At 40.2% G+C, this 72,089-nt stretch overlaps 2 protein-coding genes across 2 annotated transcripts; one reads left to right on the top strand and one right to left on the bottom strand.

Annotated features, from left to right (window-relative positions):
• Positions 1–14,508: 14,508 nt before the first annotated feature.
• On the bottom strand, positions 14,509–45,462 carry LOC307156249 (ATP-binding cassette sub-family C member 12-like; the record flags this gene model as incomplete). The annotated part of the gene is made up of 23 exons (XM_079867543.1): positions 14,509–14,601; positions 15,568–15,732; positions 23,294–23,407; positions 23,999–24,077; positions 24,296–24,455; positions 24,735–24,924; positions 25,042–25,131; positions 25,882–26,035; positions 26,155–26,210; positions 29,716–29,919; positions 30,094–30,166; positions 34,254–34,378; positions 34,459–34,530; positions 34,617–34,823; positions 35,150–35,257; positions 35,795–35,943; positions 36,040–36,187; positions 36,286–36,459; positions 36,671–36,907; positions 42,093–42,240; positions 42,467–42,613; positions 43,978–44,117; positions 45,457–45,462. The coding sequence occupies 23 exons, from the start codon at positions 45,460–45,462 to the stop codon at positions 14,509–14,511; spliced, it is 3,039 nt and encodes a 1,012-aa protein (XP_079723669.1).
• A 3,937-nt stretch (positions 45,463–49,399) lies between these two features.
• Positions 49,400–54,678, top strand: LOC307155341 (C-type mannose receptor 2-like). Its single transcript, XM_079865945.1, has 5 exons — positions 49,400–49,456; positions 49,620–49,658; positions 49,751–50,104; positions 53,231–53,578; positions 53,743–54,678. The coding sequence occupies exons 2-5, from the start codon at positions 49,622–49,624 to the stop codon at positions 54,102–54,104; spliced, it is 1,101 nt and encodes a 366-aa protein (XP_079722071.1). The 5' UTR covers positions 49,400–49,456; positions 49,620–49,621; the 3' UTR covers positions 54,105–54,678.
• The last annotated feature ends 17,411 nt before the right edge of the window (positions 54,679–72,089 follow it).

Raw genomic sequence — 72,089 nt, 5'->3', positions numbered from 1 at the left:
TGCCTCTGCTAGTTGTCCTAAACTCTCTGCACTTCGCACACAAATTGTCCGTGGCTGGCCTCCACCTCCTGCTGCTCTGGATCCTGTTCTACGCCCATATTACAAACTGAGACATGAGTTCAGTGTGCAAGCTGATTTTGTGTTTGGAGGGTCTCGACTGGTGGTACCTGGAGAACTGCGTGAGTCACTGATCCGCATTGCACATGAGGGCCATCAGGGGATTGTAAGAACAAAGCAACGCCTGCGTGAAATGTATTGGTGGCCCAGAATGGACACACTTGTTGAAGAAAAGATTACCGCCTGTCAGTTATGTCTTTCTTTGGACAAAACTGCGAAAACCTCTGCTGTGCCCCTCCAGCCTGTTCCTTTACCATCTGGACCTTGGGAAAAACTGGCAATAGACATTGTGGGCCCTTTCGAGACTGCTGTCTGGGACTGTCGATACGCTCTGACACTCACTGACTACTATAGTAAATGGCCCGAGGTAGCCTTTACTGCATCTATTGCAACAAAACAGGTGACTGCTTTTCTTACCTCTGTCTTCAGTGGACATGGCAACCCGACCACTCAGGTGAGTGATAATGGGCCTCAGTTTACTTCACCAGAGTTCGCTGCTTTCCTGAAAGACAGAGACATTAAAGGACAATTCCGGTATTTAACACCTTGAGTCTATTTTGTAGTTTGTTTTGGATGAACAAGAGTGGTGGACAAAGAAATTTTGACAATGGTTCCTGTCGCGACTTTTTGACTATTTTAGAATTGCCCATGGCCGCTTTAGAATGGGAGTCAATGGCCATGCACAAACATGCCTTTAAAACAACCCTTAACGTTCGTTTTCAAAACTGTGCAACTCACCGAGTGGTTAGTGGTGTTCGTTGATGATTAAAAACAAGTAGCGTAGCGAAATACATTTTCTGTCGTGTTTTATTTGGCATTTTGTAAAATCCCGTTAATTTCCGTTGGAGGACTCATTGCTCGTTGATATTACTGCGCTACCGGAAACGGAAAGGGGGCTGTTTACATGTGGTTGTAGTCTTTTATGGTCTTTTCGCTCGGTTCGCTCGGAGTAAGTTAGCGAAATAAACAAACAAAAAAATCCTTACATCTACAATGGATTATGAAAGGTGGATTCTGGACCCGCTCGATTTTGAATTTGACGGTCGAGGATACCGTTTCGAACCTGAATATACAGAAGAGGAGCTACATGTAAGGGAGATGGAGGCTCAGGCTAGGGCTATGGAGGCGCCTGAAGCTCCGGCAGAAGATGTCCCGAGGATCACGGGAACTTGGTGGTGTGCCTGTGACAAATGCAGGCAAATGCCGACGGAGGTAGAAAGTCGGTGCTGCACGGAGTGGGACCTTCTCCTCACAGATGGTATGGCCAGCCTGAATGTCTCGGTCGACAAGGATGATGTGTCGTCGGTCTGCATCACAGACAACGAAGTGCGCCAGCTAATGTATAAACCCGTGCTGGAAACTTTTTTCTGGGTACCAAAGATAAACTGGAAGAAACGCCCCACACCCGAAGGACCGAATGGAAAATTGTCAGAAAGGTAAGCTATATTTATGTATTGCATTTCCTAGTCATAGCCAATTTGTATAATTCGCATATACCTTGACTATAATTTTTTCGAAAACTATGCCACCATAGTTTTTTACCGCTGACGCAGTCTATGCTCTGTTATGTAATCCTCAGGCAATACCGACTTGTGGCTTATCGTGTAATTCTGGAGTGGGCCCTCAAAGGCCAAACACTTGGACGAGGAAATAGAATTGCATTGCCCAGTTGCGTGGTGTGGGCTGTTAGGGATGCATTCCCATCCCCCACTGGACAGTATGCGGGGTTAAAACCAAGCGAGATAGAGGACTTATTTTGACTTATTCCCACTTACATTTGCATTAAATTTCTGTTAAAAATGTTTAAATAAAAATCTATTTTTCAAACTTCTTTTCTCATTTATTTATAAAATACAACATACCACAGTCTGTTACGCATAAACATTTTCACATAGATTATGTATAGAATGTGTAAAAGTAGACATAGGCCTTCTATATTTGCAAACATATTTACAACAACCAAATGTACAATATGGATTCTAATGGCCTCCTTACCTACAGATTTACCTACAGGAAAGATTGCATGGACTGCTACCTTACATGTAAGGACTGAAAAAAAAAACTGGAACGTACAGACTCTAGTAAGTCTCCCAATATTTCAGTAACATTATGTAAATTAGTCAAACTGCAAAAGTCCTATAATGTAAGGAGGCGCTTAGTTTCTCAAGCATCCGTGTGGCGAGTGAATCTGGATTTGTGTTTCTTGATGAGATCTTCTTTGGGGGGTCTCTCCTTAGTGGCAATGTTTGGAGGACACTGGACATGTGGCATATTTTCAGGTGCGCTTTCCTCCCTTCTCTCCAACACGCGTTCCACAAGGTGTTGCGTAAAGTTCTGACTTGTAGGCTCATAGATCTTCTTGACTAACCATTCCTTGCTTTGTTTAGGGAACTTCATACTGTATCTTGTAAGTCCTAGACAGAGAACATTACTTAGTCAAGTTGTTACACAAACACAATTAGGGACTTACTTATGAAATCTCAATACCTTCAGAAGTTTCTGCCTGCTCTCGGCCAACATTGTAATTGTTGTCCATGATGGCCAGCTGTGTTCGAGCTACCATGGTGTCGTATCCAAAATGCAGTCGTTTAGGCAGATACTTTAGCATAACGTTGTGGTACACCTCCAAAGCACCTGAAAATTAAAGTGTTTCATTAGACATTGAGAGTGACTACATAGATTGAAAAAGTGCACACTTTTTTCTAGGGATGTCGACGATTGATTAATTTTCTATAATACAATTAATTGCTACAACTTAATTGATACAACTTATCGATCATCGATTAAGCAGGTTCATGCGTGTGCGTGCTGCTCAACCACGAAACATGTAAAGCCAGTGTGCCGGAGTTATTTTTGGGACCATTTTACACCTTCATCATGACTATAAGTTTGCGTGTGCTTTCGCAGCCTTTTGTTTTGTGCAAATGTAAGTTGTAATACTGTGATTATTTTGTGTATGCCTATCTATATCTGATTTATCTCATATTGGATGCATGTGGTTAAGAATTAACTATGTAGTAAAGCGTAAATCCCTACATAAAGCTACATACCTGTATGTTTGAAGTGAGTCAACTGCTCTAGGTCGTTCAGAAGTCTTTTATCTTCTACAATAGTCCGTAAAGCCTTGAACACTTGAGACTCTGGGTGTAGCCATCGCTTCGTCCTTTGCTCATCTGGGTGTAAAGCAGGGTGAGGACATGCCCACTTTCTACCATCTTGTTCCCATGTGTGCTCCCCACAGATGTGGTGAAGGACTGAGGTCCACCGTCGCTTCAGTTCCTACAGAATAAATTACATTTCAAAACTAATTGTAACAAGACTATTTGGTCATCTGCTGACTGGATTTCATTGCCACTTGGTTATCTTTATACGTCCAGGTTATTACCTCAGCACTCTCACCACAAGATGAGCATGAGAACGAAAAGTGATTGAGGATCGACCGAAGCCAGCCCTGCAGGTCCCGATTTTCCTTTTTGTTGGCGAGTGCTACTAGTTTTTTCTTTATGCCTGTGTATAATAGTAATGAAACACAGAAAATTAACAAATGCAAATGTGGGTGTGCCAATTGTGAAGGTTCTCCTTCACAGTACAACATGTGGGGTCTTGATATCAGGTTATAATTTGATGATAGTAATTGAGTCACTCGCAATTTAAACTGTTTTGATACAACTATTTACCTTTTGCTACATGCCAAGGATCAAACTCGTGGTGAATCATCTGGAATTCCTCCCTCATTATTTTCCGAACTGATGGGGCCCGGTCTGTAGTGATGAGATCTATGTCTAGTCCTTCGTTAAAAATTAAATGGTTGAGGCCTCTCCTACAGCCTTGGGACTCCATGGCAACTGAACTGCTAGCTTCCGTTACCTGAAGAAATAGAATACAAATTAATGAATGAGCAATAGATTTTAATTTAGAGCTCATATACCACCCATTCCTCTTTGATCCTAAAACGAAAAGGGAAAACAAATACAATACTCACTGAATTATGCTTTATCTAAACTTTCTGTCACCCAGAGTATAGTTTTACAAATCAGAGAAGAATAAATTTGGTTTTACCTGTAGTAGTTCAAAGTGGATGATCTCATTACTGGATAGAAGCTGAAACGAATAGGTGGAATACTTGCAGCTGTACCCTGTATAATGTAATAGTGTGACAACCTGTGAGTCCTCCTTAGTATCCAGAGAAGAACACTTCTAACACAGTCTTACAATCCATACTTCCATGTATTAATAATAATAAAAAAATAATTATAATAAAAAAAAACACTCACCTGGTGAGTCAGACCTGGCATCTCCACACAGCTCTATGGACGCGCCTTCAGCCTTTTGTCTCAAAAGGCGCTTGATAATATTCTCATGATGAGTCTTGTATGCAAAGTGTACTACTGGAATAAGGTATTGTGATTGGATGGAGTAGTACTGAGATTTCTGCAGGAGTTGCAAGTTTAGTATTCTGGCCCACTCGTGTACTTCAGTGAAAGTTGTTCCAGAGAAAAGCGTAGCAGCAGAAACAAGCAGGTTATTCTGCGCCATTCCTCTTGCATCAGGACATGATGCCCACCTGCCATGGTGATTTTTCAAACATGTCCATTCAATTTTTATATGGCTGCCTGCAGTTGTAATTTTTTTATCAGTGATGGGTACACCACATGTATGGCACGTTCTAAACAGTGTCATGAGGCTAGACTCGTTCACAATCCATTTTCTTTCATCCCACTCCTCTTGCGTTTCTGAGGAACTTGAACTGGAGGTTGCGCTTGAACTTGACTGTTGACTGAGGCTGAAGCTCATGTCTATTGGGGCATCCTCAATGACTGATGACATGCTGGTGTCCATCTGAAGCATCTCAGTTTCACAATCATCTGGCTGTCGAAAAGTGAAACAAAGGAATATAATTAATATTCTAGTGATAATAAACATTGCATCACAAAAAGTAAAACAAATACAATATACAAACTTACAGATAGTGACAGGCTATCCATGATCACAGGGAAAGCAAGGTAACTGCCAGATAAGGACTTCCTTGGGGATTTCGTGGATTGTTGAGGCCGTTGCTGTGGGCTGGTGAGAACAAAGGACATGCCAGAGGTAGAAGGCCGGTCCTTCGCAGGAGTTGAAGAAAGGGGAGCTTTGAAAACAAGGGGTTCTATACCACCAACAGCCTGTAACAAGTTGCAGAACACAACATCTCATAAATATTACTGACACAAGCACTGTTGTAATGATGGCTCAGACTGTGCCATTTTAACGGTGGTTTGATTGTTTTCTTGAGAAATATTGTTTATTTATTTGCTACATCAAATTTGCCGTGGCGTCTGTTGTTGCTATGCATTGCGCTCTCCACAATGACAAAGTAGTAGCTGGATTAAAACAACCGAAAAACGATTTATGTGACTCTGCTCCAATATTTACTTACGGAGAAGAGTAAAACACCCGTAGTGTTTGGGTGCACAGACTTTTTTCATCTCGCTGCGCCTGGTAAAAAACGAGCGCGTCGATTCGTTTCGGCGCCTGGTCTATTTTTGCTGCGCCGCTTACGCTGAATTAAAGTGACAATGCATTGATCATGGCCAAAATACACCGCAGTTTTACCCAAAAAGCGCATTGTTGCCCGAACAATAAAAACAAAGACGAACCAAAAGTTATATAAATGAAATGATTAATAAAATAAGCTTATTGACAATTATTTTCTCTTAAATGTATTTGAAAACGAAATAAAGCAGTTCAGCCGCGCGTGACAAACGCTGCTAGTGTGAAAGCAAAACGCTCGTGTCCAGTGCTCCCACCACCATATGCACTGGCTAATCACGTGCAGTGTGAATCCGGCGCGAGAGCGCTTAGAGCGCGCAGAAGACCCGTTTTTAAGAAGTTTTAAGACATAACATTTAAAGTTCGGGAATTTTAGACTTTTTAAAACCCCAAGGGAACCCTATCAGATGTTCAAGCTAAACTAGTCATACAAATAACATATCATTTTATGTTGTTTAGCTTACCCCAAGGTCTTCTTCGTCTAGCGTTGGTCCACTGAGCGTCGGTACAGCTGTCCTTTTCAGATAGAGTTTCTTCGGAGACTTTTTTCGAGAACCTGTAGATTTAACATAGTCCTCGTCCCGAAAGTGAAATGCACAAACACGATGGTCAGCTTTTCGAAGAACATCTAAAGGGGTGTTTATGTAAAACCCGAGGAATAAAAGCCAAAACTTTACTCGTTCAGGGTTGTAGAAAGGAATCCGATGACAACTCCTATTTTTAGGGATTTTACCGCAGTTTCTGACCGCACAAAGTTTTACCATATTGGATGGCTCGGTATGAAGTTGAACTCGACTGTGAGTGACTTTCCCGCGAAACCTTTTTTTACTCTATGCGCTAGACACGTTATCGCCATCAAGTGGTCGGGAGTGTGCCAACGCTTCAGACTCAAAATATCGAGCGGAAGTTTATACGCGGTTGTGAGGTATCTGAAAAAATAGTTCCGCTATAGAAAAATAAACGGATCGAAATCATACATTGCGCCGATATATTTGTTTTTAATCATCAACGAACACCACTAACCACTCGGTGAGTTGCACAGTTTTGAAAACGAACGTTAATGGTTGTTTTAAAGGCATGTTTGTGCATGGCCATTGACTCCCATTCTAAAGCGGCCATGGGCAATTCTAAAATAGTCAAAAAGTCGCGACAGGAACCATTGTCAAAATTTCTTTGTCCACCACTCTTGTTCATCCAAAACAAACTACAAAATAGACTCAAGGTGTTAAATACCGGAATTGTCCTTTAAGCACATTCGCACATCAGTGTATCATCCTGCTGCAAATGGAGCTATTGAACGCTTCAACAGAGTTCTGAAAAGTACAATTCAATCAGCAATCCTACAATCAGCACCATGGAAAGCAACAGTGACTGACTTCCTGCAGATCTATCGTGCTACACCTCATGCTGTGACAGTTGTTTCCTCCTTCGAATTGCTTCATGGGAGGAAAATGCGTACCCGCCTCAATGTCCTAAAACCCTCACCTTCTGGTCATGAACCTGAACAACTGCAGAAGCGCATTTCAGCACGTCAGGATGTCATGAAATCTCGCTTTGATAACAAGCATCGAGTGCGTCATTCTTCTTTCCGAAAAGGGGATAAAGTGCGCATAAAAAAGTCAGTACATGTACCAAAAGGACACCCAAAATTCACTCCTCCAGTTGAGGTTAGAGAAAAAGCTGGCCCTTACACCTACCTCTTAGACGAAGGAAAGAAGTGGCATGCATCGTGTCTTGCATCTGTGCCGACTAATGCACTGGATAATGGACTGATCATAAATGCTGAAAACCTGATTCCCTCTCAAGTTCCACTGTCTGGAAATTCAGTGTCTGCTGATGCTTGTTCACGTGAGACACGTCAAAGACGTGAGCCAGGTTGGCTAAAGGACTATGTTTATTTGTTACAGAAACTGACATGGAGTTTTACACACATTCACATAAACATTCAAGTGCTGAATAGCAATTGAGTAGTTTTGTTCATATTGTTCTAAATGCTCCTTTGCATTCATGTAATGTGTTGCTTAGTGTATTCTTATACATGTGAAATTGTTGATACATTAAGCATTGGATGTTCTTTATTTCTATTTCATGTCAATTGTTGGCCACAGAAAGAATTCATTTAACTAAGAGGGGAAATTTGATATCCTTACATTGATACTCCACTAGATGGCACTCAAGCTCCTTAGGTTAAAAAAACATACATGTGAAGTAAGAGGAAGAATAGTGAGAGAATGCTGAGCATGTGCTTGCATGTTATACTGCTTGTGCATAACAGTTATTAAAAAGTTAATTAAGAGAAATCTACTTGCTTGTGCTTCTTGTCATGAAGACATAACAAATTTCATACAGTTTTGTCCCTCATAACCAGTAGTACAAGAAGCCTAAGCAAGCTTAATTGTTATTTGCTAGTTTGACATGACAGAAAACGGAAAGGTTTTGTGTAGGTTGTCAATGTTTTTATCATTCATCAGCTTGAAATAAAATCATTCTAAAAGTGATTCCAACGATTGTTCTTCTGTGCTGTTATAGACCTTATGCGCCAGAGAAACAAGTGCAAGGCATCTTTAGAATATTGTCTTTGAACTTCCGTTTTAGCGGCAGCTCTGTAATTCTATGGCATCGCTGTGGAAGAGTAATTAGCTGGTGAAGTGGATTTACTTTTTGTAGAGTTAACGAAAGTTATCATGAGCATTGTAATGTTTAAAGCAGATGTCTTAACAAAAGTCAGTAGCCTAGACCAGGAAGATTTTGAAAAGGGCAGTTCATTCATAAATACTTAAGATCGCTGTGGAAATACAAACTGGAAGACAAAAGACAACAAGCGCAGCACTGAAAAGGTGCAGGGCTACATAAGGTCTATAGTTGTGATGTAAGGTGTGTTGGACATCGGCTGCGCCTGGATCGATCGGAGAGAGTTGCCGCGTTCAGGAGCTGAAAACTGAGACGTGAAGTCGGACACTTTCTGCTTCTCTTAGTGACACTAGCGCTGTGTTTGCATACTTTACCACAGCTGAAGTGAAATAAATGCTATATTTGTCAAATACACAGACGCTTTAGATACTTTTCTATTTAATACGTTATGCAGCCTACACTGTAGTACTGCTTAATACAGCATCTTTTTATACAAGAATAAAGTTCAACATTAGCTAATATTTAAATATCAATGTAGTGGGGTCTACATTTTTTATCAGTTATATTTTGATAAACATGACACAATATAACATTGCAACTAGATGAAAAGAGATTTTACTGTTATAAAAACAGATTTGTGAGCATTAATGGAACTGTAGGTGTGAGAATAAACATGAAACACACGTGATTGTTGTCATGTGGGGATTCTGGCCAATCATGGAACAGCTGTGTCATCATCAGAGTGCGTGAGTCGCTCTGGAGAAGCTGCTCTGGTTGAGTCAGGGGGGCAGCGATTCATATTATTTTGAAGGTACCCCCGGGAGCCGCCATTGGCTAACAAGCCAATTGGCTAATTGGCTAACAAGCCTTCACCTGCTGTTAGCATCCCATTGACTCCCATTCATTTTGGCGTCACTTTGACAGCGAATAACTTTACATCTGAGGCGTTTAAAGACTCCATTTGTCCATGGTTTATTTCTAAAGAAACACGACAATGTATAAAAGGCTCCATTACCTTGTATCTTACGTTATGGCCCCGTAGAAGCAGTTTTTGTAAAAGTAGGCTAACGATTGCGTCATAACCACGCGACTCTCTGGAAATTACCGTAGAGACAGGAAGAGAAGCTTGCAGTCAATCGGGGGGACGTGGAGGCATGAAGTCCGATACAGTCAAGGGAGAAGCCCATAGAGAGTCATGACGTTGCTCATGGACAGATCCTACTCACGCTTTCCGTCTCAGCAAGATTCGGAAGGGAATGGTTCAGATTTCGTTTGGCACAGCTACTAGAAAACTTACAACTGTCAGGCAGGCTGCTCACGTCACATCCACGTCGTCAAGCTCAGTTTGAGTCTGCGCAGTACACTCGGCAATCAGGAAATGAGGGCTTCTAATCTGCTTCACTTCTCTCCGTTGAAACCTATGGGGTCGCTGTGTCCAGTTTATATACTGTCTATGGGTTGAGTCCTCCTGCTCTGAATCACTCTCGATGCACTTTGATATATATATCGATGTATAACACTATGATAATTACTATGAACAGTCAAATCCTATACTGAATGCCGCTAAAAATAGGTCAGATATATGCGGTCGGTGCTTGCCTTGCATTAGGATCATTGTATATTAAACTTGAGCATTCACTTAAGCAACGTTAGCCATTATAGACATATTTATTAAAATCAGAGTAAATAGGCAGCGCAGGACCAATAAGTTCAAGCATAATAGCCAATTATAAACAGATTTCCTCAAATAAAAGTTCATCCACATAAGTCAGCATGTTAAGGTTACCACGGCAACCACTTGCTTGTACAGGTTTGAACTCGCTTCTAGTGTATGAAAAGTATCTGTACACATGACGGACGGCAAAAATCACAAGAAAATCTTGACATGTACTGACAAGTATATTATTTAAGCGTATTCTCTTTGTTAGGATGTTGATATAGCAGCTGTTCAAGTGTCCAGTAAGTGTCATTCATAATGTTTCTTCTTAAATCTGATATACAATTTCATGCAGTTTTGTCCCTCATAACCAGTAGTATAAGAAGCCTAAGCAAGCTTAATTGTTATTTGCTAGTTTGACATTACAGAAGAAAACGGAAAGGTTTTGTGTAGGTTGTCAATGTTTTTATCATTCATCAGCTTGAAACAAAATCGTTCTAAAAGTGATTCCAATGATTGTTCCTCTGTGCTGTTATAGACCTTATGCGCTACATAAGGTCTATAGTTGTGGTGTAAGGTGTGTTGGACATCGGCTGCGGCGAGAGTTCGCGTTCAGGAGCTGAAAACTGAGACGTGAAGTCGGACACTTTCTGCTTCTCGTAGTGATGCTAGCGTTGTGTTTGCATACTTTACCACAGATGAAGTGAAATAAATGCTATATTTGTCAAATACACAGACGCTTTAGATACTTTTCTATTTAATACGTTATGCAGCCTACACTGTAGTACTGCTTAATACAGCGTCTGTTTATACAAGAATAAAGTTCAACTTAAGCTTATACCAATGTAGTGGGGTCTACGTTTTTTATCAGTTATATTTTGATAAACTTGACACAATATAACATCGTGACTAGATGAAAAGAGATTTTACTTTTATAAAAACAGATTTGTGAACAAACTTTATTTCAGTCTCTGTTGTCCTCTTGATAACTTTCTTCTCCTAGTGTTTGATTGGGTAGCTCGCCATCAGTGGAACTTTCTGGTGAATAAAAAAAAAAAAAACCTGACCACATCCAGTATTTCCACACGAACATAAAAATTAACTGGATTCTTTCAACATAACGGTCTCTTCATGTAATCCAAAAGTTTTTAGACAAAATCAACAGTTTACAAACCCTAGAAATGGTTGTGCGTGAAAATCCCAGTAACTGAGCAGATTGTGAAATACTCAGACTGGCCCGTCTGGCACCAACAACCATGCCACGCTCAGAATTGCTTAAATCACCTTTCTTTTCCATTCTGACATTCAGTTTGGAGTTCAGGAGATTGTCTTGACCAGGACCACACCCCTAAATGCATGGAAGCAACTGCCATGTGATTGGTTGATTAGATAATTGCATTAATGAGAAATTGAACAGGTGTTCCTAATAATCCTTTAGGTGAGTGTATATCTACATAATAGAAGTAACACTGTACTCACCCGAACACAGAGGCCTCAATATTTGGTACACAATAAACAGGACGAGGCGGATGGCCATGAGAGAACGCCGCGTATGGCGTAGAATCACATTATGAAATAAATGTTTTTCTTCAAAACACGTTGGCCACAATTATTGCTTACTACATGTGCTCACGTGTTGTTAACGCGTTCCTATGGCGACCGGTCGAAGTGCGAGTAACTAATCGTCTTCCCAACGTGTTGTTTTCGTGTGTAGACCAGTCTATGGTGTACACACGTTTTAACACATTTGTGTTTTTCTTACCTTAGTTTAACTTCTTATGCTTCGATTGTATCCTCTAGTCCACATTTGATTATTGCAATGGCTGATTTGGAAAGTTATGTGCGGTGTTTTATTAAAGTTAAATAAAGTAGCAGAGGCTATTATTAACAAACCGGGCATGCTAATGACGGCTAGTTCGGAAAAGCACAAGATATTCCACATATTTTTTCTCCATCTCCCATTAAAACGGAAGTTTCAGGAACACACAATGTCTCATATTCCATAGAAATATGCTTTACCATACATTCAAATTCAGCAAAAACTGCAACCCTATCTGCTTTTGTAGGCCTATGCCTAAATATTATAAAGCCTATAAAATATACTGACCATTCATATCAGACAAATCGATTTTACAAATGTAACAATTGTGATCTCAGATAAATATAAAAATGTTTATTCCTAGGCTACTCTATAGAGGTCAGATGTGTCTGAATCTCAGGCGGATAGGCCTATGTTGGATCTGTCGACATCTCTGTAAATGCAAACAAAAGTTCTTTATTTCGTTCAAGATCTTACACACAAATCAGCTTGGCTGAAAACTGAAAGCGTTTATGTTTTATAACCTCAATTAACACATCCAGAGCTGACTATATGAAAACTCAGATTCTAGCGCTTCATTGAAAGTCTTTATCTTAAATGTAAAGTCCACTGTAAAGACTCCTGGGATTGCAATGTTAAACATCAAAGTCGCTATTAACTAAAATATGTTTATGTTGAACTATTTTAAAATTGAACAAGCTAATAACAAATAAATATTTTCTTGAAGTGTCTTTAAACCATACCGTAATGACAACTCCCAATATTGATATTTTTGGCAGGCAATTTGTTTTATTATTATGTATTTATTTTATTTTTTTATTGCTGTAGTTTACAATATTCCTGACATATTAATTATTTAATTATGTTATATAACTTTCAGTAATATTACAGTAAAGTGTAGTAGCTTTTTGTTTTAGTTTCTGGAATATCCTATTATTGGAGCACTAGGAGGTGCTCTACAATTCAATCCACAGGTGACCCTCAAAACTCCAACACACAAACTCTTATTCTCAACATAACAGAACATTATTTACAAACAAACAAACACAACAAAGACGCATACATAGGTCTTAAATTCATTACATTTATTATCTGCAAATATTTTAAATTGTAGATTCACAGGTCACAGTTTCATATAAAAATGTAGGCCTATATATATATATATATATATATATATATATATATATATACACACACACGCGTTTTTAAGTGTTTAGATAAGATGTTGCACCTCTTAAATTATATTAAAGTCAAATCAAATCAAATTAAATTATAAATACAACAACAACAAAAAAACACTTTAAAACACAAGCGTCTTTGAAAGAAAGTCTCTCTGTTTTCAAAATGATGCATGTTTTGGGTGAATGAGCATCACTGCATAAGTTGAAGGACACAAGCATTAAAAATTCACTGATATCTGATTAATGTCTTTCACGCCGTCTCTTCACTGAGTTAAAATAATTCCCTCGATCCCTCATCAGTCTAAGATGCACACTGATGCTGAAATTTCAACATTTCATCAGTGTCTCCAGTGAGTAACCGTGGCCCAGTAAACTCTGGTGCTGGAGGAGGAGAGAGACAGCGGGCGTCCAAGATGAGAAACACACACGGACTCACCTCGAAAGTTCTTAGAAGCATACAAGCCTTATATACAGTACAAGACAGAAACGAGACTTTATTATGTGTGAAACCGATATAATATCAAAGCGCAATACATGCACAAACAATCAAATAAATATTTAAAATACATATCTGATGAATCTATGAAAACTGAGAACATTTAAAGCTTAGTCTGTAACTGTTGTGTCTAAATGACAAAATATGAAGATAGACATATAACGCACATGAACAAAAATGTGCAGAGCCCTCTGAATCTTTAAAAGATTCAGTTGACTGGAATAAAAAAAATGCAAATCCACGTGCTTTTAGGCTACCTGTAAATGTAATGTTGAAGAGAAGTGTGGCAGCATGCTATGCTGTATTCTTCATATTAGTGATAGCTTATAAGGTCACACACACATTCTGCGAGAGTCATGTACATGGGTCATTGCCGAATAAGGTTTTTAAAAGTGTAAAAAAATAGAATGGAGATATAACTATATTTGAAACCATTTTTTTAGTTTACCTAGGTGTTAACAATAAGATTTTGTGGTTTGTACAATCAATTAACACTGTTTTTACAAGATGGAAAAAATATCACCAAAAAAGTCATTCGGTTTAACCACTGATTTGAAAGTTAAAAACTGATTTGACATTGATGTTGAAATAGTATATAGTGTGTAAAAATTATCACTGATCTCATAAATGTAATCATTTATTGGACTACTCTAAACACTCCAACATATTCAAGTAAAACATTGCACAGGGAAAGGAGAAAAGGGGAAATGTAAAAAAAAAGAGCCTTATCTGCTTTATATTTGTATTATTGTAGTTCCTTTAGTTATTAAAAACAATATTATTCCATTTAAATATTTACTGTATCGGTTTTACCAAATGACCTTTTGACACTTCAAAATCTTTAAAATACCTTTATATGTAGAAAAATATAATTAAAACCTTTTGGATTCAGTAAAAGAGATCAAGTTGTACTACCTTACATACTTTGGATGTTATATATTTGTTTTTTTTATTATTATTAAGGCCTTTGGACAAAAAAAAAAGACCCGTCACGTCATTGACCCACATATAGATGTGGTGAACCACTTCCGGTATCGATTAAATTCTGCATTCTGTGAGAATGCTTCCGAGCGCTTCACGAGTTGGCTCGATTAGCTGCTGCTAGAAGAGAGGCAAACCGAGAGTCCGGCCTCTGTATCAGGTCCTGCGGCGGGTCAAACTCCACCACCTGGAGAAAACACAACAGGGCTTATGTTCACCTCACTCTTAATGGAGGAGCGATTGTGTCGAGGCTTTCCGTTCTCATCCACTTCCATTTAGTTTAGCTGCTGTACAAAAACTGCCTGTTATGCTGCAAACTATGGAAGCTTGTTTCCGCCACTAAATAAAACATTTTAAAAGATCATTGCGACTTTTTATCTCACAATTGCGAGTTTAAATCTCGCAATTCTGACTTTATTTCTCAGAATTGCGAGACATAAAGTCAGAATTGCGTGAAATAAAGTCGCAATTGCGTGTTATAAAGTCAGAATTCAGACTTTTTTTCTCGCAATTGCGACTTTATATCACGCAATTCTGACTTTATAACACATAATTGCAGTTTTATATCTCGCAATTCTGACATCTTTTCTCAGAATTGTCAGATATAAAACGACCTTTTTTTTTTTACCTCAGAATAGTTTATATCTCACAATTCTGACTTTATAACACGCAATTGCGACTTTATATCTCACAATTCTGACTTTATAACACGCAATTGCGACTTTATATCATGCAATTCTGACTTTATATCTCGCAATTGCAACTTTATTTCTCAGAATTGCGACTTTATTTCTCACAATTCTGACTTGATATATCGCAATTGTGAGAAATAAAGTCAGAATTGTGAGATAAAAAGTCGCAATTATTATTATTTATTTATTATTCAGTGGCGTAAACAAGCTTCCATAGCAAACTGATATTTGTCATAATATTATTTTAATTTATAATCATAATCATTTTACCATTTACAGCATTCTGTTATTCTTCCGGTTATTAGATGCAAATAAATCGGAAGTGCCCACAACATCACAGAAAATAGCTTATGCGTTGCTACACAAGGGGAATAGAGGTCTTCAATAATGCTATCAGACAGTAATGTACTGTATTTAGTTGAATGTAATGTCAATTTATATATTAAGAAGTAGTGGATTACCTTGCCCTGCTCCATGACGAGTATGCGGTCACTCTCCAACACGGTGTTAATCCTGTGGGCGATTGTGAGCACTGTGCAGTGCTGGAAACCCTCTCTGATGGTGCGCCGGATCATGCTGTCAGTCTCGGAGTCTATAGACGCCGTCGCCTCATCCAATAGAATGATCTATGAACACGACTTTATCAGACCCTGTTAAGAGCAAGGGATTCTGGTAGGGATGCACCGATACCATTTTTTTCAGAATCGATCCGATCCGATACCAAAAATTCTGAGTATCGACCGATACCGATCCGATAGCGATACTAGCGCAATTCTTTTTTTAATCAAGTAGAATTTCTATAACTCTGTGTTGAACTGATAATAAGAACAAAAAAAAAGAAAAACAAACAACAACAAAAAAAATATATGATCATAATCTGATATAAATGCTGTTATAAACTAGATTAGTGGATAATTCAGCAGTAAAGTTTAGTCTAGAAAAATCACAAGTGCACAATAATTGTATAAAATCTGAACAGTTTGTGAAAAAAAAAAAAAAAAAACGTTTAGTGGGGAACAAATTAGAGACAATAAGTGTAACACTAAATCTGGTAAAACTTTACACATTGCTCTTTGTATTATTGTAAAATACATTCATAAAAAACAAGATAACAAAAATCAAAAATATCAATTATTTTATATAATTTTGAATAAAATTGAGACATTTTTTAAATGTATAGCAGAGCTGTTTAATGAGGTAGCAATGATAGATAGGACAGAACAAGAACGGCTATTAATAATCTTTCATTGCGTCCCTGTATTATGATATGAAAGGCTCCAATACAGTGCGGCACAAAGCGCTTATGCGCATCCCGAGCGCAGAATGATGCGCTTGAAGCAACATGAGTCACAGCGCGCAGCGCATCGAGTCCGCATTGAAAAGTTTAAAACACAAAGACAATACATATCGATGCGTAGTGTATTATACAGTATCTATCTATACAATAGTCTATTCAGCATTTCCTTTTAACTGTTTTAAAGGGGTCATATAATGTCATTTTTGTACAAGCTAATATGATTCTTTAGGGTCTAAATTAAAAGTTTGTAATATACTTTAATTAAAAATTCTCATTAGTATTGTAAGAAAACGTCTCAGGTTACAACTGTAACCTATGTTCCCTGAGAACAGGGAACGAGACACTACGTCAGAATGACGCAATGGGGAACGCCTCAGGCGTGACAGGTGTCTGAAATCAATATCAAATCACGGCAATCACATTGACCGGCGACAGCCCGTGAATCATTAACGTGAATGATTAACATGCGACCTGCAAGTATAAAAGGGCGCCTTGCAAACATGACAAACATCCTATCGTCTGAAGGGACTGTTGCAGGCAGGCCCCGAGGCATGGCAGGAAGACGTAGTGTCTCGTTCCCTGTTCTCAGGGAACATAGGTTACAGTTGTAACCTGAGACGTTCCCTTTCGAAAGGGAACTCTACACTACGTCAGAATGACGCAATGGGGAACGATATACCAACGCCACCATGCTAAGGGGAGTGCATGCCCAATGGCAGTGACAACTGTCAGAACCGGCAATTCAAATGAACGCTAGAACCACTCACCCCTAGGTCACACTGGGCTGTCAGTGACAGCACTCCCTACGGTCATAGCCCAAGCTATATGATACCACAGAAAACCTCCATAAACATAGTTTAGTGAAAGGTCTACCTGGGCCTGCTCAAGGGCCTAGGACCACAACTTCAACTTCTTAGAAGGGGTCCCTTCTAGGGAATGTGGCTAGGGAACCTGAGGGAACCCCAGCCAGTCACTATTCAGGGGAACGTGCCACCTGAAATGCCACCAGGCAGGCCTGACCTGGTGTCACCATATAAGACACTACAGTCTGGCCACTTCCTGTCTGTCCGAAGACAGAGCCTCTGGACACTTGCCTTTAGGAAGGCATCCAACCCGAGGGACTGCGAAGCAGGCAGTGAACCACTCGGACCGGATCTCAGAGACGGGATATCCTGGAGAGTATGACTCAGCATAGTGCTTTACAACCCTTGCCAGCGAGGGGAGTTTCTCTACTCGATCCACGGATCAACCCAGTGTTTGTGTTTCAAAACACTAAGGAGGCCTGTGAGGGCCTAAGGACTGATCTAACTGGGAGGCCTCATGAGAGGCCTACGACCGACTGATCAGACTCAGGAGACCACATACTCATACTGACCCTCAGTGAGGGGAGCATTAGATCTACCTGGTAGGCAACCAGGCTGTAGCAGGATAAACAGGTTCCAGGAGGGAACCCGTAGCAGAGAATACAAACTTGAGTCGAGCCAGGGCGCAAGCTCACCTTCGGTAGCTGCCTGATAAGGTCTGCTAAACTGAAAGTAAGCGGCCACTAGCTTACAAAACCCAGCACCACAGTGAAACTACTCAGGGAGACCTGGAGAGGCCTACTACCTGACAACCACAGTATGTGGGAGCTCACCTTCAGAGAGGCCTGGTGAAGCCTACTATCTGATAACCACAAAACGTGGGAGCTCACTTTCAGAGAGGCCTGGAGAGGCCTACTACCTGAAAAACCATGCTCAGTGGAACACACAGTAAGTGGGAGCTAACCCTTCAAGGAGGCCTGGAGAGGCCTACTACATGATAACCACAGTATGTGGGAGCTCAACTTCAGGGAGGCCTAGTGAGGCCTACTACCTGATAACCACAGCGCATGGGAGTTCACTTACAGAGAGGCCTGGAGAGGCCTACTACATGACAACCACAGTATGCGGGGGCTCAACTTCAGGGAGGCCTAGTGAGGCCTACTACCTGATAACCACAGTGCATGGGAGTTCACTTACAGAGAGGCCTGGAGAGGCCTGCTACATGACAACCACAAAACGTGGGAGCTCAACTTAAGGGAGGCCTAGTGAAGCCTACCACAGTACATAGGAGTTCGCTTACAGAGAGGCCTAGAGAGGCCTACTACCCATTACCAGAAAAACCACATTAAGTGGAAACTCAAAGTATGTTGGAACTCAACTCCAGGGAGGCCTGGTGAGGCCTACTACCAGAGAACCATGACATGAAGGAGCTTACTTTCAGGGAGGCCTGGAGAGGCCTACTACCTGAAAACCACAGCTGACATTGGGCCAGACTGGCAGTCCAGTTGACTGTCTATGGGGCTTTGCCTTCAGGGAGGCCTTATGAGGCCTACTAACTGATAGTTCAACCTCAGGGCCACTTAGTACCACAGTATGAGGGATTTAGCCCTCAGGGAGGCCTAGTAAAGCCTACTACCTGACCCCCACAAAAAATGTGGGAGCCCATCTTCAGGGAGGCCTGAAGAGGCCTACTTCCTGAAACAGTCTAATCAGCTGGATGTGACTGCTGCTGGGGACTCGCCTAACAGGGAGGCCCGGTCGAGCCTACTAGCTGATAGCGAGTCTTTCTGCTACTTTAATGAACACTGCTGGAACCATACTATTAAAAACTTTTCCTATAGTTTTGTCCTAGTGTATGCTCCACAATGGTGTGACCCACCTCCGAGGAGGCCTGTTAAGACCTACTACTCGTTAGTGAGTCTTCTGCCCGAACTACCAGGGCCAACCACCGAAGGTGAGCTGGCCTAGGAGCCCTATCTTAGGGGCTACCCAGTCAAGGAGGCCTGCTGGGGCCTACTACCTAACTGTGCAGCCTTCAAGGCAGAAAAACTGTTACTACAGCGCTTACAGCATCCTGGTACCTAATCACATTGCCAAAGGCAGTGTACTCAGCAAAAAGCAATACCCTCATAGCAGGGGAGTACAACATACGCCACTCTGCCTAGTGGAGGCCCCATTTTAAGGGCCTACCTACTAAATGCATGGGCATCAGCTCATGGCAATGCTCTGGCTTCAAGGGAGCGGAGTTCAAATACCGGAATGAAATGTAGTTAGAACTCCCTGCTCAACCGGAGCCATCATGGTGTGAGGTAGATAATACAGAGCTGAGAATGGATTACTCAAAACTACCCTGCGTTAGCGGGGGAGTAACACCATATGCCCCTGAAATGTTAGACAGGGAGCGGGCCTGCAAGTGGCTCCAAAGGGTGACAGGGATTTGTCCTGTGCCCAGCCTGGGGGAGCGGAGCTTGCTTGCAAGCCAACCAACTTTCACCCATCGTTCGAGCGGTTCAGCTCAACGGGCTGAGTGGAGCCAGCTCTAGAGGCCTAAAAACAAGTAGCTCTGTTCGGCAGGGTCTGGCAAACTATCACATCGCAGAGCGAAAGACAGCCTGACCCGCCTGAAGGATCATACCTCAACTACCACCCTGCATTACTCTATCACCCCTGAATGCAGTGAAAGGGGTGGGCCTTGGCCAACAACTCCCATTTAAGGGAGGAGGCTGAAATCTAGGGGAGGAAGCCTAACACATAATGAATGCGGCAGCTATACTTAGCAGAACGCCTCCAACATCCCAAACATAGCCTAGGCCAGCTACAGAGGCGGCCCGGGTTAGGGCCGACCCATAAGCATAGATCTACCTGAGGGCTCAGAGGAGCCAAAGCCAACTTGATTGAGAGGCTGTGAAACACTCAACCTACTGACACCTTACAGAGCTCAGGGGAGCGAAGTACTCAGGATATCAATGTCACAAACCGATAGGTAAGACATAAGATCTATCTGAAGCGCCAGCGTCAGTCTAAACCTAAAACAAAAAAGCTTTTTTTTTTTTTTTTTTAGGAAGACCAACTACTCTACCCCTGGGTGGCTAATAGCCCTGAGGCTAAACAGAAATGAGCGGCGGCCCACCACGCATAAAAAATGTTATGACCGGAAGGCCATCACACACTCAGCACGGAAGCCAAATCTTCTTTGAGCTTCTCCCTAATTCGTTCCAGCCACCAACTGAGGGGAGGCTTCAGGGCCCTGAAGTCCAAAACTTACTTTACCTTATTCCTCCTTGCCAGTACGACTCCCTAGGTCTATACAGGGAACGAGGTCTGTAGAGAAATAAATGTCAGTGTTATTTGTACACACAGATATTCTTAAAAGACCAATCAGCTCACCTGCGGCATGCGGAGTGAAGACTCCACCAGAGATTCACAAAAACCTGGGGTCCACCACTTTTACATGCCTAAAAGAGGCGCTCACACTAATCAAGCCAAGGCGGGCCAACAGAACATAGTTCTATCATGGGCCCAGCCCCAGGCCTGATGTAGCAAGAACGCCTGGGGAGTCAGGAAGAGAGAGAGGGCTGGTAGAAAAAGGCCCTCCAGGGAGATCAACCCTTACTCACGCTGTGTGCGCTTGCGCTGGATGACCTCCCTTAGATCCCTCTTCTTGCGGGAGGCTCGCCTTCTCTGTGTCCTACTCCTCCATGGAGGGGGCGCACAAGAGGCGACACTGGACCTCTGGTCCTGTCTATGGTCCTCGGACCGAGAGGGACCAGGGCCTCCCGTCTGCCTGGGCTTGGACCCGGATCTCAGCGGTATACATGTTTCAAAAGCAGCTGAGCGTGCCTTCGCCTCTCTAAACTTCCCAACCACCGCATCCACGGAGGTGCCAAAAAGTTTAGAAGGCGAAACTGGTGAATTGAGGAGAAAAGGATTTCTCTTTCTCCCCGATATCAGCCATGTTAAATCACAGATGCCTCTCCGTGGCCACCATCGCTGCCATCGATCGGCCGATCGCGGCAGCAGGCCTGGAGAGACAAAACTGTGGTTCGACGCAGCTCAGCAACCGCCTCAGGGGACAGCCCCGCCCCCTGGTCGAGATCCCACAGCAGGTCAGCCTGGTAAGCTTGCAGCACCGCCATGGTATGGGGAGCAGCGCCGGCCTGACCTGCTGCCGTGTATGCTCTGCCATTCAAACGAGCTGATACTTTAAGCGGTTTGGATGGCAGGGTTGGAGCTTTAAGTGTCGACACCCGCCCAGACACGAGATATTTTGTGAACGTCTCGTCAATCGGCGGTATCGACACATACCCATGCTTCCCGATCCACTCAACATCAGCGAAATCACCCCGCTGATGTCAGTGAATACGAGCAGAGTATGGGTTCTTCCAAGCCCTCTCGATCTCAGTATGGAGATCAGGAAGGAAAGGAAGGCTCACCTGAGCTGGTGGCATATGTTCAGGGAGAAATCGATCGTCAAGCCTGCCGCGAGCGATCTCTCCCTGAGCGCGCTGCCATGGCAACTGAAGTTTGTCGGCGGCGCGCCCCATATCAACCACCAGCTCAGCATACACGGGGCAGGATGGCTGACGAGGCTCTGGATCTAATTCATCCTCATCAGCCATTTCTTGCCCGTCCTGAAGAGCACTCGCTGCAGTACCAGTAGGAGAAACGTCTCCGTCGTCCACCTGCAACACGCTCTCGTCAGTCGATGACGCATCTGAGAGGGTTTTTTTATTTTTATTTTATTTGCACAGGACGCTCCCTCGAGAGCGTCCCGTGCGTGCTCTTCACTCAGACAGAAAATGCACATTTCATGTGTGTCACCCGGCAACAAAAACCTTGGGCACGGGTCAACACATATAATTAAATTCTTTACCTTAGGACTTGCCTTAAGTGTGCGCTTCATTTTCTAATTGCCGTTAATGCTTGACATTAAGACCAGACAAAACAGTCCCTGAAGACGAAAAGATGTTTGTCATGTTTGCAAGGCGCCCTTTTATACTTGCAGGTCGCATGTTAATCATTCACGTTAATGATTCACGGGCTGTCGCCGGTCAATGTGATTGCCGTGATTTGATATTGATTTCAGACACCTGTCACGCCTGAGGCGTTCCCCATTGCGTCATTCTGACGTAGTGTCTCGTTCCCTTTCGAAAGGGAACACTAATTTTACCTGGTCAAAAACAGCTCTGTTTTCAGCACGCCGTTTAAGTGCATGTGTCTTTAAATGATAATGAGCTTTGCTCACCCCGCCCCTCTGTTCTGTGCGTACACCGTTTGTAACACAATAACACATTAACCATAACGCATTGTTCATTATAAACGTGGTATTATGAATTATATTGAGAACGTCGTACATAGAAAACATGCCATAATGTACCCTGAGTGTAAACCAGGGATTCATCGTGAAGCGTTCAGCAAGCGATTTGCAAAGATTAATACAAGATTAATATAAAGGTTAATAAAACGTTACACTCACTTCACTTCTTCTGGAGGTGCAGCAGGAACACGAATAGTTGGTACCGATCCTTTTTCAGGAGCAGCTTCTTAGCAAAACCAGCTTTATACTGACCCTCGTTTATAAAGCAGTCTGGTGTGTGAAATGATTCGCTAAAACATGACAGCATTGACGTTGATCGTGGGGAATATTCCCTTTGAAAACAAACTTTTATGCAAAACCATAGACCTTTATCTACAGATCAAGTATAATAGTAACATTGAATCATCTTGAAGAGAGTTTCATCGTGTTAACTGTCGTAACCGAATGCGTCGCGCTGTTTGAATGCTGAATGATTGACAGCCGCAGCTGAGGGAAACGTTTACGTGATTTTGAATTTAACGACTTAAATATTATTTTCTATCTCTCATTATACTATATAATTGCTTCAGAACACTTATAATATTGTGCACGAAAACCTATGGTGCTTTATAATGTTTGTGTGCCTTTTGTGGGGCTTAACAATAACACCGAATAGTATACGCACAATATCGGATTTGGATCGGCCTCGTCTGACCGATACCCGATCCGGCAAAAATGGCAGTATCGGATCGGTGCATCCCTAGATTCTGGTGTGTGTTTTGTAGTCTTACTTTGGACTTACGGAGCAGCGCTCTGGCCATACACATGAGCTGCCGCTCTCCAACTGAGAAATTCTCTCCGTTCTCCACTACTGGAGAGTCTAACTTCTCTGGCAACTTAGCAATCTGCAAGAGAGAGAGAAAGAGAAGTGCGGATAACACCTGAATGCTTGAGTGTTTATTTTATATGACCATTATATTCAATTACTGTTTCTCCTTTCTTTTTTATGTTACCGTGGACCAAAGTGTGAAAGGTACGGAGAAGAATTTAAGCAGATGTTACGTCTAGTGTTTCACCACTATAGTGCAGCTCACAGTAACTTTTTTTTACTACACACTCTTATATTGTGTGTTTCTTTCTTTTTTGCTCTCTCAATAAATGATATCCTCACATAAAAGGCTAGATTAACTTTATGATGTTTGAGCTACTCCTAGTAGAAACCATGAGTGTTGAAATAATGAAACTACATGTATGGCACCCCACTGATCACCTGAACTTGATCATATACAGTGAAAGAAGTGCATCATTACTTAAAACAGGTAATGTTGATCAAGTCTGAAAAAGAGTGAGCATTCAGGCTGTGTTCTACTATTTGAAAAATGAGGAACATATTTGGAGAAGCCCTCTGACACAAGATCTAGAGAAGTACGTACTTGAAACATAATCAAAACTGTATTCAGTATTGCTTGCGGGCCTTGTGTAGAGTGAGTCTTTACCGTGTCCTTCATGAAGGTCTTTTCTAACGCCAGCCAGAGCTCCTCATCTTTGTAGTTGTTAAACGGGTCCAGGTTATACCTACACACAGTAAATCACATTCTGCACATTACATGTAAAAGAATACAATACACAAAAATGTACACAGATTGAGGTTATGAGTATCAAGGATAATTGCCATTTTATTTTTCGATATCACACAATGAATGTTGCCTTATTTCAGTTCAGGTCAATTCAATGAATAAGACTGCTTGAGGAAGTGCTTTTTGTGAATAAAAAAGTGGTCAGTGAGAGGTCACCTGACAGTGCCGATGAAGAGTACAGGGTCCTGTGGGATGACGGACAGTTGGCTGCGAAGATCTTTCAGGCCCAGCTTGCAGATGTCCACATCATCTATCAGAATAGTGCCCTCAGCCGGCTCTGCCAGTCGGAAAAACGCCACGCCCAGAGAGGACTTCCCTGAATCAGAAAGAGAGCGGCAATGAGCGAAACTATATGAGATGCATTTATATTACATGACGTTACTGAAAGGCACTAGCTACTTTATGCATTTTTATGATGGTGGCCACATTTGCTAAAGAATACTTTAGAATGACGACTTTAACATTGATTCCCCATCTCTTAATTTAATCCATTATGCATTACTACGTCAATCTGAACTTATAACAATAAGCGGAAATGATTCTTAATGTTTAAAAACATATAATTAAGCTTTGAATAGAACATGTTCTCTCTCACCAGAGCCAGTACGTCCCACAATGCCAAGCTTTTCCCCTGGATTAATATGAACGTGGAGATTACGGAGGACCATGGGTGTGTTGTCCCTGTATCTCATACTGTAGTTTTTAAAGGTAATGGCGCCCTCCTGTGGCCAGCCGGCGGGGACGTGAGCACCATTGACACTTCGTGGACCCTCTGATACACAACTCTGCAGCACACAATGAAGCAGTGATGCATTAAAACTATATTCAATCTGCTATATTACTGGCAAAACTGAATTTGAATGCATGATGACCCAAAGGTTGACCTAATGTTCATCTCTTACCGTAATATACTCCAGCAGTCTCTCTACACTGGTGAACTTCGCCTCCAGCTCAGTGGACAATCTCACCACAAACTGAAGGACTCCAGTCAGCTGAAACGGCATGAACACAAAGTGCTCAGATATCCTTCAGTTGTTCGCCTACTGTTTTAGGGGCTGTTTACACCTGGCCACTTCATGTTTTCTCAGATCGGATAGCTATCTGATTTATCAAAGCGATTCCATTTACACCTGGTCACATAAATGTGCTTTTGCAAAATGGATATAAATTCTATCTTTTTTCCCACGCTATATGCAGATTTAATGGAGTGCACGTCACCGAAAGCAACAGAAATGAGCTGAATTTTATTGACCATCAGATAAAATTTCAAAATCAAAGACCGCAATAAGAGAGAGTGGCAACATCCCTGGTAAGATTATTTCGTTTCTTTACTTTTAATGATGATGATTGTGTTAAGACTTTCAGACTTTCACTGTGATTTGCGATAGTTTGCACATTGGCTTAGTGAATAAAGTTGAGCGTGTTCCAGTAGCGTCGTCATATCTGGCTATAACATTACATATAGCATATAACACGCTCTCACATGTTTATTTTTTTAGCATTTTTGGGAGGAGTAAAATTTACATATGTGGTTTCAACAACCAGATGCATTTACACTTGTCCAGTTTCGTCTGGAATGCGTCTCAGACCTCCTCCTGAAGTGGTTTGAGCGATCGGATTCAAATCCATCTCGAATGCGTTTCGGAGGGCATTTACACCTGGTCTTTTCTTGCTATCCGATCTGAGAAAACGCATGAAGTGGCCAGGTGTAAACAGCCCCTTAGTCTAGCTGTGAGAGTTACCTGTATCGTGTAAGATAAGGCCAGGCCCTTTAGAGAAGGGTTTATGGCCTCATTGGGGCTGAGCACTACGAACAGTGCCACCATTAGAGTCACAGTAGCGGACAGGAAGGCTAGCCAAAACGACAGCCAGCGAGTCCCACAGTTAAGACCAGACCTGCACAGTGGCAATCTCAGGACCAGATCTGCGCGGTGGCGATCTCAGGACCAGATCTGCGCAGTAGCGATCTCAGGACCAGACCTGCGCAGTACACAGTAGCGATCTCGGGACCAGACCTGCGCAGTGGCAATCTCAGGACCAGATCTGCGCGGTGGCGATCTCGGGACCAGACCTGCGCAGTGGCGATCTCAGGACCAGATCTGCGCAGTAGCGATCTCAGGACCAGACCTGCGCAGTAGCGATCTCAGGACCAGACCTACGCAGTGGCGATCTCAGGACCAGATCTGCGCAGTACACAGTAGCAATCTCTGGACCAGACCTGCGCAGTGGCGATCTCGGGACCAGACCTGCGCAGTACACAGTAGCGATCTCGGGACCAGACCTGCGCAGTGGCGATCTCGGGACCAGACCTGCGCAGTGGCGATCTCGGGACCAGACCTGCGCAGTAGCGATCTCAGGACCAGACCTGCGCAGTGGCGATCTCATGACCAGACCTGCGCAGTAGCGATCTCGGGACCAGACCTGCGCAGTACACAGTAGCGATCTCAGGACCAGACCTGCGCAGTAGCGATCTCAGGACCAGATCTGCGCAGTACACAGTAGCAATCTCTGGACCAGACCTGCGCAGTGGCGATCTCGGGACCAGACCTGCGCAGTACACAGTAGCGATCTCGGGACCAGACCTGCGCAGTGGTGATCTCGGGACCAGATCTGCGCAGTAGCGATCTCAGGACCAGACCTGCGCAGTAGCGATCTCGGGACCAGACCTGCGCAGTGGCGATCTCGGGACCAGACCTGCGCAGTGGCGATCTCGGGACCAGACCTGCGCAGTGGCGATCTCAGGACCAGACCTGCGCAGTGGCGATCTCATGACCAGACCTGCGCAGTAGCGATCTCGGGACCAGACCTGCGCAGTAGCGATCTCAGGACCAGATCTGCGCAGTACACAGTAGCGATCTTGGGACCAGACCTGCGCAGTACACAGTAGCGATCTCAGGACCAGACCTGCGCAGTACACAGTAGCGATCTTGGGACCAGACCTGCGCAGTACACAGTAGCGATCTTGGGACCAGACCTGCGCAGTACACAGTAGCGATCTCAGGACCAGACCTGCGCAGTACACAGTAGCGATCTCAGGACCAGACCTGCGCAGTACACAGTAGCGATCTTGGGACCAGACCTGCGCAGTAGCGATCTCAGGACCAGACCTGCGCAGTAGCGATCTCGGGACCAGACCTGCGCAGTGGCGATCTCGGGACCAGACCTGCGCAGTGGCGATCTCAGGACCAGACCTGCGCAGTGGCGATCTCATGACCAGACCTGCGCAGTAGCGATCTCGGGACCAGACCTGCGCAGTAGCGATCTCAGGACCAGACCTGCGCAGTGGCGATCTCGGGACCAGACCTGCGCAGTAGCGATCTCAGGACCAGATCTGCGCAGTACACAGTAGCGATCTTGGGACCAGACCTGCGCAGTACACAGTAGCGATCTCAGGACCAGACCTGCGCAGTACACAGTAGCGATCTTGGGACCAGACCTGCGCAGTGGCGATCTCAGGACCAGACCTGCGCAGTAGCGATCTCAGGACCAGATCTGCGCAGTACACAGTAGCGATCTTGGGACCAGACCTGCGCAGTACACAGTAGCGATCTCAGGACCAGACCTGCGCAGTACACAGTAGCGATCTTGGGACCAGACCTGCGCAGTGGCGATCTCAGGACCAGACCTGCGCAGTGGCAATCTCAGGACCAGACCTGCACAGTGGCGATCTCGGGGCCAGACCTGCGCAGTGGCGATCTCAGGACCAGACCTGCGCAGTAGTGATCTCAGGACCAGACCTGTGCAGTACACACAAGCTATGTAGGTTACAGGACAGTAGGTTACACCACCATTTTTATAGCATTGCGTAACTAACTAAAAACAAACAAACTTATTTTAAAAACAGACACTTGAAATTACATCAGCGTGATGAAAACTACAGTACATGACAGAAACCACCTATGGAAAAAAGATATTTGAAGTGTAATTTAATTGTTTAGTTGGTCTCACGTCCCGTTGAATAACACGGGGAGGCGGGGCTTATGACCTATATTAGGACCAGTCACCGGGGGGCGATCGAGACTTTTCAGGGCTTGTGCGGCACGCTTGGTCGATATTATGTATGAGGAATATACATTTCGGTAAGTTGTACTGTATCTTTCAACAGTGTTCATTCGTGTTTATTTACTATTAGCTAGAGATGATTGGTTCACATGCCACTAGAGATCTTCACGTCACATTTACAAACGCCAAAACGGTATTTATTGTTTGAATCTCATACAAAAATTGACAGAATCTGAGAGCTGAGATTTTTTATATCATAAGTAACCTGCTCTGTCTAGCTGTCGGTCTCCGTGTCCTCTTTGCTTGGTGATTTTTCTGTGCGTGAGAAAATAGATGTGTGGCGTGAGAGCGTGTGGAAAGTGTCAATTGCGGTGTCTCACGGTGAATGCGGGAGGGTTGGCAGTATGAGCAAATATTTATTCCACTAACTCAAACAGAAAAGAAGCCTGCAAAGCAAATGATTGACAGCAGGGCCGGCCCGCGGCATAGGCGGTATAGGCAAATGCTAAGGGCGCCACTCATCCATAGGGGCGCCAGAATGTGTGAACGAGTGTATTTTTTTTTTTTTTTTTTTTTTTATAATAGGCTAGGCTACTATTTTAAAACCATTAATTCGAAATACTACCAAATAAAGCAAAAAAAAAAAAAAAGTCCGGCTCTTCAATCTTCCCCCGCCCATCGAGTGCATGAAGTGCGTCAGAAACAGAGCGCGTGCGGGATCAGTTGTTGGTAATTTGTTGTGTAGCGTGCCCGACGCCGCATCCAATGTAGACAGCACTGCTTTTGTTAACACACAGCTCGTAGAAACGGGCCTGGAAGCTCGCGCCAGTTCTAGACACGGTGAATGTGAATGAACAATTTATTGCATAGGAGTAAGATACTATAATTTCATGGCAGTTATTTTTACCTTAAACTTAATGTTAGCAGTTGTTCTGAGTTCTGAGTCCCCAGACTGTGATTTTGTAACAATCATGTCAGTTTTAAGACGCATTTTTTATTATCACTTTTTTATTAATGTTTTACTCTACAGTTGTGCAGTTTTGGGGGGATACAGTACAGGCCAAAAGTTTGGAAACATTACTATTTTTAATGTTTTTGAAAGAAGTTTCTTCTGCTCATCAAGCCTGCATTTATTTGATCAAAAATACAGAAAAAAAATGTAATATTGTGATATATTATTACAATTTAAAATAATTTGTTTTCAATTTATTATACTTTAAATTATCATTTATTTCTGTGATGCAAAGCTGAATTTTCAGCATCATTACTCCAGTCTTCAGTGTCACATGTGACATCCGGTCTATCACATGATCCTTTAGAAATTATTCTAATATGATGTTTTATTATGAGTGTTGGAAACAGTTCTGCTGTAATGTGTGTGTGTGTGTGTGTGTGTGTGTGTGTGTGTATATATATATATATATATATATATATATATATAATGCTAAATCATGAACACAATGACAGGGTGAAATGGGCTGTGATGGGGCGCCAGGTAAAATCTTGCCTAGGGCAGCAAATTGGTCAGGGCCGGCCCTGATTGACAGTATGGATTATGTTGTGAGAGAGATTACCTGCAGCTGATGAGTGACCAGAATGACGGATTTGCCCTTCAGCTCTTTCTTGATGCATTCCTCAAAAATGTGCTTCCCAACGTGCGCATCGACAGCAGACAGAGGATCATCCAAAAGGAAAATGTCTCTGTTAGAATACACCGCCCTGGCTAAACTGACTCTCTGCTTCTGCCCACCTGAAAGATTAATTCCTCGCTCTCCAATCTTGACACACACACACACACACACACACACACACAAGCAATATTATTATCCCCATACATTATATGTATTGCTTTCAACTGTACTCCTTAGTATTATAAACATTTAATGGTTAAATAAAATAAAAAACAAATAGTAGTATCTAATCAGAGTGTTGGTGAGTATGTGGAAACGGACCTCTGTCTGGTCTCCATGTGGAAGTATTGCCAGATCAGGTTTCAGACAGCAGGCATGAATAACACGGTCATATCTAAAACACAGCAAACACATAACCGCTTTTCTTTAGGTTCTCAGTACAAAGGTCAATGTTCAACAATTTGACAGATTATAAAGCAGCGGAGACTGTGACCAGAGCCAGAAATTTACCCCATTACAAGCAATTAAAAAACACACCATAAAGCGGTTCACTGTCTTCATGGCTATAAAACAGGATCTGGCAGATTACATGTGTTTGAAAGGTTAGGGGCAGCTTCATAGGAGCATAGTAGGACTGACACTGAGGTTAATTAAAACTTGCCATTTCAAGACGAATGGATTAGTGGTGTCTAAAGAGTCCTTGCTCACTAAATTCACACTTACCATGGGGAAATAATGTCAAGTTTCATACAAAACTACTCTTTTACACTCTAATATGACATTGATCTGCTTGCTATTTAGATAATATTTACATCTACAGTATCAGAGAGACACATACAGTTGTTTGACGGATTTTTCGCGGGTCATTTCAGATTTCGCCACATTGACCAACAAAAAGCTTGACTTCTGTATGAAGCACAGCTCACACATTGCTAACATACTGTTGACAATAGACCATGGACCTTTTTTTAATGTGATCACTGTAGCGTCTAGACCAATCAGACACACACAAATTATTAATTTATTTAAAGGCACACTATGTAGCTTTTCAACCTTCATAATATATTTCCAAGACCCTTGTGATGTTACATCGACTTACAATAGGTTGAATGACACGTCTGCCATAGCCTGACGGGGTCTGTATCGCTTTTACTGGCACTATGTAACTTCAGGGTTCGGGTAGTAACCCGAGCACAAAAAGAACTACAAAATTCGACTGCTTTACGGCATACGTCACTTCCCCCACCACTTCCTCAAATTTGGACGTGAGAGGCCAACCAGCGTTTGTTTTCGGCTTTCGTGCGTATGTTTTTGTCATGGGGGCTTTTTACACCTGGCCACTTCAAGCGTTTTCTCAGATGGGATAGCTATCCGATCGTGAAAAGACCAGGTGTAAATGCCCTCCGAAACGCATTTGAGACGGATTTGAATCCGATCGCTCAAACCACTTCAGGAGGAGGTCTGAGACTAATTCCAGACGAAACTGGACAAGTGTAAATGCATCTGGTTGTTGAAATATGTAAATTGTACTCCTCCCAAAAATGCAACAAAAAAAAAACGTGTGAGAGCGTGTTATAGGCTATATGTTATAGCCAGATATGACAACGCTACTGGACGCATCACCGCAGATGAGCAACTGAGCATTCATTAAGCCAACGTGTAAACTATCTCAAATCACAGTGAAAGTAATCATCATTAAAAGTAAAGAAATTAAATGATCTTACCAGGGCTGTTGCTGCTGCCCTCTCTTATTGCGGTCTTTGATTTTGACATTTTATCTGATGATCAATAAAATGCAGCTCATATCTGTTGCTTTCAGTGACGTGCACTCCATTAAATCTGCATATAGCGCGATAATTGAAGATCGGATTTAAATCCGTTTCGCAAAAACACATTTATGTGACGAGGTGTAAATAGAATCGTTTTGATAAATCAGATAGCTATCCGATCTGAGAAAACGCATGAAGTGACCAGTAAATAAATCTCTTATTTGTAAACTTGTTTGCGTTCTATGTAGTAGCGCTTGCTTGTAGTATGTCATTTTTTTACGATGCTGTTCATTCATCCATTGTTGATAATTAGACCAGTCCAATAATTTCCACATGTCTAGCTAGCTTTCGATAATCAGAGCTGTTAACAGACTTGCTAACAAACACTCGTTTCTCTTACGTGTTTTTTGTGTTATGTTTTATTGCCTAGCTTGCCTCACGAACTAGTTCGGGGGGTATTTACGACAGTGCAAGTATTCCACAGCGACTCTAGGGGTCTAGTAGTTTGACAAAAACACAATTTCTACATAGTGTCAAGTCAAGTCAAGTCAAGTTTATTTATATAGCGCTTTTCACAACATAGGTTGTATCAAAGCAGCTTCACAGTAATAAATTAAAACAATACATCAATGTTTGTTTCTAGTGGAACGTCCACGTTTGGTAATGCTGATCAATAGTATCGTTGATTGATTAATTAAATTAAATAGTGTGCCTTTAATGAATAATCCAGCAAACTCACTCTCCCAACAAAGGCCTGTGAAACTTCCCCCAAAACTAACATCACAAATGAAGCTAACACACTGGCAGGGCGCGGTGTCTTGTTACAGGACACATTGAGACTGATAAGAGTTTTACGACCCAAAGGAATTTCCAATCAAATTACATATTCAAATGCCCTGCTTGAACAATAGGTCGTAAAAATATCCCCCAAAGGGAAATCTTCTCATTGGCTCTGACACTCCTCCACAGGGTGTTACTCCTTCACCCTTTAAAAACCCAAGATCAGCTCTTAGCTCTCTCTTACTCTTTTCTGGAATCCTGACGTGAAGAAGATGCTGAACTGGGAGTTTCTAAGGACCACCAAACTTGTACCAGGCTGCGGCCTTGTCTTTCCATTCACCAAAGATACTCTGAAAACCACTGGCTCTCTCTCATCAAGACCACATCAGCAAAGATCAACTGGAGTCTCAACAGATTGCATCAGGACAGTTTAATTCAAATGGGCGAGATATGCAAGTATCAAACTTAGTCTCATTATTTGATACATTAAATATCCTTACCCCTTTTAAGAAGGGCGTGTTAGAACTAAACTGATGGTTTGCTCAAGGCTGTTGATCTGCTGAATTTCAACAATGCTATAATTTCTTGCTTTCCTGTATTCTGCTTCAGCTCTCTTTCCCTTGGTAAACTGTATGCATGTATGTGTGTGTATGCTAGAGTAGTTTAAGTGTTTAGACTAGTTAATAAAATCTTGTTCATGTCACACGTAAAGTTGTCCGTGTCTCAAGCTCATAATAGGCTCTATGCACGAACGCTGCTGACGTATTGCCGGTAGGATCTCAGCCGGCGTCTTTACTTCCGCATAGCGCGTTCTATAGGACAATTCACTTTAATAAAATTCATTTTCTCAGAAACGGAGACAACGATTTTAGAAACTGATTCGCTAGTCGGATTTCGCGCGATATGAGAGAATACTCACCCTCAAAGTTGTTGATGTAGCTCGAAATTTATAATTTAAAGAACTTCTCTTTCTTACTCATATGTGTGACCGTTAACTGCCCCACAATATTGTTAACATCATTCACGTTAACCGCTGGAAGTTCTTGTAAACAGCGACTGTAATTTGCCATTATCTCCACCTACTGCAAAAACGGCTTCTGACGCAGCACCGGATGTAACTGGGCGGGCTGAGACAAAACGCGGAAGCGATCGTGCATAGAGCCTATTAGAGTCAGTAATCATATAGATTTTTGCTACTGCTCTTAGTAGTACTGTAAATGAAGAAAGACATTTCCCATGCCCCTGAAATGAACATTTCTTAGAGTTAATAAACAATTAATCTTGAGTGTTCACGGGACAAACAGGTTAATTGATTGGAATATTAATTTACGACAGTAAGTTAATTATATTAACTTATCCAAATATTCATAATCAATTATAACCAGTTATTATTGATTGTTAATATTTAAAATGGCTAATTTGCTACACCTCATTAACTGTGAGATATATTTATTCATCAGCTCAATTTGTGTTACACATATGAGATTATTTTTAAATCACTATATCTTCATGAAAGTTTTCCTTTTACCTTTTTACGTAGGTCAGGCTGTAGAAGATTTATCAAGATCTATTGTAGCTAAAAAAAAAAAAGTCATGTGTAATTTCATTGCTTTAGCACATGACTGTACGTTTTCGTCTTCGTTCAGTTTAGTGCCGTTTATCACTCTAAATCATCCACTGTTCTCCATTAAGCTCTCCTCTTTTGGCCAATAAAGATGATAATATGATAGACTTTGTGTTGGCATTTGGCCTCCAGTAAAATGTGATACTGTAACTTCAGATGTGGGTTTAAAAGTAAAACTCTGCCTGTTTTTGATTCTACATTTTAGTAATCATTTTACTGTGCAGAAGTGAACTCTCCCGGCGCTTTTCAACAGAATGTTCAAAGAATGTGCTTTGACCAGTTTTGTTTTTGGTGTTCTCTAGTTTTACCTGGTTTGGTCAAATGGTTCTCCCATGAGGATATTGTCCCTTACAGTCCCGTGGAATATCCAGGCTTGCTGGGAAACATATGCAAATGTTTCATTAGCTGATACAGACCCACTCACAAGATGCATCTGCAGGAATAAACGATTATACTGTCAGTCACACCTCATCACATGTGTCTTGGACGTAGAAAAGACAGGTGGTGCCACACCTGCTCAAGAATACTTGATATCAAAGAGGTTTTTCCACTTCCAACACTGCCACACACTCCAAGCAGACTTCCCTATAATTGAAAAGAGAGAATCATTAGTCTCGTGTAGTGTCAGGACACATATAGTGCCTCACATTATAATATTATTCATATCACACCTTTGAAAGAGTGAAGCTGATGCTTCTGATTGAAGGTTGGGAGTGTGACTGGTGTGTGGCGCTTTGAGAGGGATCTTGTGGTCTTTCAGTGGTGTTCATGTCATCTGGTAGGCTCCAAGAGAATGAGGCCTTTTCCATGACCAGCGCCAAGTCCATATTTTTATCCTGGGTAAGATAACCTTTGGGGTTCTGTACCAACATAAGTTTCTGTAGAGATGCATTATCATTAAATATTCTGTTATTTGCATCGTACTGCAGAGGCAAATCAGGAATTCAATGTAAAAGACGTGATTGATGCACTTTAGAGTATCAAGTTACTGCATGTGAAAATATATTTTCCACACACTTATCTTTATTTATAACTTACACATATGAACAATATTTACATCTATCCCAATATGTCCTAAACCAATGCCTAATTAGAGCAGATAATGGGGCCAAAGGTACAAATTCGTAGGGAAAAGGAGGAACTCTTTAAATGAGAGAAAATTATCTTTGAGTTTGATTGAGAGAAACCCGTGAATGAGTCCAACCTTGAGTCTCGCCAGAGCCACTTTAGCCTCAGCAACAGCTTTAACAGAGAAAGGCAACAAGCCCATAGATATCTTCATGCAGTTAAATACAGAGATGATAGTGTACGCCTGTGGGGAAACAGAAAACTCACCTCTTTCATCAAAGTTTCAAGTACATCAGAGTCATTTGCCAGTTTACGTGATGTAGGGAATTACAACAGTTAAGCCAGTTAGGACAGAACAGTGCTTTGAACAGAATTATTCAAATACAAAATAAAAACAATAAATCGATCAATCAATAAGTAATGATGTTTTACACATGTACACTACCATTCAAAAGTTTTGGGTTAGTAAGATTTTAATGGTTTTGAAAGAAGTCACTTATGCTAACAAGGGCTGCATTTATTTGATTAAAAAACAACAACAACAACAACAAACAGTAAAACAATAATATTGTGAAATATTACTACAATTTAAAATAGCTTCTTTTTTTTAATACATTTTCAAATGTCATTTATTGTTGTGATGGCAAAGCGGTTTCAGAAATCATTCTGATGAGCTGATTTGGTGCTCAAGAAACATTTCTTATTATCATCAGTGTAAACTTATTACAGGTAAAGTGTAAACTTATTACAGGTAGTGTAAACTTATTTTTTTTGCACTCACAGTAGAAGGTTGAAGAGGCAGATTCAGTGCAATGTGGACAATGAAGGTGAGGACGGTTGCCAGTGTGGGGGCTATCATTGTTAAGACTCTGTTTAAACTCTGAACATAACCAGCCTTTTGTAATAGCAACTTCTCATTTTTCCTAATATCTATAAAAAAAAAAATAAAAAAAAAAACAAGGAAAGAATGGGTGAGAGAAAACACAGAGATGGATGGATGGATGGATGGATGGATGGATGGACAACCTGTGATTGTTTTCTCAAAAGACTCCTCCCACGCATACATCTTAATGAGCTTGATGCAGGTCAGAACCTCATTCATTGTGCGAACACGTCTGTCTGTCACAGATACCGTCCGCCTTCTGAACACACCAATCAGCCTGGCAATTGACAACTATAGCGCACATACAAACAGACAGGGAAAATACTAAATATTACCGAGACGGGTAGATCTCGAAGATGTGTTACACAAAACAGAAAATACCATCACACCTGTATTGGTAGGAACACCAGGTAGACCAAAATTCCAATTAGTGCCGTGAATCCCAGAATAAAGCAAGCATATATGAAACATATGATCAGCAGAAAAGGAACAAACAGCAGAAACGTTCCAAACAGGACCACCTCAAACATCCGATGACCATCACTCGTCAACACGTTTATAGTCTGAAACGAAACACAGAAATAATGCACACAGCAGTTTATGACAAACACTATTTGTATTATATATATATATATATATATATATATATATATATATATATATAATTTAGGTAATTAAAAAGTGGTTGGAGTACTAGAGTAAATAAATAAAATTCCTTAGAGTACCAATAAATAGATTGAGCAGACAGTAAAGTGGCAGTGTTCACTGGTTTACCTCTCCTACACTGATGCTGGTGAGATTCCTGAGAGAGATGATCTTCTTGAAAGCAAGCATGTTGAATGCTCCCTTCACTCTCACAGCGGTACGCAAATTCACAGCCCACATGAGTGACGCAAAAAATGCCTTGCTGAATTCAGACACGAACAGAGCCACGCACACGCCAACGCCGTGCAACAGTGTGTATGCCTCAGGCTGTTCCACGTAGTTCAGGATTTCATACACTAGAACTGACTAGAAGACACACCAAATGTAAAAATAACATTCAAAACAGACCCATGATGTGAGGCAGGAACAAAAACAGCACTGAATGCAGTTTCAAATTTAATTGGAACTATTTTATTCTACTTTATTCTACTTGACAATATAAATGATTTCATTAAGGAAATAGCATGCCTTTATAATATCATGCTTCATATTTTTCTCATGGTTTTTTATACATGAAAATATACAGATGCTACTATATTTTTACAAGTGGGTCCCTCAAAAGGGGATTGACTTTATAAACTAGAAAGCACTTTAAAGCATTAGTTCACCCAAATTTTCCATTCATCAGTTATTAACCTGGAGCCGTATGAATTACTTTTATGATGGGTGGATGCGCTTTTTGGGTCACTCCCATTATAAAGTCCCATTTTTTTTTTTTTATATAACTCTGATTGTGTTTGGCTGAAAGAAAAAGAGACACATACACCCAGGATGGCTTGAGGGTGAGTAAATTATGGAATAATTTTCATTTTTTGGGTGAACTAACCCTTTAAGGAAAATAAAACAATATGGGCCCGGTTCCCCAAAGCGTTCTTATCGCTAAGTAGTTCTTAACCTATTCCTTAACCTCTCTCTTAACGTTATGGCACGATTCCCGACACATTCGTACGCAAAGTATATATTCTTTAACCCATTTAATCCCGAATTTTTCTCAGAAACAAAAATATCCAAATCATGTGTCATTAGTATCCCTTTGAAACAATCAATCATAATTTTTTTAAATTTTCATGGAAAAGTGTGTGAAAAAGTGTGTTTTATGATCGGTCACAATTGTGACCGGTGGGATACTGTGTTGTATCAACCATTGGACACACTGAATATAGGTCTATTTGACCTGTGCAGTGTCTTTGTGTGTGTGTGTGTGTGTTTGTGTGTGTGTGTGTGTGTGTGTGTGTGTGTGTGTGTGTGTGTGTTTTTGTGTGTGTGTGTGTGTGTGTGTGTGTGTGTGTGTTTTTGTGTGTGTGTGTGTGTTTGTGTGTGTGTGTGTGTGTGTGTGCGTGCATGCGTGCATAAGAGTGTATAAAATCCTTAAGATACTATCTTGAGGCCACGGGATAGTATCTTGAGGCCACGGGATAGTATCTTGAGGCCACGGGATGGTATCTTGAGGTCACGAGATGGTATCTTGAGGTCACGGGATAGTATCTCGAGGCCACGGGATAGTGTCTCGAGGCCACGGATAGTGTCTGGAGGCCAGGGGATAGTGTCTGGAGGCCACGGGATAGTGTCTGGAGGCCACGGGATAGTGTCTCGAGGCCACGGGATACTGTCTGGAGGCCAAGGGATAGTATCACGAGGCCACGGGATAGTATCTCGAGGCCACGGGATAATGTCTGGAGGCCACGGGATAGTGTCTGGAGGCCACGGGATAGTGTCTGGAGGCCTCGGGATAGTGTCTCGAGGCCACGGGATAGTATCTCGAGGCCACGGGATAGTATCTGGAGGCCACGGGATAGTATCTCGAGGCCACGGGATAATGTCTGGAGGCCACGGGATAGTGTCTGGAGGCCACGGGATAGTGTCTGGAGGCCACGGGATAGTGTCTGGAGGCCACGGGATAGTGTCTGGAGGCCTCGGGATAGTATCTTGAGGTCACGGGATAGTGTCTGGAGGCCACGGGATAGTGTCTGGAGGCCTCGGGATAGTATCTTGAGGTCACGGGATAGTATCTGGAGGCAAAGGGATACCATCTCGAGGCCACGGGATAGTGTCTGGAGGCCACGGGATAGTGTCTCGAGGCCACGGGATAGTGTCTGGAGGCCTCGGGATAGTATCTCGAGGTCACGGGATAGTATCTGGAGGCCACGGGATAGTATCTCGAGGCCACGGGATAATGTCTGGAGGCCACGGGATGGTGTCTGGAGGCCACGGGATGGTGTCTGGAGGCCACGGGATAGTGTCTAGAGGCCACGGGATAGTGTCTCGAGGCCACGGGATAGTGTCTGGAGGCCTCGGGATAGTATCTTGAGGTCACGGGATAGTATCTCGAGGCCACGGGATACCATCTCGAGGCCACGGGATACCATCTCGAGGCCACGGGATAGTATCTTGAGGCCACGGGATAGTGTCTGGAGGCCTCGGGATAGTGTCTGGAGGCCACGGGATAGTGTCTGGAGGCCTCGGGATACCATCTGGAGGCCACGGGATAGTATCTCGAGGCCACGGGATAGTGTCTGGAGGCCACGGGATAGTGTCTGGAGGCCACGGCATAGTATCTGGAGGCCACGGGATAGTATCTCGAGGCCACGGGATAATGTCTGGAGGCCACGGGATAGTGTCTGGAGGCCACGGGATAGTGTCTGGAGGCCACGGGATAGTGTCTCGAGGCCACGGGATAGTGTCTGGAGGCCACGGGATAGTGTCTCTAGGCCACGGGATAGTGTCTGGAGGCCTCGGGATAGTGTCTTGAGGTCACGGGATAGTATCTGGAGGCCACGGGATACCATCTCGAGGCCACGGGATAGTATCTCGAGGCCACGGGATAGTGTCTGGAGGCCACGGGATAGTGTCTGGAGGCCTCGGGATAGTGTCTGGAGGCCTCGGGATAGTGTCTGGAGGCCTCGGGATAGTGTCTGGAGGCCTCGGGATAGTGTCTGGAGGCCACGGGATAGTGTCTGGAGACCACGGGATAGTGTCTGGAGACCACGGGATAGTGTCTGGAGGCCACGGGATAGTGTCTGGAGGCCACGGGATAGTGTCTCGAGGCCAAGGGATAGTGTCTCGAGGCCACGGGATAGTATCTTGGCCATTTAGGACATTTTGATGGTTTTTTTTTTTCAGCTTTTCTTCCTAGACCACTTGTGCGTGTGTGTGTTTGTGTGTGTGTGTGTGTGTGTGTGTGTGTGTGTAAAGTTAGGTAGAATTAGTTAGCTAGCTAGTGTGTGTGTGTGTGTGTGTGTGTTTGTGTGGAAAGTTGCAGTAGGTAGGAAGTTAGGTAGCAGCAGAATTAGCTAGCAGAATTAGCTAGCAGAATTAGCTAGCAGAATTAGCTAGCTAGCTAGTCTTCCTTGGGTCCGTGAGTGTGTGTGTGTTTCTGTGTGTGTGTTTCTGTGTGTAAAATTAGGTAGAAAGTAAGGTAGCAGCAGAAAGTAAGGTAGAACAGTTAGCCTATGTGTATTACATGTAGATACAATGGGTTATCCCACCGGTCACTATTGTTGCCGTTGACATGTTTGTGAGTTCTATGACCACATTAAATAAAGTTGAGTAATTGCAAATGCATATATCAATACTAGACACCTTAAACATGATGTGTACCAAAAATCTATGTCCTATCTTTATTTTAACATACTTTAATAACCTTTTCTTTGGGAGCTTTCTTGCTGCCATCCTCTTCTCTTGGCGCAAACAGGAAGTAAACAGCTCTGGTCATGTGACAATTTACAGTAAACATGCGACACTGCACATATTTCATTGAGACCCTTTATTATTTCAATATCTGCTGGAAATGCATTGATAGATCATTCAGTAACATTTTTATAGCCTTAGAAATGAAACATTTTTTTACGGTCACTATTGTGACCGGTGGGATTAAATGGGTTAAAGGAGAACTCGGCAACTCTAGCGAACTCTAGTCACTTCTTCGCTGATTTTCCCTTTTGTTGTCGCATGTTTTCCCCACGAGCTCCCCCTACAGCTGTGGGGGGGCGTATATGTCACAACACGGACGTAAAAAACTCACTTGCGGCGGCCTCCTCCCCCTCTCTACCGCTGCTCATGTGCGTTTGTTTTGATCGGAGCAAGCCAACTGTATCGTGTGGAGCTATGTCTACCGAGGTGGGTAATCTGGTAATACATCATACATGCGTGTGTGTTTATGTCGAATTGCCGTAAAGCGATTCGTGTTTCGCGCTCGTTCTCGTTCTCGTTCTCGCTTCTCACGAGACTTCCAATTTCTATTTTGCCGGGACGGCAGTCCCCAAGTTGCAAGGTTGGTTTTCCGCCTGGGAACGCTGGGGGGAGCGGGGAAAGTCACCAATATAACCAGAACAGGTTGTTTAACCATCCAAATGATTTCTAGACAGTTGTATTAAGTTAAAAAAGTTACCAAGTTCTCCTTTAAGTCACACTTTCGTAAGGTTGGTCTGGACCACTCTTAGCTTTACCTTATCACTGTTGCAGGTCTATATGAATATAATTCTGAAGTTTTAATACACCCAGACAGAATTCAATTAGGTTAATTCAAGTGTTTTCATGCAAAGAATAAAAATGTCATTACACTGATTGTTGTTAGATTTTTAATTATATTATTATACAATATTATTAATTTAATTAAAACGCTCTTTTAAAGGCCAGTGAAAGCATAGGCTACTGTCAGTTAAGTCCTATTCGGACGCTAATATTGTTTCTCATGGGCTTGTATGGTATTTTAAACATTTATAGGGGTCAGTCGGTGATTTTAGTGCTGCCCGAATCCATAATATCAGTGTTTTTTTCTCACCCAACCCATGTAAAAATCCCTGTCCAAATTAGTACCTACTGTTTTTTGACAAACAGGTTGTGTGGTAATTTAATTGCCGTCTGAATCCACATCTCTGAGTTTACAAGAGATTCAAAATTCACGGTTTAAATCCTTTTTGATCACTGCCGAGCACCGTACGCAAGATGTAAACTTTTATTACTGAAATGCTGGAAAGTATTTACAAGAACAATATTTCATCGCAGCTCCACCTCAGCGCACAAAAATGGGAAAGAGAAGAAAGCACGTAAAATTTTTGAAAAGGTTATTGTGGCAGCAATATATGTTACAATTTTAAAATATGTAGGCTAGGCTATTATAGGCTATTATAGTTTGGATTATTTTAATAAGTGCTAATAAATGTAATTTCAACTATTTCTGAAGTGCTTCATTTATAAAGATCACCGCTTTCTCACATAAACAGCCCCTGCACGAGAGAATAATTTATTCTCGAGCCATCGATATCAACCAATTCAGCAGCATCGCCACGGACAGCGCCGGGTAACGTCGCACGTAAGAAGGTATATCTTAAGCAGCTTCCTAATGTATAGTTCGGGGAACACACTTAGGAACATAAACAACTTTGGTAAGATATAGCTTTCAAATCTTCTTAGCGCGCTAAGAGTGAGTGTTATCGGGAAACCGGGGCCTGTTTTATTGATTATTCAACTGAATGATACAAATTTTACATACCGGACCAATAAATACAGCAAAAGTAAATAGGATTGAAGCCAAGAATGACACTATTAATCTTGTCTTCTGAAAACGAATGACCACAGCAGGAAGAGATGCCTTCTCCAGGCCCACACGGGCAACTTCTTCCTCCCACAGTCTCTGGAACCTGAACACAACAGAAATCACAACCTCTTTTCATTTTTTGAAGATAGTTGTTTTTTTGCCCACAAATACTGTACATTCTCCAAGACTCATCCTGGCTTCAGAAAAACATCCTTAGACCTCAGACAACGAGTTAACGTGTGAGTTAAAGTGCTACACTGCAGCAACTCATCCTGTCGAGACTTCCTGAACTAAGCTAAGATTTAAATGAAAGATTATGAAGAGAATACCTCTCTCCATTGATGTGGGCTCCATCATGAGGCGAGAGCGAGGGAAAGTCCTCATTTAACCGATTCCTAAAGAGCCTCCACATCATGGGTGTCATCCATGCAAATGTTGTGAAGGAGAAGAAACCAGCGTCATCAACTGGGTGTGAGCTGTGCAAAGTTAGAAAATGTACATTTGACATTACATTATGAAATTATCAGACATTTGGAGATTCAGAAATGTCACGTGAATAACAGACTTGTTGATAAAAACAGAAAAAAAACTGAGCATTAGCAATCATGAAAACAAAGGATCTTTTGGTTTTTCTCAGATCTCTTGATGAAATGGACAGATCACTTTCATTACTGAAATAAAAAATATATGCTTATAATATGTAAAGACCACCCATTGGTCCAGCGGTGTGGGCGAAGGGATAATGCGTGTATGTCTTTTCAGCGCTCCAGTGAAGTTCACTTAATTTATTGGAATTTAGTTTCAATATTACTTTAGCTCTGCGCTTAATCTGACTCCAATTTCAAATGATAATCAAATTTAGATTGTGTTTCTGATTAGAAAATAGTCATAAATATTGATTATGACTTAATTTAGATATTTGATTATTCTGAGTATCCATATTTTCAATTATTCATTCATGCCTACTGCTCCGTTCATATGCGCCTTTAGTTTGACCTATCCTGGACACAGAGCTGCGGGAGCACCAGCCTCCTCATAGTCTACTACAATAATGAGTTCAGAAAACTTCAGAATAAATCAAGATGTAACATTTATTTCTCAGGTAAAAAATGTGTCATGCCAATTACACAAGTAAATGATTAAAAGCCAATTCAGAAATAATAAATACATGACATCACTCAAATATTACTCCAAGAGTAAGAAATGCATTCCTGACAGAGACACACAGTGGTGTGAGTGTGGAAGCGGACACATCACTGTATGGGGGATGATCCTGGTTACAAGTTCCCCAAGACTGCTCTGCCACTTCCCCTTAAATACCCAGACCAGAACAAAAGGGTTATACTAATATATATATATATATATATTTTAGAGTTTGTTTTGGGTCAATTCATGTCCCCCAGGGGGTAGCACCTGGTTTCGGGAGATATCTTGAAGAGACATCACCCAGATAGGAGAAACAGGACTCTCCTAAGTTCTCAATCTTTCTCATTAAACCAATGACTGCAATGAAATTAAGACCATTTTACCAATCGCACTGAGACACTTAAAATGATGCCAAACATGAAAAGGAAAAAACAATAGATTCACAAGATACATCATATGTGATATATAGACACTTTCAGTGAACTTTTGGTGACTCGACTCAGGTGGAGAGGAAGGAGGAGGGAGAGGGGGATGCAGAGATAAGGAAGGATAAAAGTGTGGACAAGACAATGTCCTGTGCTCTTACATTGTGATCTCCTGTCCAGGGTACATTTTGTTGCTTTATTGCAGGGTGTCTTTTATCTCAACTAGCAGGAAATTCAAGTCTTACAAATATGTTGAGAATCTGTTTTACTGTGAGCCAAGAAGGAACGGAATGAGGGCTTTCAAGCTTTGCTGGTACTTGTGCTTCTTAGGGGGAGGTTCTGGTTCCCTGCAATCTAGAAATGGAGGATCTTCAGGAAAGGCACTCGTGCTGGTGTCTCTTCTTTGTTTCTGCACAATAAGATAGATATGGAAAAACAAAGAGATAAATATCATAAAATAAAAGGAACTGTGAGACAATAGAAAATGAGTCATAAAATATCTCATAAGATATGATGGCCATGAGATGGCCATGATTTAAGCCACACAATTCTTATATATTCATCTTTGCATTTGATCAATAAATAAAAGTACATTACTATATTGGTTTGGTTTAAGATCTTTATTTGTCATTGTACTGAGTCTGTGCACGGCCTTAGTTATTTGGCTTAAGGCTAAAACATTAAAACCAGTTAAAATTCCTCTTTGGCTTAAATGTGATTTATAAAAACATAGCTCAAACTGTTAAAGTTCATTTTGTAATTAAGATGACTTGAAATGTTTAGTACCTGGTGTGTCGTGGGAGTGGACCAGCTGGGTGACAATGAGATTCAAAAAGGAAGTTGATCTGTTTATTGGAATTCTAAAGGAAATGAGACTGTACCAACTTTGATGTCTTAGAGGGGACATAGGGAAACGTCTTGATCAATGTGATAAAATTCTTTTGCATTAACTAAAATTTATCCATGGCTCTAAATTTAGTTAAATGTATTGTGTTCATTCCAGGGTTTGTGTTGTTATTGTTGTGAAAATTTGTATGGTTTTGTTTCCCCTTTTTTTGTTTTCATGGTGCTGGTGAGAATGGTTACTTATTGTATTTATTACTTATTGTTACTTATTACACCTCCTACAAATTCAGTGTATGTTTTGTCTAGTGAGAATGGTTACTTATTGTAGATCTTCACATGAACATGAATCATTAAATATATAATTTAAAATAAATAAATGAATGAATAAACAAATCATTAAAAATCAGTAGCCTTCAGGTTGTAAATGGTAACAATAGTGAGATGTTAATTAATCACATAATTACCTCACTAAGTTTAACAATAGCCGCATTTCCATTACCCTTCAAATTGCGCAAATTGAAATTGCGAATTGAAAATACGCCCAATGGAAACACGTCATTTTTGCAAAAACTCCCATTTATCGCAAAAACGTTTTTACGCTCGCATGAGGGGTTTTTCAGGCAATTCGAAAAATAAATATTTCGCAAAACTGCAATGGAAACAGTTTTTGCGCATTTACAGTCACCTGACGTAGATGACGCGGTGTGTTTGGACAGAATACGAGACAGAGTTCTTTATTAAATTTATAAAAGACAAAAGAATTACAGGAATAATGGATTCTAAACCTCAAAAAGCCTCTCACAAGTATAAAGGGTCTTTCCTTACCATTAATGCTTGGAAAACACACATACGTCTCCTTCGATTAATAATAATGACCACTGCAGTGACAGACATAAACCTACCAACATCCGTTGCCATGATTTTTGGAATTACTTAATTATCGCGAGAGTTAAAAATTTAGTTTTAGTCGTATAACATCGGTTAATGGAAACAACGTCATTTCGCAATAGTTTTTTCTCGACATTTAGAAAAAATCGCAAAACTTTTGCGCAAATCTGTAATGGAAACGCGCCTACTGATTTAAAGTTACTTCAACACTCTGTATAGTGGGACATATGTACTTTTGCCGTGTATAATAATCAGTTAAGTGTTCTCTTTAAAAAGAGGCCAAACTTAAGTCTGTTCTTTAAAGTATTCAAAATTTGGTAACACTTTAGAATACCGTTCCTTCATAAATTAATAACTACACAGGAACAAATGAGTCATGCATTATTAACACTCTAGTAACTACTATTAACTAACAAGAAACTCTGATTAGCGAATTAATAAGTAATAGTGCACAGTCAAATGTGGTAGTTCACTATTAGCTAATCAATAACTACTATTTTTCATAGCTCACTGAAGAATATAAGAACTACTATATACAGGTTCATAATTAATATTAATAATGCACAATGTTTAATATAAGGTAATGGTAATGATATGACGCAGCGCCTGAAAATAGGTCTAATAGGTTAGACAAACTTAGTCCCGGTCACGTTGGAAGGTTACTATTAAGGTTACTGGGGACTATTTTCAGGCGCTGCGTCATATCATTACGCCTGCTGGACTCATGGTACGGCAGCAAAGTTTCTTGATTATTACACATGAATGAGAGTGTAGAGAGAGAGAGTATTTCAATGTATGCGAAAAGATTAAGTAGCATTTTCAGAAAAAGCCAATAAATTAAGTACAATCAATGTCAAAAATATCATAAAAATATTATACACATTAGACTTAATTAAAATAGGTAACATTTAAATGAAAAAAAAAAACTAGTTAATGTCCTCTGACTTATTAATTTTGACCAATTTGCCCTTTCTTTGTTTTGGAAGTGTAAACAGCTTCAAATAATGAGTTGCTATTATGTCAATTTCCAACATTTATTAAATCATTGTTATATCCAAACAGTAGCAATGAGCTGGACAGTATAAACACTCAATAACATCTGTATTCATGCATTAAAGCAAGCATGCCCTCAGCTAATAAAGTGCAGGTTAGTGGAACACCTTCACAGTATCATTTTTCACTGTGTACATACAGTACATAATGTTTTAAAATCAAGTCAACAGGCACTTTTGTAACAATTCACAAGCCACACTGTAAAAATTAAAGGTGCCTGGAGGAACCTTTTGGGGTTCTTCACTTTGCCACACCGGAGGAACCGTCTGTAGATCCTCTAGGCACCCTTTAAAAAGGGCCGGTTCTCTGAGGAACCACACAGGTTTCCTGAGGAACTCTTATATAATGCACTGTGTGGAACTGCTTTGGGTGCCTCCAAGAGCCAAACAATATTATTGTAAATGATTAATTTCATGTTGTTACTATGGTTACCATTATCTTCTATTATAATAAACAAACTGAACCAAATACAAAATAAGAAGTGTTTATTACATATTTTAGATCCATTTTAATACATACACTTCCATGCACTTGGAAAAAACTAGTAATAGATTAATATCAATGAATACACACAAAAAAACAATTATAATACATAAGCAACATGAATAATCAACCATGTATATACAATAGACTATACAAGAAAAGACATCTCAACAAAATACATGGAAACACTCATGGAGGTCATGGAAAATTATGATCCTAACCTTTATCTCTATTCCGAAATCTCAGATGGTTAGTTATTCAGCTATTGTGAATCATAAAATGTTGAAGTCTGGGATGTCGTGAGACTGGAGACTGTAATGTACACTATGGCTTTTTATCAGTAGAAACCCGGTAGTATTTTGGATTAATGAATGATGTCCCCCTGAGATGAGAGATTTCTGTATTGTGTGTCTGGAAAAAAACCTCCAATGACGCAAAAATCGTTATTTAGCATCATCTGAGGCTTTATTGTCCAGAGGCGAGAGACTACAGCCAGTAGGAGGAGCTCATTCTGCATGTGTTCAACCCGCCCATAGGGGGTGCGATCTCACTCACAGAATGTAGAAATAGTGTCAGCCATCTTTTTTTTAAAGCTAAGCTAACAGGCTCTTGCTCTGTGGAGAAAGCTGAGTGGTAGGCTAACCATGATGGCGAAATGTAGTTTTGAAGATGATATGGCAGAAGGGGATTTTGAAGATCTGGTGCACAAACCCGATGCTCGTGGCTGCCTGTACGAGCCACAATACAGCGATGAACAGATGCGGGTGATGGAGGAACAAGAGGCGGCCGGAGCAGCTGCGGATTAGCAGTGGCCTCGTAGGGCAGAGAAGCAAGTGCATTCTGGGAGTTGTTGTCTTTCATCCACATGAGCCAAAAATACATTTTCTGGCTTTTCTCAGTCTAGAAGGCTCCAACTTCTAATATAATTTCACATTTCTACTACATAAACGACCCAATTTAAATACACATTCATCTTTCCAGCGGTGAAATATCCCTTTAATAAAACAAAGAAAGAATGAGACCATGGAATGTGTCAATAACATGTACAATAACACACTGTTTCTGCTTCTGTTTCACGTCAGAGATGTAAAGATTGTCCACCCTGAAAGTCTACATGTGGACCTAAACAAATGAGTGATGAGGATGTGTTAACATGCAAATGTGTTCATGTTGTATAAACTAAGAACAGCAGGAGTATGACACGAAACACAATAAGAATTTTCTATATAAGACATTCTTAAAAATGTAACAATGTTTTAATGAACACATTCCAGCCAATCACAATCAAGTATTTAGACGGAGGAAATAAAGACTAATTCATTCTGAAACAGCAGAAGATGATGATATTATTTCAGTGGGATAATGAGTCTAATAATCTTTACTAATATTAGAAATGGACTTCAGGGGAATGAAAGCTTTCATGTCTTTATCTCGTCTCTGTTGGGAATGTGAGGGGTCTCAGCTTTCAGAAGAGGGAATAAAGAAGCCTATATATGAGCAAAAACATTTCTATTTTTTTCACAAAGAAAAAAAGAATTGTCTTCCCTTCCTCTTCATTTTGTCACTAGTCAAACTCTCTCAATATTCAAACTTTAAAGGCTCTCAGTAACCAGTATCACCAGTCTTCACTAATGAACTCAACCCTCATCAATCAGATCATTAGTGGGTTGTTCAGTTCACACACACAAACAGGTAAAAGTGACCAAAAACAGAGAAACTCAAACATGGGGTCTGTCCAAATACACTTGGCCACTAGAGAGTATGTGCACGCTACAGGCTATAAGTGAGCACATTTTACTGGTGTAAAGACGAGTATGTGTATTTTGTCATTTGTACAACATTTGCAACTGCTTTTTATCACTTAATTAAAAGCACCATCATTACTAGTAAACTGTGTTACATAGGCACTGCTGTACAGACGCTTAGAGGATTATTTAAAAATGCAAAGCTTTGAAAAACAAAATAAAGCTCTGTAAACACTTGCATTTTTACAACACTGTAAGTGTGTCCCATCGGGTAATCAAAAGTTCTACACACACTTGATCACTTGGGCCAAATACAAGGACAAAATGTAATGCAAGTAGACAAATGGTGAAGTGGAAAGATCGCAAGTGTTGGTGGACAGGCCGATACATGTTAAGATGATCAGGGATGAAACACAAGTTATGCAGTCCAGCAATATCATTAAAGCAGTGTTTAGTTGTGAATATAACAATATAAATTGTGAATGTTCATATATTTTTTTTGATTAAGGTTCATATAAATATAGACTAATACTAACTGACAAAGATGCCAATATGAAAATACAGAGGTAGACAAACACAAATAATGAGGAAGTAAAATATGAAAATTAGTTTCAGAGAAATACACAAATGATGTGGTGAGCTGAATGAGGGATGAGAGCAGATATAATAATAGCGTAGTGTAAATCTGCAGACAGAAACATCAGACTCAGGACAGAAACACACGACCTCTAAAGTAAGAACATGTTCATTCTTCAAACACAATTACACTTTCAGGTGTTAATATTGTCTGAATAATTGCTAAAACTGCTATTTTTTATTAATTAATTATTTAATTTATTTTTAATAACATGATCATGATTTACTTGTTTGGGATTTTTAATGTGTTTCTTCCTCAGAAATGGAGCAAACTCTATATTTGATTCTTCTTCTCATTGGTGAGTGTGTTTGTTGTATTATTTATGGTTTATAGTTTCATCAGGTTTGACTCTGTTATGAAAAGCATTAAATCAAACGCTCTCTTTCACAGCTCTCTGCTCCGTATCTGAATGTGTTCAGCGTCAGTATCACTTTATAAATGTGAGGAAGAACTGGACTGAAGCTCAGAGATTCTGCAGAGAGAAATACACAGATCTGGCCACCGTTGACAACATGAACGACATGAACGAGCTGAAGAAGAGTGTGAATGGGGTTGGTCAGTATATCTGGATTGGGCTGATGAAGACGGGTGTTGATAAATGGCAGTGGTCTTCAGGTGAACCTGCGCTCTATCTGAACTGGGCTACTGGACAACCTGAAGGCAGAGATGATTGTGCAATGATGTCAAATGGACAATGGGAGGATTTGCCATGTAGTGATAATCGTCATTTCATCTGCAACAACAGTGAGTGCAGCTATTTACAATTACAACAACCGTTCATTTATAGATGCACCATATACCAAATATAACGGCTCCACAACATTTTCTACTAACACACACAGCATTAATTTATAAATGAAAGGTAGTGTAGGCAATTTCCGAGAGGCCAGTAATATCATGCTGGCTTTGAAAGCATGAGATCCCACTCTCCCTTCAGAGTCTCCAAAGCCACGGCTCCTCTAAAACACAAGAACACACACAGCAGAGTCGGCTAAGCATCAAGAGAGACAGTGTCAAATTACCTCATGACTCAAACCACATAACATTACAATAATAAATGATGTTTTTATTAAACAAAGTTCTGGAGGAGCACATTCAGATAATGAACATGAATGGAGAGCACTCAATGATAAGAGGTGTATATATATACACTCAGCAGTCTCACCTCAATTCATTGACAGTTTTGCAGCATCCGTCCACCACCCCTTCTCCACACTTCTAGTCCTGACCACTTTCATACTGGGGGAGTACTCTGGGTTCGGGCCGAACTCCCCCCGGACAGCACGCCAAATACGCATTAAACTTTACTCACTCTAATTGTAAGTGTAAACTGGTGAATGAACATAAACAGCATACAGAGCTCTAGTTGTACCACCTGACTGCTGTAGATTCATTTCGGCGTTGATAGTGTTGACATAGAAACACACGAATCCGAGTCTGAGGACGTGAACAGCTCCGGGTTGCCATCTGGTAATTACGGTTACTCATGGTGTGTGAACGCAGCAGGAGCTCGTTGTTCTGGTTCAGGAGGAACTGTAAAAGACACTGTGTGTGTTTGTGGCGCTCAGTGACTGTGTGTTTCTGCAAAGTGACGTCTGCGCAGCAGGTGCATATGCCATGATTTATCAAAAATAAAACACAAAGAATATAATTTTTTTCAGGTAGGCTAGTTTTTTATTTGCATATCTTAAGTGTAGAAAAATATATAAAGCCAGAGGTTTTTTAGACAAATTTGCAAATGTTTTAAATGTTGATTTTTGGGCTATGTGTATTATAAAAATGCTTAAAAAGAATAATACACGAACGTTATGTAAACTGATAAACTGTTTGCAGATATTCTCTTTGTCAAGTATCCTCGGTCAATTTGTTTTTAAGCCAGATTACAAAACTACCTCAAACCCCTATTGTTACAAAAATGATAATTAAGGTAAATTAATTGACTCACTGTATTCAAATGAGTAAAACAGAGAAGTATTATAACTCACATCATCACTTTACCTCCTTTTGAAAATGCCACTAAAGTAAGCAGCCTTTTCATGCTAAAATGCTGAAATAGTTGTAGACTAAATTTAGTTTAAAGAAGATCTAGCTTACATTTCTCTTTTTCATTCATGGAGATATGGAAGATATGCCATGCTTTAGTTTAGTGGATGATTTCTGTACCCTATAGGGAAAACAAAGACCTTTAAAGAGTAACTAAACACTAAACCAACTTTTTTTAGTTAATGATCTGTAAGAATGGGGCTTTATTAGTGCTGTTCATTGATTCAAGTAATTTTTTTGACATTTGGGTTTAAGAGTGCTGCCCTCTTCAGGTTGAACAGTGGCTACTGTAGTTGAATTTTCCTATTGGAAGTTATGGTGGCCGGTGACGTCAGAGGGAACCAGCTGACCACGCCCTTGCCTACAGAGAGATACGCATCAGATGTACGCGCACAACTTATGAATTTTGAAGCATAAATGTAGCAAAAAGCTAAAGTTAGGCTATAAACGAACTCCACAATGGTCCCACAAACTCAAGACTATCATCACTAAAGCTTCTGACAACTCTTTCAGTTTTTATCTAAAACATGTTCCCAGAACATTGAGTTGGAATATAGTTTATAAGAGCAGAATTATAAGCATAATGAGTCTGTAAAAGCGGATTGAGTTCATCTGTTCGGCGTGATGACTTTTAATCTCCGACAGCCTCTGTAGTCTCATTTAGCCACTTGTTAGCAACAGCCTTTTTCAAGACATGTAAAAGCTTCAAAACATCAGGAGTGGCGTAATATTGATGTATTTTATGTCGTAGAATAAAATGTGAAAGTGTCTTGAGCTTGTGTTCACCACAAACCTTATTTCAGCCATTTAACCAAAATCCCATTCAAAAAACCCATTGACTTTGGGACGATGGAACCAGAAGTGCTAAAATGCTAAACTCTACACAGTGATGTCATACTTGAACCACTCTGTTTGCTCTTGCCACTTCATAATGTAGTTATTTTCATGATTTGCTTTTGGGTTTATTATAAAATAGCTTTAATAACAAATTAATGCTAATAAGTAAATAATGCAAAAATAAAATAAAAAATGTATAATAAAAAAATAAAAATAAAAAATAAACTGATTTTTAAACATTTCTAAAGGACACATGTGGAAAAAAATCTGTATTAAAAAAATCTTAAAAGCTTCTAAAATTACCCAGAAAACACAAACCTGTTTTCTTCTTCTGGTCTATGTGTCTGTGGGTCTATTAGTCTGCGTTTACACTACAGCACTAAATGCACAGGTCTACTTTGGCAAATGTTGTGTCCCGTCCATTGCTACGGTTATCACTGTCAATCACAGCAATTTTAGGAGTGACTGAGGAGCAGTGTAGCGGATTCATTCCCGTAATTATATTTTGTTTTTCTTGGCAATTTGGCTGCAGTTTTCATACTCTATGCTTTGCCTGTCCAGTTTTATAAAGTCCATTCCATTTCTGGCCTCGCTCCCTGTGTGTGTGTGTGTGTGTGTGTGTGTGTGTGTGTGTGTGTGTGTGTGTGTGTGTGTGTGTGTGTGTGTGTGTCTGTGTGTGTTTAAGTTTCCTCGGAAACTTACTTGAAATTAAATACTTCCATATTAATTAAAGTGTTTTCCTTGCAAATTATATTATCAGCATAACAATTTGAGTAAATGTAACTGTGTAAAATATAATAACATAATTATTGTATGTAATTCATGTAATTTGTTAGTGAATTTAGGACAGACTGTGGATAAATGTCACACTTTCAATGTTGAGTCAATTTCTGTATAGAATTGTTTTTATACAAAAAAGTCCAGTTCAAAAAAAAAAAAAAAAAAAGGAACAAACTGATTGTTTTGTTGTTGTTGTTTTTCTTCTTAAAGCGAACACAGGACTTGTCTTTGTCAATCAGATGATGAACTGGAGAGACGCTCAGAGTTTCTGCAGACAGAATCACACTGATCTGGTCAGTGTGAGGAACCAGAATGAGAATCAACAGGTTAAGAATTTCATTAGTGGTCATCAGTTATCAGGATCACAGATCTGGATCGGTCTGTTCAGAGACTCATGGCAGTGGTCAGATCAGAGTGACTCCTCATTCAGATACTGGAGGTCTGGTGAACCTAATAATAGTGGAGGAAATGAAAACTGTACAATGATCAGTCCAAATGCTCAGGGTCAATGGCATGACATCTCTTGCAACCACCAATATCCTTTTGTGTGTCATGAAGGTGAGCAGATCCTCACACACACACACAATCCATCCATCACCTCCAGATATCTTAAAGTTCACGCTACATGTCTGACATGACAGATTCCTCCACAGTGTTTGTTCTGCATGTTGTTTTTGATCAGTCTCTCTCTAGTTTTTGCTTGTGGTTTGTTTTGTGTCCAGATAAACTGATTCTGATCAAAGAGACTCTGACGTGGCCTGAAGCTCTGAGATACTGCAGACAGAATTATACGGATCTGGTCTCGGTTCATTCAGAGGAGATGCAGGAGGAGGTGATGAATGTGGTTAAACGTGCGTCTACTGAGGCGGTGTGGTTGGGTTTACACAACTACTGCCAAATGAACATGTGGCTCTGGTTGAGCGGAGAGATGGTGTGCTATCAGAACTGGGCTCCAGGGAACGGAACGACACCGGAAAACTGCAGCCTTACGAAGAGAAAAGGAGCAGTTCAGTCTGGAGGAGATCAGCGCTGGATCAGCCTTCCTGAGACTCACAAACTCAACTTCATCTGCAGCAGATCTTAGGAGTGAGAAGACGTCAATGCTTGTGTGTTTACTTACATTCACTGTTTTCATTCTTTACTTTTCTTATTTACTTTCATGTTTATTTTTTTTCTTTTAGTAATTTCTGAGTGAATCTATTTCTGTACTATTTCTCTGTGTTAATTATCATAACATAATCTGATCTTATTAAAGTTTTCTGACATCATTGAATATTATATAGATGTCTAAAATACTAACACAATATATGTGTGTTTTAAGAATCTCTTTGCATATCTGGTATAATTATGTGTATGTTTTTCACTAATCTTATCTGTATCAGAAACTGTTGAATATGATTCTGTGAGCAGCAGATCTTAAGAATAATCATTATTTGTGCAGATCTTAAGAATAATCATTATTTGTGTCTCAGGAGAATTAAATTTGGTTTATTCTTAGAAAGGCAGAAGTGAAGTGATGTCACAATAAACTGTCAAATAAATAGTAATAAATATGTAAAATGTATATGTGATTGTTGGTGTGTTTGGTTGATATTTAGGATATGATGTCACTTACAAAACATGCATATTTCAGTTTCCTGGAATAAATTAGTGGTGTGAATCTTTGGGTCGACAGCGAATCGATTTGATTCATGATTCATAGTTTTTCTTTTCAGGAGCAATTTTCGCAAATTCAGAATGATTAGATTCGAGACGATTTACAATGAGATACAATTCAATTAATGATTCGATTCTGAATTTCTAAAGTGCATTCATAAAATTATGTAAATGCTTTTCTCTTAATGTGTCTTAGTCATGGTGTGAATCACAGAAACCTTCAGTGGGTCCGAGAGTCAAAATCAAAACCCTTTTTTACATTGATAGATCATGTTAGTTATTAATGACGCGACATCACTTTATTTTATTAGCCAGACTTCTACATGTCTAATAATTGGAACCTTTATTTGTCCATAAAGCTTCATTTATTATCTTCTTATTTGTAAAACAAACCAGTTGAGTTTTTGCCACTGATAGTCTGAAACTCCATTTATTAACCCAATTTCAACTGTCTGTCTGACTTTGGTTACATGTTTGATGTTACAACCCATATTGCCCGTAATCTGCATACAGTGGTCTCATATCTTCCTTTATTTGCTGAAAAAGTTGATCATTATGTTGAACAATGTCATAGAGCATACACTACCTTGTGGTGTACCATTATCTATTGTATATATTCCAACAAGGTGTTCCCACTCAATTGGACGCACCAATATTCAATGTTTTTACTATCTACTGAGACTTACAGGAATTGGACACAAGAACATGTTATGGGCGGAAGGAACATGATCGGGTCATTCCCTCTGACAGTGAGCTTGAGGAGAGTCAGGAAGAGAGGGTCCCTGAATCAGGCAAGAGACTGTTGGGAGGTCAGGGGTCAGTAAGGGGTCAGTCAGTATGCATGTGTATTTGGTTTATATATTTATATGAAATGTGAGATACATTTATACATGATGTATTAGATGCAATTAGTAGTAGTTTGTTTATTTGATTGTTTGATGTTTGTGATTGGTTGGACACATTTTATGATGAATATATTATCAGGGACCCCCAAGCTCCCCAAAAAGGGGGTGAACTTTTTTCCCCTCACAAAAAAACAAAACAAAAAAACATTTATTCTCAAAAATGATAATAGTGGGAAGGGTAGTTTAGAGGTGAGATCTTTCATCACTTCTAGACAACCCTTTCTCACTGCCATCTTTTTAGAGAAGAAATTAACATGGTTCTGGATTTCTAAAAGAGGGAAGTCAATGAAAATTACACAGACATTCTGTGAATCTTTGATCTTGTGATGATATTTTGAGGTTTATGAAACTAAAGATGCAGATCATGCATAAATGTTTCCTCTACTCTGGTTAAAACCACAGAGCCGAAACAGAGCAGAAGTCAAACCACAACTATGAGCTCAACTCTATTATTAGGCCTGAAGAAATGAGTTGCATGACCTCTGTTTGGCTCGAGGTCATGGTGCAAAGGACCCTAGGTTGATTTTACTCCGAACCATCCCTTTAAACAGTCATTTTCGCACTACAAGTGTAACGGAGTTAAAAAGAACATTAATTATAATGATATTAATGGATGTTGAATTCCATGAAATTAGAAGGTAAATTTAAATCAAAAGGTATTTTGGTGCCCCCTAGTGGTTAATGCATTGCAGACATTCATTATTTGTTATATATTGTTTTTCAGATGTAAACGTTTGTAGTGATTATCAACAAATGTGCAGTGAGTTGGATGGGTTTATATATATATTTTCAAGTGATGAAAGATCTTTTTTTTTAAACCTTTATTTAACTAGGAAAGTCACATTGAGGTTAAAACCTCTTTTACAAGTGAGACCTAGTCAAGACAGGGTCAGATAGCAGGATTAAACAGATAACAAACCACAGACAAAACCAACATCATCAATAAATACAACGAAGAATACAGCAGCATAAACATTTAGGTATTACCTAATACCCTATATAATACTGTTCACAGAAACGACATTAATAAAATCATATTAATAATGAATTTAAGTGGAAGTGGAATTATCAAAACATCTGCATTTAGCAATGACCAATTATTTTATTATATGTTTAAAATCATTTAAAGAGATGATTTCATTATATGTCCGATGGAGACCTTGTTGAGTACTTATCGTTGTGCCTTGTGACTCATGCAGTGAAATGAACGTGCTACTACTGATGCAACATCAGATAGCTTAATGGAATACACACAGTCACCCTCATTTTATGTTTTTCTTATTTCAGTGGTTTATGTCTGCAGTGTTATCACCCTGTCTAATACATTTTGATGTATTTCTCAGACACGAATATCATTGCTGCGGAGAATAAAAGAAAGAACAGACAACCAGAGTCTTGTGTGCGTCGTCCATTTGAAATTTGTGACGGTTGTGTGGGATGTGTTAAGGCCACATTGGGGACAACAATCGTCACCCAAGCAGCTGCTAAAGTGAGAACATCTTCAGTGAGCTGAAAGAACATCTGCAACATGTGAAAATGTAAGTGATGTGTTTTGCTGTAAATCTAATTTTAGTTTTCTCCCACCCAAGGCCTCCGAAAAGTTAGACCCATTATATAAGAACGGCTGCTTTTGGAAACAACCCACAACATACTGTGACTTCCGCTATAAAGTTACTGCGAAACCACCTGAGAGAAACTGAACTAAGACTGGGAACAATGATGACATTTATTTAAATGGCTGTGTGACGTGTAAATGATGACAAAATATGCAAATGCGATAACCCAGGTTTATTAAAAGAACACGTAGTGAAGAGCCAGGCCTAAGCACAGTGGTAGCGCAGGAGGCAGATGTGCAACCCGACAATCCGTGATGTGATGAGAAGAGACAGGTAGTGATGTGACATTTGAACCGAGGCGTCGGAGCGTGTGTCGAGAAAAAGTGGGCGTGCCAGATGAAGCCGCGATTCGAGGCTTGTGTTGTTAACGTGAAAATCACGTGACTAATGACAAACGAGGCCTCGGTTTGTGTAAATACGTCATTGGTTCGGTCTGAGTGTCGCTTCCGGATAAAAGGCGATTCGAAACTCGCGCCTCCTTGTGGGTGTTGTCAGGAGTTGTAGTAGTGTCAGAGAGTTATCATTGTCACTGTCGTTATTGTGTCATATGTGAGGGCTGTAGGCCTATATTATTACATTATTAGGTTAGAATAGTTATAGTAGCCTATATTATTATTATAGTAGGCCTAGCTATATTATAGTCTTGTTATATTAATTAGATAAGATTATTTGGATTGCTCTGGATTTTTGCATCTGGCTGGACTGCTTTTTGATTTGGATTGCCCTTTTGGATTTGTTTGCTTTTTGTGACTCTTCCTTTTTCCTGGTAATGGAGCCAGCAAGAAAGAGGGAATCCTGCTCAACAGAAGCATCAGTATCCTCATTTGTACCACTGCCATTTTTACGTTCCCCTGCATCCTCTGTTCCTTGTGAAAGGATCTTTTCCAAGGCTAGAGAGATTTTGTCCAAGAAGAGGAATCGTCTAAACCCCAACACACTTGAAATAATTCTGTTTCTCAATAAAAAATCTATTTTTATTTTCCTTCCTTCCGGACTATTCTGTTGCAGTTTACTTTAATCTGTTATCTATAATCTGTTAAATTAATAAATGTACTTTATTACACTCCCTCTAACATAAGCACTGCACTCAACACAGTGTCACTGTTGTTGTTCATACTGTCCCTATCCAAACAATTTATGAATAATTAATTAACTGTGTGTGTGTGACTCTGCACAAGTAAATTCAGACAGAGAAAGATACATATTTTATATTATACACAGTAATGGACAAATGTCTGATCATGTATTTTTATTATTGCAAATGAAAGGTACAAAATAAATAAATATTTTTTATTTATACAAATATTTTTATAAAATATACATATAAATATACAAATAAATATAAATATTTATTTGTTTATTTGTATATTTACATTACAAATAAATATTTTTTATTTATAAAAGTATTTTTATAAAATATAATTTTTATAAAAAAAATATTTTTAATTAAATTAGGGAGGGAGGGCTGATCTGCCCACTGTCCACTGGTTCAGAATTAATTAATTTGTCTGCTATTTCTTTGCACAGTAGCTAGGTGTCACTAGTGAGCAATGCTGAATGAAGCTTCGAGTAATGAACCTTTAGCTGAAGCAATGGCCTGCGAGGTCTCAGTGGTTCAGGAAGCCTCATTTTGCCATCACTAGAGACAGGATCCTCCGAAGACGGCAGGCAGACAGAAACTCAACACAAAATCCAACGGGAATAGGGAACACCAGATGAAGACCACACAGCACAAGGGAACAACCAACAACGATCTGACAAACATGAGACGAAAGACAGGGCATTAAATAGGCTGGTGAGATGACATACAGCTGCCACTGATCACTGATAATCAGCGGTAACGCCCACATAAAACAATCAGCGTAACGAGACAATTAACACACACACACAAACACACAAGACGGCGCGAGAAAGAGTCAGTGAATTCATGAACCGTGACAGGCTGCCAACATTGGTTGATATCACTTTTATGGTTATTAAATCTCAATAAATGCATAAAAAACTATAATAAGTGTTCACCAGATTATGATTAGCCTACATATTAAGATAAATATGCAAGATTTGGTATAAAACTCAATCCTACCCGAATTCAGTGTAATCAGCATAGAAAACTAATACACAACAGCTACAAGAGTTAAAAGCGTACTTCCTTGGTGGAAACAGTGAAAAAAAAAAAAAAAAAGTGTCATTCTGAACTGAGTTATAAACCTTTTGCATCTATCTTTCTCTTAAAGTTTCACAGACAGATAAAGGCATCCTAGTCCAGACTAAAGGGACCGGCGCCTCCGGCTCCTTCAACCTCTACAAGAAACAGAGCGAGACCAAGACAAAAACCCGCCAAGAAAGAGGCTCCTAAAGCCAAGAAACCTGCTGCCGCTAAGAAGCCCAAAACTGCAGCAGTAAAGAAGCCAGTCACTAAGATATCGCCGAAGAAGGTGAAGAAACCCACCGCTAAAAAGGCAACGAAGAGCCCCAAGAAGACAAAGAAACCAGCGATTCCTAAGAAAAAAGGCAAAGGCACCAACTAACCCAAAGCGGCAAAAACTAAAGCAGCCAAACCTAAAAAGACAACAGCCAAAAAGAAATAAACTCAGTCTTTTTACTTGTTTTAAATAAAAAAAAGCTCTTTTAAGAGCCACCCACTAGTTAATAGTAAAGAGTGTTATTTCATTGGTGAAAAATGACATTGGCTTTCCTTTGTTACAACTGAAAGCAAACAACAGGCCCATTAGGGAATGTTATGTTTTTTATCGAGTCTGAAGTATTTATACATAATATATATTAACATATTTATACTATGCTTAAAGACCAAAGTGTTTAACTTGTAATCACACATTTTTATCATCATCATCATTATCAAAATGATCACAGGCTTCTCCGCAAAGGCAACTATGCCCAGCGCGTCGGTGCCAGAGCTTCTGTGTATTTGGCCTAGGGGTCGACCAATTATCGGCGTGGACGATTATTGCCGCCGATATTAAGCATTTTTATTGTTATCGGTATCGGCCATTTTCAAAACTGATTTGCCGATAAAACAATTTTATTTTGAAATGCGCGATCTGGCACTGATCCAGCCACCTCAGTCAGAGCGCACCGCTCTGTGGCCTAGACTAAGCCCCGCCCATCAACCATTTGATTTGTTGGGAGTCACGAGTCCGGCCAATCAATACGGCTGGCGCGGCTGGAAAATGTTCCGCTCTCACACCGAAAGCACAGGAGCTGCTTCAGTGATCATCATCACACATCACTCAGTTATCTCTCGAAGGTAAGAAAGCAGTAAACGTTCCTGAAGTTGCATTAAATCACTACACTGAAGTTGCATTAAATCACTACACTGAAGTTGCATTAAATCACTACACTGAAGTTGCATTAAATCACTACACTGAAGTTGCATTAAATCACTACACTGAAGTTGCAAAACACCTAAATATAATCGATTTATGATGACAAGCCCCGTTCACAGTTATTATACTGTGAATTCCCGGTCAATGTCCATCATTGCAGTGATATGCTTTAACGGTGTCATGTACTTGTCTCTTGTTTTGTGTGCAAGCACATGGCCGGTTGTTTTGGGCTATGTCAGGGTTCACCAATCTCGGTCCTGGAGGGCCGCTGTCCTGCAGAGTTTAGCTCCAACCCCAATTAAACACACCTGAACCAGCTAATCAAGGTCTCATTAGGCATACTAGAAACTTTAAAACAGGTGTGTTGGAGCTGGTTGGAGCTAAACTCTGCAGGAAAGCGGCCCTCCAGGACCGAGATTGGTGAACCCTGGGCTATGTGTTGTGTCCTTACCTTGTTTCCTTGTCAGTTATTGTTTATTAGTGTTACCTGTGACTTGTGATTATGTGTCCTTACCACACCCCTTGGTTCCTCGTTAGTATTGATGTTCATCAGTGTCACCTGTACTCTTGTGATTATGTGTCCTATGTAAGATCCCTGTGTTTGTTTCTCAGGGCTTGTTCGTCTTGTTATCATCTGGGGCCCGTTCTTCGTACGTTGCTTATTACATCCGAGATCAAATGACACATCCAAGATGATATCATCGTGCGAATCATGATCTGGCTAACTCGGTTCTTCGAACACACTTGCCGGATATGATTAGTATCGCTGGATTGAGTTATCTGAGATAATTGCGCGTTCATGCGCTGGTTAAAAGGGGATATGTATCGATAGTAGAAACATTGATCAGCAACGCTGCTATTGGCTGTTCAGCGTGGCCAAAGAGCGCGCTCAGTTTCTCTCCTCAGCAGAGCAAGAACTAATAGTCAAAGTTTATTCGGAATTTTAATGTTTAATCAAAACGCCAGGGAACACCTCAAAGTCTGCAAAAGCCAGGAGAGAGGGCTGGCAAAAAGTAGCAACTATTTAAATCCGTTAGAAGTGGCCATGTTAGATGTTTTTATCACTTATTAGCCTATATTTTTGTATTTTAATAATTGCATAATTACTTTGTTCATTGTAATGTCAGAGTCACCACAATAGAACATGGGAACAAATAAAAGTGAAGTACAAAAATATTCTACATAATGGTAATTTTTAGTTAAATTATAGTACTGTATCTTTTATAAAAGGTACTGTTAAATAAATGGTTGTCTGTTTATAAAAGCAACCAAGAAAAAGGCTGAGGAAAACAAAGAAAAGATCTTAGTAGCCTACACTGTAAAATAATTTTTGCTGCATTAAATTAAGGCCGTATAGTCATTTCAACTGTTAAATCTTGAGTAATGATGAATTGCTTTGACTTGTGAAAGTGAAAACTGATAAACTTATGTTAAATGTAAAAATATTTTGCCATGAGTTATTGATCACATGTTTCCCCAGTGTAGTTCATTGTAATGACATTGTGTTTTCCTCTTTTGTGCACTTAATAATACACCAACACTTGTATCTGTTCCCAAGAAAGTGGTGGCTGAAATATGTGCAGTAAGTGGACATTTTCTAACTTTCCAAAGGAAAGAAAGTATAAGACTTTGTAATGTCCATTTGTTTCCATTGCACTGGACAGTGAATAAACCCTCTCAGATAACTGTCATATGGAGGAACTAGCCTACCTGCAAGTGCATAAATAACTTTACTTCATTTATACTTGTATGCTTTATGGCTGCAATATAAGTCACAGGATTCCACATCTACAGAAAGGCCTACAGAAGAGTCTGCACACACAGAGGACACATAGGCCTACAGGTGGGCAGTGTAGAGCCAACGTCTCCTTTTTATTTGTTGCATGAGGCATGTGTCTAATATCTCTTGTTGCAGGCACTTGACCACTGGCTTTTCTTTACAAAGAACAATTGAAATAAAACTCAAGGAACTAAGCATATTTGTCTTTTATTAAACATTTAATGAAAAGTGGGGAGTTTTTTTGGCAATGTTGTGTAATATGGCACATGCAACAATGTCACAGGCCCTGTCAGGTGTGCAGCCCTCAGACTTTTCAGACACTGAAATCTTCCCTTTAGTTAGCCAAAGTGCCCTTGTCCTGGCTAGAGCGGCATTGTAACTGGTTTGGGTCAGGGAATGGGGTCATAAAACACCTGTCTGCAGGAACATGTCATAATCACCTATGAAAAAATGCAGTTCTGTTAGGATCAGCATAAGTGTGTGTAATACAGTGAGCTTGATATTTAATTGTGGAACTTTTCTTACCACTTTCAAATAATGTGCATAAATGTGAATCTCTGAAAATTATTAAGTCATGCACAGATCCTGGCCATTTTTCTTTTACATTTGTGATATGGAAGATTTTAGTCAACTGCCTTTTTTTAAATTTGATATAATATTACTAATCTGGAATATTAAGAATCACAATAGTAACTGGGCAGCACATTTACATTGTGAACCCCCTTTCTGTTCACATAATCCCCTTCATTGAGGCCTTGATGGCAGTCTATGGTAGCCTATAGTCTATGGTACAAATCACGTTAGTGAAGCCTGAGTGACATATCTGTAATCGGCATGGTCATGATTGTATGATCTTCATAAAAAATTATGATAGCCTAAAAAATTATACAAATAAAAACTGCTTTACAACATTGGGTCTTAAGTGGCTTGGAGATGCCACAAAAAAAAAAAAAAAAACTAAAACTGTCTTTTAAACATAAAAGCGACAAAAAACGACAATCTCACGAATCACGAGAAAAAATATATATCTCAGAAAGTGCACTATCGCGCTGCGCTGGACTTCCCGTATCAGCTCCGCTTATGAAGCCGGGATCTAATCCTGTTAACATGAAATAAGCCTGCTCCCGAGCAGGTTTAAGTTTGCGCACATGTTGCTATGACAGCAAGTCCAGGATGAGCGTCGAAGAACCAAACAATCCAAGATCATGCCAAATCGCCAACAATCAAATCCAGCTAACTGAGTTAGCGACGTACGAAGAACGGACCCCTGGTTCTGTGAGCTTTGTAATCTGTCTGTGAGTTCCAGTTCATATTTATTGTCAAGTCTAATTATCGTCAGAGTTCCTGTTTGTCTTCGTCAAGTTTCTAGTTCCGTTTATTTATGTTTGTTTGCCCCATCGTGGGTCCTTGTTTACCGTTTGTAAATAAACCGTGTTTTATGAAAGTACTGTCTGCACTTGGGTTCTTATCAGCAAAACGTGACAAACGGAGCTTCACATCAGTGCTAAGATAGTGAAACTAAAACCTACTTCTCTCACCATTCGGTCAACTTAACGTTATATTGTGAATAGATTATCAACACGAATGAATTTTCACTCACGTCTGCTGCGGTTTTTGTGTTGTTCACATAGCTTCACTGAACAGCGTCCGTTCCGTTAGGGCTCTTAGTCAAAAAATTGCGCATATTTGGAGAAATATTGCTTTATTCTAACATGATTGCTAAATAATTTGTCATACAGATTCAGAATTACCATTAAGCAATATTGAAGAGCTGAAATGGCATCAAGCGCGAGCTCTGATGCCCTGACGCGACGCGAGCTCCCTATTCCTGATTTAGTTATCTCCGCGCTCTCTCATTTGACTAATAACGCTAGTTGTCAATCATCTCACATCGCACGTTTCTGGATGACGTTGTCCTGTACACTTACGCCGTGATAAACAGTCAAACAAACATTTCACACATCAAAAAAAAAAAAACACTATTACAATATGGGTTGTGTGTGATTTTAATGCAATTCTGGGTATACTCATATGAATAATGTTCACATTATGCATGCAAATGCAGGTGTAGTGATTAGCTGCAGATAAAATGCTAAATATAACACACACACACACACACACACACGCACACACACATATATATATATATACACACACGTACGTACATACACATATATGTGTGTGTGTGTGTATGTATATATGTGTGTGTGCTTTTAGTTAATCCATTGATGTGCATTAGAGTCTAATGATTAGACTATTAATTGAATAGTCACCTCTATTATTTTAGGCTATGTTTTAGTCATCAGAAAATAATTATGAGAGGTTAAGCTATTGCACATTTCTAACATGTAAATTATTGATGCCAATACTTCCCTTTCCCTAAGCTGTTTAGCTGTAGTACAATATCCATAGGCTTAATCATGAAACATACTGTGGTCCCACTTTAACTCTCTCTTTATCTTACCCTCATTGTAGATGCATACACGGAAGAAGACAACATTTAGAAGTGCAGTGTGGGAGTACTACACTCAACCAACACCAGGGCAGGCAGTGTGCAATACATGTAAAAATGTTGTCAGTATGGGTGGTACAGTGGCAAAAAGTGCCAATACTTCAAACCTGTGGTCCCATCTTAGGTTTCATTGCAATGAATTGTATAAATCTGCACAATCAAACAAACCTGAATCTGAGCAGGGAGCAACATCCACATGTCAGCCTACAATACATGACATTTTTCAGAAACAAAAAAAATGGACAAATCTGGATGACAGATCAAAACAAATGGACAAACTGATCACAGAAATGATCATTTCTGACAATGGTCTCTGACATTGGCTTTAAGCGACTCGTGGATGTGGCAGAACCACGATATGTATTCAGTATTACCGCACTGAGAAGCTGCCAGAAATCTATGAAAAGGTTGTAAGCAAGCTTAAAGCCCTAATCCAGCCAGAGAAGGCTGGATTCTCACTCTCTTTTACAACGGATTGCTGGTCAGGATCAACAGAGTCAATGATGAGCCTCACATGCCATTTCATTGACAATGAATGGAACAGAAGGCAGGTTGTTTTAAATACAAGAGTAATGTATGGATCTCATTCTAGGGAATACATCAGAGACAAATTCCTGCACAAGCTGGAGGAATGGGAAATTACCAAAGACCGTGTAGCTCTGGTCCTGCGTGACAATGGCGCAAACATGGTGAAGGGTTTGAGGCTTGCCGATATTCCGGACCTTAGCTGCACAGCACATACGTTACAGCTGGTTGTGAACGATGGTTTGGCTAGCCAAAGAGCTGTGATAGATGTGATTGCCATGCTAAAAAAATGTGTCACTCACTTCCAACATACCATCTTGGCCAAGCAGCGTCTGAGAAACATCCAGAGGGACCTTGGCCTACCAGAACACAACTTAATCCAGGCAGTCCCAACAAGGTGGAATTCAACACTCCACATGCTGCGAAGGGCATTTGAACAAAAGTGTGCTCTTAATGTCTACTCTGGGGAACACGGCAGTTTTACATGTCCAACTGCCTACCAGTGGGACATTGTGTCCAATTTGATTGAAACACTCATCCCAATTGAGGAAGTGACACTAGAAGTGAGCTACAATAATTCTTCTGCATCCAGCATCATTCCCTGTGTGACAGTGCTCAAGATGCTACTTGAAGATAAAGGGCCATCAACACAGGGCATCAGAACGCTCAGGGAGGTAATGAGGGAGAGCCTAATCAAGCGATTCGCCAAACTTGAAGACTCAAAAAATGTGGTTCTAGCATGTCTTTTGGATCCACGTTTCAAGAGTCATGCGTTCTCCTCTGCCTCTACACTAAACAAGGCCAAAGAATGGCTTAAAGATGATATAGATGATGCTTTTCAAGAGCAGGTTGAAACAGAGAGAGCCAATCAAGAGCAGCAGGCAGATGGAGAGGAGCCCGCAGCAGAAGACCAAGCCTCTAAAAGGCAAAGGAGAGAAGAGACCCCTTGCCATAGCCAAATAGACAAGATTTTCAGTTCTCTTCTTGGTCCCCATACTGGTGATCTGTCAGACAAGGACAGCATTGAAGAAGAGTTATATCAGTACCTCAAAGAGCCAGTGATTGACCGGCGTAAGGGGGATCCACTCCAGTGGTGGGGACAGAATGAAGGGCGCTTCAAGCTACTTGTCAAAGAAGCAAGAAAATGTATTTGCTCACCACCCTCATCAGTCCCTAGTGAGCGTGTATTCAGTGAAGTGTCTGCAATTTATGACAAAAAAAGAAGCAGGCTCACTGGAGAGCATGCGGAGCAGCTCTGCTTCCTGCACCACAACCTGGTGCTGCTGAATTGGGACTACTAATTGTTACCCATTTTAATTTACCTTATAAAACTTCAGAGAGATTACATTTATTTTCCATTATTTGTTCATTTGTTGCTGTTTAAATTTGCTTTAAGTTTTACTTTGTTTATAGAATGCTGCTGATGGATGCTCCCAGCACTTTTTATGTTTGTTGTTATTATTAATATTAATGTTGTTATTATGAACAGTTCTCAGAGTTAAAGATATGTTAAAATAATTTAAAGAGTCTTAGTCAGAGGCCTTTTTATTCTTAATTTTGACATTCATTTTCATTTTTACACTAGACACATATCGGTTCAAAATATCGGTTATCGGTCTACTTGATCTGTAATAATCGGTATCGGCATCGGCCCTGAAAAATGCATATCGGTCGATCCCTAATTTGGCCGCTGTGCTCGAGTATCTGACCGCTGAGATCCTGGAGTTGTCTGGAAACGCCGCCAGAGAGAGGTTAAAGTGTAACATATGTCACTTTGAGTGATTTATGGCCATTAAGCCCCACCCCCTTTTCGATGTGAGAATATTCCCACGCTTGCCCCGCCCCCTTTCCAGCAGGGTATTTTTTTCCCACGGTTGCTCCACCCCTTTCCACCAGTGGCTTTTTTCCCATGCTTGCTCCTCCCCTTATGGGCGTGAACAGAACCAGGGAAATATTATGAATTAAATTATATATTAAATTATATATTTAATAATATAAAACATTGTATAAAGTTAAAATACACATATCTTTAGTGTTCTCACACATTTGTAAAACACATTAGTTGCACATTAACCCTCTGGGGTCGACAAACGCGCCCGCGCGTTTTGGTGGATTTTCTTCACATAGTAGCACAATAAACTTAAATTTGTCCATCATTTATGGTCATACAGAAAAAAGAAATATGAAAAAAGAATCTGTGATATTTCTACTTTTGTATGTGTCCACTTACAATCAAATCAAAACATTGCGCTTTTGTAAAATAAAGAAAATAAACAGGGTGTGCTTTCTGCCTCTCCGTCGCGGTGAACTTTTTTTTCTTGAGCACGTCTATAAACTGAAACAAAACTCAGCGAATACTTGTCACACATTTATGAGCCATATACCTTTATATACATTTAAGTGTGTACTTTTTAATGATCGGATTCAAACTGAAAACAAATATTCTCTGTTTAAGTCATTTGTATAAAACCAACAAGATGCCCAGCTTCTCACGCGCTTGCTCATTATTTTTAATTTGACCACGCCCATGCGCGCAAAAGAGATTCACATGCAAATCTCCACATGGAACGCAAACACGCTCATTACCTCAAAAACAAAACACCAAAAAACTTAACATGTCTCTGCTTTTCGTTGAGTTTGGAAGACGTGCCTTGAGCTTACATTGGATTTACATCAGAAGAAGAAGAACGCGATTTGAAGACAAGAAAGATGTAAGGTAAGAAATTCTTACTTATTGGTTTATGTTATTGTTGCATAAACTTCCCATTGCAGTTGAACTGTTGCTAGATATATGGTGAATATTATAATATGTAGACACGTGTTTACTGTTACTGTGTTTGTGGATATCTGCTCAAATGTAGATATGTATAATATGGTAACCATAATGTTTCATATTTTGGAGCGCATCGTGCGTTTGAATGTATCATATTGTGGAGCATGCTCTGCGTTTGAATGTATCATATTGTGGAGCGCGATCGCGTTTGAAAAGCAAAACGCACCAAACAAAGGCTTCATGTTTTTACTATTATTATTATATTATTTCATTTCATCATAACGAATAGAAACATTTGAAGTAACATATGATAATCAATATATTTTTCTCTAGCGTAGTTGTTACTGAAATCTTTTGGAAGATTTATATGCTGCTATAGGTTATTGTTATTATTATTTTATGCAGCACTGTGCAAAGCCTATGCTTACAAGACACAACAAACCTGGTGTTCATTATATTATATATTGTTGGAAACATTTGTGTGTGTGTGTGTGGCCTATTCTGTGAATTTTAAAAAGCAATTTTAACCAGAAAAATCTAAAATTTATTCCCAATAAATTTTAGAACTATATTCCCTATAGTTTCTCTTGATATCAGTATGTTCACTTTTTTTTCTTTCAGGGACCAGATGCCACTGAGTCCTGCTGACTTCAACATTCACATGAGTCTCTGTATATGAACATGGTAAAGTGAAAATCAAACACCTTGGAAATGAAAGGTATGTACAATGTTTTTAGGAATGGCACAAAGGTCTCTGTCTTTGGATCATTGTTTTCAATAGTGTGTTTTTTTGTCATTTTGTATGTATCTTTGGATTATGTTGTGTTGTAAATAAATACAAACAATCAAAAAGCCATTCTTTTTTAAATCTCCTCATTCTTTGTGCAAGGTTGCTCAGAATGACAGGGCCTGATCACTCCTAATAGGGCCGTTAGGGGAGTGTCTTTGTCTTTCTCAGGTGTGAAAAGCTTACATATTAATGAGGTGATCACGCCTCCCGCATAAAGCTTTCTCACACAAAACACGTCTTACAGTTTTTAAATCAATATATTGTCTTATCTGAATGAGCAGTCAGGGTGATTTTCACATAGTTTTGGAGCAAATATTCTAGGCTACATGATACAAGTTTCAAAAGTCTTGTGAAGAAATAATCAGTATGGGTTTCATGACCTTATTTCAGTGATAATTTTTTTTTGTATTTTCACAAACCACGCATAAATGTCATTATCTCAAAACTACAAACTTTTACACACATGCTGCTGATATATTATTGTAGCAGAGTTTGTGCTGAATACAGTGTAATCAGACTTTAGCCATGAAAATGTCACAAGTAACAGAAATAAGCACAAATGTCAGAGCATGTCAGAACACCTCCAGGCCCAGAAAACCCCTCAGACCCCAGAGGGTTAATAAACTGTCACAATTGAAGACCACTTTTCTCCAAATTGAGAGCCGCCGGGACTCTTAGCATCATGTATTTCCTAATGTCGGGTTCGCACCTCTTCTCTTTATTCCAGAGTATTTGGTGTTTTGTATTGATTATCTTTGAATTGATTATGTAATTGGCATGATACATTTACCTGACATAATAAATTGTAAACATTTGATTTTATTCTAACAGGACTCTGACATTATTTTCAGTAAAGAGTTAAAAAGAATAGTCAAACATTCGCTCACATTTAATGATGCACAGATATCATTATAACCTTTTCATTTATGGAGTCAGATGAAATAATGAAAAAATACATATGAGAAAATGTATTTAATTTAATAAAAAATACTTTGCCACGAGAAAAGACCTTCCCCGCTGACCGGATGCCTCCATTGGGCTGATTGAGCGTGGTCTTACAAGAGTGTAGAGAGTAAGAGGAAAGAGGAGGTAATGGAGAGAGACCTAAGAAAGGGACCCAGACAATAAGAAGAGAGCCAGAGCATCAAAAGAGACAGAGCAACAGTTTCAATCTTCTTTTATCCCTTCCGTGACCATGTGACTAAAACCCAAATGTGAGAGGTTCTCACTGACCAATTTACAACTTCCCCCACTGTACTAAAGGTGTGACAATTCATCGACCCCCAAAGTACACACATCTTGGCCTACAGGCCTTGATCCCTATCAGCCCCTCTGTGCCTTTAGGAACTCCAAATGGTCCTTGTGGTAGAAAGAGGGGGTGGAAAACAGTCAAGCAAATGTCTTGGTTCATTTCAAATATCTTGGATTATTTTCAATCCCACACATATAGTCCACAAGACAAAAAAAAAGTTGAATTTATAACGATGAATGATTGGATTAGGATTAGTTTTGAGTTGAAAAACCAAACCAATTCAATCAGGTGTGTTGGTACCGTGACTGTCGTGATGAACACCGCTAAAAGCAGAGCCACTTTCATAGTGCCTAAAATCCAGGGTTGGTGCAAACTAAACTGAAACATACTTTGTTAACTTAAACCGGCTTCATGGTTTAGGCCTCAGGCCACTACATGTTATCATCAATACATAATAATCATCTACTACATAATCATTTGTCACTGCTTTTTTTATATTACAAATGTGCTTTACAACAGCCAGAGAAAAACAAATGTTAAGAAGTGTAACTTAAAGGGATACTTCACTGATTAGCATTAAGCTTTGTATCAGTAGAAACCCGGTAGTATTTTTGAATGACCGTGCTTCCCTCCCTCATGTCCCCCTGAGACGAGAGATGTCTGTATTGTGTGTCTGGAAAAAAAAAACTCCAATGACGCAAAAATCGTTATTTAGCATCATCTGAGGCTTTTTTGTCCAGAGGCGAGAGACTACAGCCAGTAGGAGGAGCTCGTTCCGCATGTTTTCAACCCATCCATAGTGGGTGCGATCTCACTCACAGAATGTAGAAATAGTGTCAGCCATCTTTTTATTTTTAAGCTAAGCTAACAGGCTCTTGCTCTGTGGAGAAAGCTGAGTAGTAGACTAACCACGATGGCGAAAGGTAGTTTTGAAGATGATATGGCAGAAGGCGATTTTGAAGATCTGGGGCCTCATTTATAACCGTTGCGTACGCACAAAACAGGCCCTGAAAGAGGCGTACGCCACTTCTGACGCATAAGTTGTGATTTATAAAAACAAACTTGACGGGAAAATTTGCGCACCTGCACGCAAACTCTAACCCATGCGTACAAACGTTTTGGAGATGGAGCAGTTTGGCGACACCGATGGTGAGCTGGAGTTAAATGTCTTTTTGGTCACTTTTAGACAGAAAATCTAAAGACATATACAGAAAGATAATACAAAATATAATTTCACTCACCAAGCCTATCACTTGAAGCAAATATCCATCCCTTCTTAAATGTCCATGCCAGCGAGTGCGTTGGGCCGTTTAGTGAAACTGACACAGTTTAAATAAATAAAATAATGATTTAAACTATGTTTTACTTCTGATATAAACATTTAGATTAAATATGCCATTCAAATTAATGGAGTTAAACACTTAAACATGAAATCATTACTGAGAAGTTACAAAAAAAAATGTATATTCAATCATTAGAAATATTTGTTGTGGATGTGATGTTTTTGAATACTTTTCCTCTGGCGTGCTGTGTTTTAATGTTTTAACCACAGAGATAATTGCTTATCATGATAATACCAGATTGTCTGAGAAAATAGTTTCGTGCAAATAATGCCCAAGGCCTATCTGTTTCCATTAAAAATATAAATCAATTAAAAATACTATTCGGCCAGTGGAAAAGATTGAGAAAAACTTTCTCTGAAATGTATTTTACACTATTTGATTTATGTATTCAAAAACGAGGCAAGATATAGGCAACTACTTGATTTTTAATAATTAAATGTGTCTTGTACCGTTAAACATGGAATCACGTGGATGAATAATCATATGCAAATGATATGCAGATGAGGATCTGCATAGTAAAACTAGGCGTTGTAAGCTCATATATGGTTATTTCGGGGTGGAGACGCATGTGTG

This window comes from Squalius cephalus (assembly GCF_949319135.1).
Source record: "Squalius cephalus genome assembly, chromosome: 3".
NCBI classification, from domain to species: Eukaryota; Metazoa; Chordata; class Actinopteri; order Cypriniformes; family Leuciscidae; genus Squalius; species Squalius cephalus.
The sequence above is the reverse complement of the archived record's forward strand: the minus strand, read 5'-3'. Positions and strand labels throughout refer to the sequence as shown.

What these genes read in the sequence shown, in the direction of transcription:
- LOC307155341 (XM_079865945.1), top strand. Translation starts at nt 49,622, where the DNA reads ATGGAGCAAACTCTATATTTGATTCTTCTTCTCATTG. An exon ending in TCATTTCATCTGCAACAACA is followed by an intron (nt 50,105 to 53,230) that starts GTGAGTGCAGCT and finishes TTCTTCTTAAAG; the next exon opens with CGAACACAGGACTTGTCTTT. An exon ending in TCCTTTTGTGTGTCATGAAG is followed by an intron (nt 53,579 to 53,742) that starts GTGAGCAGATCC and finishes TTTTGTGTCCAG; the next exon opens with ATAAACTGATTCTGATCAAA.